The sequence below is a fragment of the Triticum aestivum genome, chromosome 5D (genome assembly GCF_018294505.1).
Source record: "Triticum aestivum cultivar Chinese Spring chromosome 5D, IWGSC CS RefSeq v2.1, whole genome shotgun sequence".
In the NCBI taxonomy this organism is placed as follows: Eukaryota; Viridiplantae; Streptophyta; class Magnoliopsida; order Poales; family Poaceae; genus Triticum; species Triticum aestivum.
This window is the reverse complement of record NC_057808.1, coordinates 566,230,938-566,282,223: the sequence shown is the minus strand read 5'-3', so window position 1 is coordinate 566,282,223 and position 51,286 is coordinate 566,230,938. Positions and strand designations below refer to the sequence as shown.

The 51,286-nt window shown below is 42.0% G+C and overlaps 1 pseudogene; it reads right to left on the bottom strand.

Annotated features, from left to right (window-relative positions):
* Positions 1–3,809: 3,809 nt before the first annotated feature.
* On the bottom strand, positions 3,810–22,433 carry LOC123123965 (methyl-CpG-binding domain-containing protein 9-like; annotated as a pseudogene).
* Positions 22,434–51,286: the final 28,853 nt, after the last annotated feature.

Below are 51,286 nucleotides of genomic sequence, written 5' to 3'. Positions count from 1 at the left end.
CCATGTCATCATATACCAGCCAATCACAATTTCACAAGTATCTCTCTCCCTTCCCCACAGCTCAGCCACATCAACAATTCTTTTAGTTTTTATTTTAACAAATCATGCGGTTTAATTTCTTTGTAACACACATCTGTTCCTCTTCCTATTCCGTAACTGACGAGAGAAATAAGAGAGCAACGCATGGTCTTATCTCCCATGACCCATCCGATAAACCAAAAGCTGGATCGCTTCTTCACTGGGCCTTTCGTGCCGCCGTACTAGCCACGACCTCTTCGTGCCCACACAGGGTCGCCTATCTCCCCCGGCCGCCAACAACGCACATCGGAATCGATGCTCCTCTGCCATTGCTGCAACCTCGCCGCGACCCCAGGCCACCGAACGCCTCCGACCGCCATGCAGAGGCATGATGTGCTGCACACACTACGTAATCAAGATGGCATATATATATATTACTTCTAATCTATCTATTCAGCATCCAGAAGCATCTCCTTCCATTATTGTTGTTGTTGTTTTGAATGGCCCTGTGCCACCTGTTACTTCATCTAGCCCACGGAGGTAAGAACTGATCTGTCATCTAGCGTTTGAGCTGTCAAACCGTCACTAAATTCTCCCATATACCTGCCCCTTTGATTTCTTTTCAATCTTCTGATCACTAGATATTCTACCCCATAGATTTTAATTCTTCAGCTGAGATTACAAATATGACTGTATGATGAGATAATCTATTCTAGATTTCTATACTATAATGTGAATATTCAGAAATAACATGGTTGGTTCGTTCATCCTTGCAGTTTCGGTATACAGTGGAATATTTTACCAAAATCAGTATGACCACACTACACCGATGGCCGACAACTTTGATCCTGAATCAGTATCTCGCATTGGAATGATTGACGAAAATTTTCTCTATCCTTGAATCTGACTAATCTTTATGAGTGCAAATTTCAGTCACTTTCAGGTTTGCTGCTTTGACTTCTCATGCATGAATTCAATTTCCATATAACATTGTCCATGTATAACCCATTTGGCTATATTTTCATTAGGCTCACCGTTGGGAGATGGCATGATATAAGTGAGTGGCTTAAATATGAATGTCATAATAGTGAATTATATATAGCGCACTTCGGACAAGTTAAGATCGTATATGTTCACAATTCATATAGCAATGATTCAACATATAATTTCTTTAAAACTACAGTAAGGTATCAGTTGCATCCAAATGAAAAGGGAATTGAATACTTGCATGATTGTTCAAGTTCTATAAACAGAATATGAAACTTCAAATTCGTATGAACAGAAAAGGTTTGGTAGCTGCAAAAGAAGTCGAACAGAAAAGTGAACTCAATGATTACATAACATTGAAATAGATGCCTAGAGTTACTTTATTATCTCTATGTTACAATCTGAAATAACTTGGTTTATTCGTGTATGCTAGCAGTATGCAGTGAAGGCATTCTTTTCTATCATTCCCAAATTAATATGACCTTGCACAACAACGATGGCCGACAGCATTCACGGCTGACGGATGGAGATTTGTATCTACTCTTCAATCCATCTAATGTTTATCATTGCAACACTTCAACCACTTTCAAGGAGCACTTAACTTAACCACCAGTGTTAACCAAAGCACCTGCGTTGTGACATACTACAGACAATTTTGTCTCATTCCAAAATAGCATGTACACATAACTTGCATATTTTGCTTGCACCTCTTTTACCTATGTAATTCTTCATATATTTTGTATCTCTAACACATGTTTTTGATATACTAATAATTTACTGCAGGTTGGGCATTTATCTCTGAACTTATTTTCCTTTTCTTCAGAATATTGCTGATAAGCTTTCTCATCTTTCCATGGACAATGCTACCTCCCAATACAAAGTCTTGAGGGAACAGTGGTGTGAACAAAACTAAGTGGAATTTTACCATACAAAACTAAACGCAAGTTGCTGTATGTAACTGGGATTAAACGCAAGTTTATGCAACTGCTTGTTTCATGAATTTGGAATGCAACTTGTGATTCTATATGACAGGGTTTAACCGAGTGACAATAAAACTCGAGTAACCTTACACACATAACCTACTGGACAGAACAAAATTTGGGAAGAAGTCTGATATCTAACTGATGAAAACTGACATTTGTGTGACCCAGCCGTTTGTTCTGCTCCACTGCTGCCATTCCCCTCGTCTCATCCCTGGCTGTTAGATCAAGTAACCTGTACCCACATCTACTACAAACCTATTGGGCAGAATAAATCGAGGGAAGAAGTATATAAACTCGTGGGTTAATCAAGATGCATAGATGATTTACCTATTCGTAATCAGCTCTAAATCTCGGCGCCCGAGGACGGAGAACCGAGCCACCGTAAGTTGGCCCAAGGGGCAAGCAAGTCTGAGGAGTCGAGATGAACTTTCGGGCGAGAGCTCATCATCACACCATTGCCTGGATGGGAGCACCGCAAGCCCGCGCCGCCCTAATAAGCTCTTGCATTGAGCAGTTGTGTGCTCTGTTAGTTCAGGTAGATTTTGGGCTGGTACTGTACATAGTATGAGAAAGTACTTTCTGCACAAGATTATAAAGCAACATGGTGAGCCGAACTCAATTGATCTGGATCCCCATCGGACCTTGGTTTCAACTGAGTTTCCATGAGATACTTTCTTGTGCTGGTCAATCTCATAAGTTTTTTTTGAGGAATATCACGCTTTATTGATCAAGGATAATCATGAGTGGCTCCCGGTTACAATCCGGGGTTACATGAAAAATGGAGTCATTAAAGGACTTAGATGATTTACATGACGATTTACTAGAATATGTGCCGCAACAATCGACAAAAGATTTATATGACTAAAGTGAATGGACGACAAGAACGACACCAACTCCTTGATATCAGCAGTGATGAGCCCCGCCGGTGGTCGATCAACCGTAGAAGCATTGTTTATCTGGATAACGGATAAACAGTCTGACTAACGGCCCTTGAAAAGCCTTCCTGGCGGGTGAGAGCCACCGCACGTAGCACCAGTGCTTCAACTACTTCTGGGGCGGTAACCTCGTCAACGTGTTAGCAGCAAGCTAGCAAGCAATCTCCGATGTCGTTCAATATATCCTATCGGCTCAGTTTTTGGGGAAAAAAGTTCTTTTGCTCACGTCCTCCACCATGCTGCCGCCACTCTTGGCCATTGTGGTTTCTTCCCCAATGGCTCCCCAATCACAATCCAGCAAGCAGCAGCCGCCTCTCCTCTCCAATTGCAGCCCACCAGAGTACAATTTTTGAATCAACATCACTCCATGGCTGCTCCAATATACTCCACACAGTCGGTGAACCTCTCCTCTGCTTGCCTTTTTCTCTCCCTCGGCAGCGGTCACCCAACAGAGGCCCTCCTCCGACGATCTCCATCATCTGTTGTCCAACTCCTCACTTTATCCAGCATCCCCTATGCTCTCTTTTGTGCCTTCACTAACATCGCCTGTCGTTCCTCCTCTACGACGCCGCACCTGTCGACAACAAAATTCTCACCCCGTCACTGGTTCGTCTCAGAGGTCATCCTCTCTGGTTGTTGCTGCCGTTGCCAGTAGGGTCTCCTCCACACCGGAGCACACGGCCACCTGCCACCGTAGGGCACTGCTGCGAATCTGGAAACGCCTGCTCCATTGTTTGCTAGTAATAGTTTTGCAGATGTGTTGGCTAAAGCTGGATGTAGTTATAATGCAGCAGGTGTGTGGCTCCATTTAAATTTGTGGTGTTTGTAGCGTCATTGTACAATTTGTGGTGTTTCTTAATGTGATCCCGTAGCGTAGTAGCACGGGTATCTTACTAGTAGTATGGTAAATTTGACTTATTAAAATGGACGGTCAAGGTTGCACCCTTGCAGGAACACCAGAATCAAAGCTAGCTCTAAAGCCTCAAGGGACCACATAATAACCAAAGACTCTGTCTATACCATCTCTGTCTATCACCACAGCATCACATTGTTGCACATAACAAAGCAGAGCATCTAAGTTTGGAGTATACAATAGATCGAGCGGCGCAAATTACGACGCTGATTGTTCTGGCTCTTTCCCCTTTCCCCCCTTGTTCACAACCTTTGTACTGTCAGCCGGCGGCACGGTGTTAGGCTCCTTGGTGTACACGATAGAGTGGTCGAGAGTGTAGATCCTGAGAGCGAGCGAGGATGCAGTTGAGGTCTTGATAGCTACTGTGAAGGAGGACCAGTACCACCAATCATTCTTCAAGAACTCGGATTTTATCACTCTCTCCAACATGCTGGTCGCCAGTACCATCTGGAAGAGGCACAGAATAGTATAGATATGATTAATCAGTATTTATTTTGTATGGAGATGATGATGTTAGAGAGCCTTTAATATAATGGACAGGCACAAAAATAATAAACACTAGGCTATATATATATATATATTTTCTTTTTTTGTGTGGCACAAATTAAGGTGAACAAATAGATGATGAAGTCACCTCGGATATTGATTCTGCATGCTTCACAAAAGAACGCCATTAACGCCTTCTCATTTGTTTAGACTTTGAGGTTCTGAAAGCTTCCTCAGGCAACGCTGCTTCTATATCAAGCAAATTGATCTTCTGTTGCTTTAGGATATGGGAGTTTCTTCCTGTAACAGGTCTCAATGATGACTCCGGAACCAAGCCACCGTTAACAGCCAGCAATCTTGTTGGCATGTCTGTTGCAGAAGATGCCGCTTCCTCACAGGAAGTAGTATCAGTATCAGGGGCTGGCTCCTTAGTTTTTGACACATTTTCATCACAGGAAGTACTAGCTGCAGGACAATCTTGAGCAGAATTGGACCCCTCCTTCCCTAACTTTTGTACAGACATTGCCTGGCATTCCTCTAAGGAGCTGGAAACACAATCATCATTTGGGATGTCATCTTGCTTTTTGTTTTTATTCAGAATGACTGGAGGATCAATAAAAACTGCACGTGAAGGGACAAAAGACGGAACTCCGTTTGATCCAATGAGTCCAATATCCTTCACTATCTCCTTGTTTGAATCATTGGTGACAAATTTTCTGCAAATCTGTTCAAAGTCATATGGGCATGACTTGAGTTTTGTGGACTCAGTGGTGGAGCTAGGCTCAACCGAAGAATCCTTGCCCTTGTTTACATCTCCATTGCACTTTCCAGCATGATCTTCATACTCCATTGACGTGAAGTAAGTCTCATGACATGCTGTGCAGTGGTGTTGAGCAGGCCATATAGGCTCTAAGCAGTCGCAGCGGCATGTTTTCCCCAAAATTGCTGCAGCCTTGGTACTGGGAAGTTCCATAAGCTGCTGCTCGCTGCTGTTCGGCGACCCCTTGGATGATACTGGAGGATCACTGAGAACGAAATTACCCAGGTGATGAAGATGCCGCTGCCGCTGCCAGTACTGCTGGATACCACGTTTCAGCTCTTTCTCCCTTGGATCATATTCCCTTAGCCAGTCAACAATGCTACGGATTTCTTCATCCGATTCATAAACAACGACAGATGCAGAATTCCACCCTTTACAATCAGAAGTAGAGACCCATCAGCGACCAGTGAAGGACGTTTACCAGATCGTCCTAAAACCCAGTACAGTCGACCCAAGGAATCCTTTCCCAGAAAATCTCTTCTCAAGGATGCCATATTAAGCTCTGACTCTAGTGTGCCAATTGACTCCTGCACTTTTGAAATCTGGTCCGATAAAGTATCCATTTCACCATATGAATTCCTCATTTCCTCCTTATCTTTCAAATCCTTCAATTGAAAATTCAAAGCATAAAACTTCTTCTGGAGATCATTGAACTTATCTGGACATTTTTCTATATGTTCTCTTATCAGGACTGTGTTGAGCATTTCATCACAAAGAAATTTCAGCATATATATTCTCTGCATTTTGAAGATAAATGTTAGACAATGTAGATTGTCACTTTGTCCACTATGAAAATCAGCACACATAGAAATTATTAGGTATTCAGTAAGATAATTGAGAAAAGATGATTTGGCCAAGGTAAAATCATATAAAGGAGTACAGCGAAATGTGCAATACACAAAGAACTAAAACTTCCAAACACTAAACAATAGAGATATCTACTTGAAACATAGAAGAGAAAACCATACCTCTTGTGTGCTAAGCTCCCAGTACTCTTTTTCTGCCACTGCTGCAGCTAACTTAATAAGCATGTCATGATAGGGTCCTTTCCGTTGTGGTTTCAAATCCTGAATACCCTGGTCAAGATGTGATTTCTTTTGAGCTGACATGCACGATGGTTTGCCGTGAAATGCATGAGACTCTGCTCCTTTTCGCTGTCGTTTAAAATCCTGAGCACCCTGGTCAAGATGTGATCTCTCTGGCTTTAACTTGCACGATGGGCAGAACCAGTTTCCTCGTGGTATACGAGTTAGTGGTGGACTCAGGCAATAAGTATGGTACTCCGCGTCGCAGCCATCACACAAGAGAACAATGTGATCGTCTCTATCAATCCCACACACTTTGCAAATACCATACTCCCATGGAGCTTTAGGTAATTTGGTTGTTGCTGTCAGAATATCCTGTAGCTCCCCATGGATTTCTGAACCAGTATTCTCCCTAGACAGGTAGCAATCAAATTTCTGAACAAGGTCGAGCACCTGCACAGAAAGCCAAAAGGTTTACTAAAATCATTGGTAATATAACTTAGTAAACAGAAAATTTAACAGTAAGCTAATATATACTCAAATCAGCATAGTAAACTACAATACAGAAAGGGATAACACACCTCTGTCTTATGCAATTCAACACTCTTAGAGAATTCCAGAACCATTTTCACTATATCTATTCGATCTGCACATGCAGTGTGCAGATTACGGATTACCTGCAGGTAGACACATAGCAGATCAGCAAATTTTATAGTTTGTGCACAAACTAATACTGTCAGCTTGATTTTCTAGTTTCGGCACACTGTCTATTATAACTCCTTTGCTGATCAACAGTTAGCACAAGCTAACGCAACAGGAGTATTTGCAGGCACATGAAGCCATCCATGGAAAATCTGAGAAAATATCCCACATGCGTGACCATGGCATAATACAAAAAGGGTGTTAAAGAAAAACGTACCTCTTGCACATCCTCAAAAAAGTTCTCCCAAGATCCACAATAAGCTCCCATAGCCAACCTTATGTCAATTGTGCGGAAGTCCAAAGGGCGTGGCACCACACCAGAAAATCCAAGGATGCCTTCATCCTCATATATATACTCATTAGAGTTCACTATAATACTTCCAAGCAGATTCCCCAAAAGCTTATATTGATCTGAGGAAATGGCACGGCGCAGAGCAATACGACACTTCTTCAAGATGATCTCTGAGATGGAAATAGTTTTCCTTTCATTTCTTGGGTTTACACGGCATGCCTCTGACAACACAGATAAAACAGCTTTCTGCAACAAGAAAAAAAATAATCTTTTAGTGTATTTTCCACATAGTCCCCTAGTCACAAGGGTCCTCAAATTAAGCTTGGCCGTGCTATGGCAAAGAATAAGTCAAATACAACAGAATAAGTCAAATACAACATAAGCTTGGCCGTGCACTGACTCCTCTTCTCGCAGCTATATAGTGTATAGTAAAACTTTGGTTAAAATGCGATGCTGACAGCAAGTTCATATTAACCAAAGTTTTCTGCTCAGGCTATATAATCAAAAACATGTAAATACTGTCATCCTTTTAAAGGGATACAATACTTCATCTCGTAAAATAGTAAAACAAAAGAAGTGTTAGGGGAACTAGAAAATGGAATTTATGCATTCGTATTTCCGGCTAAGGGCAAAATACATGAGGAGTTCTAACCTAGAGCGCAACCCACACAACAAATGGTACTAAAACATAAACTAATACAAACTCATACTTTTATTTTTGCAACTCATTACTCTTTACGACAAAAACACCATAAGTATTGCAGCTCGATCTATCAATAAAAAGGTTTTTATAAGGGCCTGAGAGCAGGTCAAAGCCAGAAAAAAGGAAATTAAACGCGGTCTGGAACAGCAATAATACAATGACTTCAGCCTGCAGGAGCATTACTAACCTTGGTTCGTCCAGATGCATTAGCCTTGTAGACCTCTTTACTTATCGAATGTTCCAAAATTTTCCTTGCCCATTCTGGTGGTTTTCGGTCCAAAGCTTGATAAACACAATTTCTAATTCTCGTTCCCACATTTGTCGGTAATTTTCTCACAGGCTCTAGTGCTTCTGCCCAATCTGGAAATGTTCTGTTATCAGCAATAGGCACCTCAGCAGAATACTTGTAATCCATCATATAAACCTTGTTTCCTTCAGTTGATAGAGAGCTGCATATCAAATTCTCCGCCTCCAGAAGCAGCTGAAAATACAATACAATAAGTACAGTGCAGCAAAAATACACATAAAATTTACAATCGTCTAAAATAAGAGCACAGGAAATTTATAATATCTCTTAGTGGGGGAACAAAAAACTATAGATAAATCATACAACAAACGTAACACAGCATCCTTATAAATTATATTTGATATTTTCAAAATATCACACAGCTGGACAAGGAATCAATGTAGTCAAGATATCTTGTCTCCACAGATAAGATTTAACAACAAAATTCCTGCAAACTGGTGGAAAAGCTCTGAATAAAATCATAGAAAGAAACAAACTGGTGGAAAATCTTGTCTCACAGTCTCTTAACTGATTATATTCTCCTTGCTAGGATTGTACATACCTCTTTTTATTATTACTGTAAAATACATATATATATACAGAGTAATGGTATTCCCTGTTGTTTTACCCTAAAAAACAGAAAGCAAGACTGATGGTGACAGGTAACCCAAAAAAACAAGGTTTTTTCCTAAGCAGGATAAAACATGGATATGTCTTATGTCCCTCATAGAAACAACATAGAAACATACTATTATGAAGAGTTAATGTGTATAATATAATTGTACAGGGTTGCAATCAAAGCAATAATAATATTAATAAATAGAAATAAGAAGTAGAAGAAGAATCTAAAAACAGATAGCAAATACTACAGCTCATGTCTGATTGAAGAAGGAAAGGAAGAACGATCCAAATGAATCACAAGGTTCAGCTAATTGTAGAAGTAAAATGCTTACACGGGCATCCTTCTCCATGCCGGCAACCCCAGGTACTGCTCCGCACAGGATGCCACCATCACCGTGTGGGCAGCGGAATAACTTCACCCTTTCTTGACTGGAAATATCAGACACATCCATGCACCCATTTATGGAAGAAATAGCTAACATATACCTTCTAGCCAACTCTGGCCAAGTCAACTTGTTAGCAGTTAGCATATCAAAGTTAAATTCCTTTGTTGAAATAAGGCTCTCAGTGTCCTTCTTTCTTCCGCGCCTGGGTTTTGATTCTTTGGGGTCAATGTTCAGCTTTGATAATACCTCACCAAAAAGAACCTTAATGAGTGCAAGATGAACGCCGGGCAATATTGTACCAGTGCACCTCCCAAGTGTCTGGGCTGCCAATTTATCTAGACGAGCTTCCTTCATAGAGGAAGTTTCAACAGGAATAAATACAGACACAATCTCTTCATTATTAGAGAGACCAGACTCACTATTTGAATGTGATGTAGAAGCATTTGCAGGGGAATTCATTGGTGAAGAGTAATCCCTACAATCCTGAATGCCCTTTGACAGTGTTTCTTTCTGACTTGCACAAATTGGCCATGGGTCAGCAAGTTCATCTTCTAATTGTTCATATGAAGGCACTTCTTTGAGATCAATGATTTCAGCAAAGCGCCCCAAGAACTCCCATATCTGCAAGAAAATTTCAATGAGAAGATGGATGCAAGAATAAAAAGGAAATGCACAACTTTGTAAAGATGTGTTTCTCAAATAGCAGAAACAGTGACAAATATGTGAAGAGCTACCTGGAAAACATCTGCTGCCGATTCTGGTTGAAGCTTATGGCTAATAGGACGTCCCGGAGGTAGCTTGCGGATGCTAGAACCGCTGGGCTGAGCAGGATCGTGTAGCCCAGTCACCCCACCATGTCTACCATATGGCGTATCTACATTACTTTGACCATCTTTATGCACAGATGAAAGTAAACCACTTGCAACTGTTACAGAAGAACGAAATTCTGCCCTATTGCACAAGAACTGGTAGTTTGTGCAAGATCTGGATCTAGGAAGAGACTCCACAATTTCTTGAACAAATTCCAAATCAAGCCCAATTCTATCATGGCATAACCAATTCTTCAGTAATGTATAAGTAGATTCCACATCATTCTTCTTTTCTGTAACTCGTGGTATACTGGGGCCATTGGATGAGCAAAATCTAGTTAAGGGAGCGTAAGGACCATCAAAGTTCTGACATCCACTCCCCTTGTTTAATAAATGATTTTCGCTGCTGTGTGTGCATGAGAATACCAGATGCCCATGTTCCTTATACATTTTTTCACATGCTTCCACCATAGCAGAAGAAATCATCCCCCATACTGAAGAGGGCGATGTTCCCTCAAATGTAAACTCACCAATTTGGTCATTAATATTGGCTTCTTTACCTGGTGGAACATTCTCAGAATTTGATGGTAGTATTTGTGACATCATATTTGAGCTCTGTACATCATTGCAGCACGAAGAAGTCCTTTGATCCTCCATATCACTGGTAAAAATTGATAAGAAATCTTGACTGGTCTCAGAGGGAGTATCCACCATCATATAAATATCACCATCCATATCATTAGCAGTATCTCCAATAAAACTGCTACTTTCCTTTGTTGCAACGGCCTTTCTTGCACCATTCTGAGAGAGAATAGTCGAGGCTTCTGGAAGGGGGAACACTGAACATGGTAACCTTCTGACCTTAAACAGAGGCGCAAAACTCCCTCCATCACACACCTCACACTCAAATAGTGAACCAGTGACTCTATCATGCCAGTAAGATGTAAAACCCACCGGCCATATCTGGTGGCAATTGTGGTAGCTTGCATGTTTATCGATTTCTCCCAAGTTAGTTATGAAGAAATCTTGATATTGAACAGGTAGGCCAACCTAGAGTAACAACACAACAAAGCAGTGTTATCAAAATCACCACCAAAGTGAATGTAAGATAAGAGAACATCTAAAAAACAAAGGCTGTACCAGTAGGAAACAATAACATCTAAAATGGACACGGGATGAAGAAACAGAATCTGAAACAGGTAATGAGATACTCACACTGTGATGATGTTGTTGACGGTTGCAATTTTCTGCAAGAAATTTTGGAGGCTTTGGTGGATTTCTTTCTTCTGCAGGACTCGGGGTTTTTTCTTTCATAAAAAATGATGGCTCCTTAAATGTGCTGGAACTTCCAAACTCGTGCTTCTCAGAAAACCTGGGAAATGCTGATGTTTGTGGTAAATCTCTTCTCCTGCCGCGTGTATGATTTGACCTCTGGTCTATGTTTCCATCAGCAATGAAACTTTGATCCACAGGAGGAAATTGTTGTCTCATGCTAAAACAATGTGGAAGACTAAATGCTGGCATAAAGTGATTCCCATCTGCAACATGATAGACAGAAGTAGATTATTATAAGATGCACCACAAATGATGGTCAATAGTTACATTAGAGACCAGTCAACTATAGCATCAAAACGGTAGCATGACCCATAGTTTTTTGGAACTGGAATTAAATTCCCCTTTATGGATAAACACATACCACGCCTTAGTGGCCACACATGCACTGAACATGGGGCAAGCAGAAGTTTATCTTGATGGTGTTAGCACTGCAAATTGTTATCTAAAAAGTTACAGTGCATAAAAGATTAAAAGGTGTGGAATCCTTACCAAAAGGAGTTGTATTATTCAACTGCAGCCCCTCAAAATGTGGAGTAGCCAATTCAGTCAAATGAGCTCCATCAGCAACACTTACTCTGCGAGGAGGACCAAAACAAAATATTAACTCTCTTGTGATGATAAAGTCTGTACAACAAAGGTTATTAGAAAACTTCCTATAACATTTCTGATATTATTATTTCAGACCACCCCAAAACAGTCCAATTTATAAAGTTTATCGCTAAATAGCTGCCACAAGTTACTTGTAGCTTCACTTTTCTTTGCAAAAAGCAGAATTTCAACAAACCAGAAGGTTTTTACTTCGAACAGATCTTTCAAGAGTAGTCAAAACAATAACCACTTGACAATTAAACAGCGAGCATCATGTACAATAATGAAAGCACTGCTCTGTAACACAAAGAACCAGCTATAGAAAATGCAAGCACACTTTCAGCGCTTATTCTCTTCAGCATAGCACATAAAAGTAGTCTAAAACAATGAAAGGACAATAATGATCTATTCAACTGCTATGGTTATAAGCTTCTTAACACACTGATATGCAAAGACAACTCGATTAGGAAAATTGAACTCCATAATAATCACTAAAGGTACAGAATAACAATCATCAACATAACTAAACATTGTACAGAATGACGGTGGACTGAAAATAGAAATAGTTAGCTTCAAATCATGTTTGATTTTGAAGTTATACTGCAGTTACGTAGTCCGCTGCAGCAGTTTCACAACTGTCATGTGGATTTAAGAAGATCAAAAGATCTTCTAAAGGAAACATTGAACACTGGGGCAACTTTGTCCGTGAACTCAAGAGAAAGGTTCACCAAATAATATGTGACTAGAATTTTACCATCAAAATAGACCAAACAAGGTGGGGAAATTGTACAGAATCTATGCATGTACCAGTACTAATAGCCAGGAATAAATAAAGCAAACTTTGATGTTTGTTAGCGACTTCAGTGTAGGCATGGTCTGATGCAGGTATAACACTTAACAAAATTCCAAAAGTTCAAAATTCTAGAACTCAGAGCCCTCCGCACCCCCTCCCCCTCCCCATACACCTCCTCCAAGGAGAAAGACATGTCTGTATATATAAAATAAAATAAAGTAGAACAATTTGGTATAGGGACACCTGGTTGAGCGATTTTTGTAAGTACATAAGCCATTCTCTTTATGTGGATCTAAATGTGATATCAAAATAAGTAGACAAGAAATTGCACAACAGGGCATGTGTGAGGGTTGATGATCAAAAGCATAGAACGTTACTTTCCGAACGACTTCTTTCTCTATAAATTTAGTGTGAAATATATCTTTTCAAAATATAAGAACCAAGCAATCTGACACGTGACCATGATCCAGTCTTGAAAGGAGACCATCCTTTCAATATTTATGGAATAACACAACCAGAATAGTAAAGGACTAAAACCATAACATCAGTGCACTCTAACCTACACTTCAGGTCAGGTCAGAATCACTAAGCAGTGCATGTTTTCACAAATGCTTGCATAATCTTATATGATGTATATGATATTGAAATGCTTTAATAATGGAAAGGCATCATTTGCTAACAGTTGGGTAAAATGCGTATGAACTGATCAGGAAAATTTGCAGCCATGTGAGAGTTGTCATGTTAAAAGAAGAATAGGATAGATTATTAGTGGGTTTTCAATACATAACTTGGTTAATGGATGCCCCTTCTACCTTAACAGAAATATGTTTCATAATTTATGCCTGCCTATTTTTTTTACTTTTATTCAACATCTTTATTCCTCACTAAGTATGTGCACATGGTTGTAATATTCCAAGATTATAAAATACACAGGGGCAGACCCCAGGATTAACAAGCCTGGCAGGAAACTCAACAGTTTTCAGTGAGAAAGGAAATCATGGTAATATCAGATCCAAAAGAAATTTCCATACTAGTATTTGAAATCTGAATTCATAATGCAAAACATCCTTCAGGAGCTAAAGTTTTGTTATCAAAGTGCATGCTCCAATTTGACAATAAAAACAGTCACGAAAATTTCATAGTACCACCAAGCTGCATGTTCTTCAGAAATCCTGAAATTGTGACCCCGGCGGAGTCACGTTACATTTGGTGCCCATGCTAGCACTCAAATTTGCCCCCCCCCCCCCCACACACACACCAGAATTGAGGAAAGCATGACTGCAATAGGCTGAGGAACATCAGAGAGCATGGCGTGGTCCATGCAATTGATGTTCGCCAATTCATATTAGGAACTACTTTGGAGAGATACTGCATTATACACTTCTCCACAAGAATTAAACAGCAGAAAAAAGCAAAGCCGGTCATGTAGAGAGCCCAATTTTACTGGATGCCCAACTCCATCCCCACAGAACTCTCTGGGCACAGGACTGGAAACAGGAAGGATACTATCCAAGCGATCCAAAGTCAGATCCAGTAGTGAGCCATTCAAGAAGGCATTTCAATATCCAGCAGAATCCAGTGTAGTATGATTTTTTCACCCCAGAACAAATTCGGATCCAGAAAAGGCAGTTTCTATAGTGAGAATTCATAAAGTTGACCCTCTATTGAATGGTCAGCCAAAAATGACCATAGTCCAATGAAAAAAAATAGCGCGCTACAAGATTTAGCACCGCCCTTCTCCAGATTATAGCGTGCTATATTTGAAAACGGCATTTTGCATAAAAAATGATAAATATATCCCAAAAATTTCAAATATGAGGCACAATATATTTGACTGGAAGCACAAAGTCAGCCAGTGCTAGCGATCCAATTTTAAACTGAAGTTTGACCCCCCCCCTCTCTTCCCTACTTCCTCTACATCCCCTACAGATCGGAAGCGACCACGACACCCGCTTGATTCGTCGAGTTGGCAGCCAAGCCCAGCCTAGGATTCATTGGCCCCGACGTCCCTGCACCGCGTGCTCCCCATCTCCTCCACGGCCACACCCCCTCGTCTCCAACCCCAAGAAATGGCTGCAGCAGCGGATAGGAGCAGAAAGAGGAGGAGGAGCATGCCCATGAGCAACCAACAACATGCAGGAGGAGCTCAGCGAGGTGGAAAAGTGGAAGCAGTAGAGGAAAGTGTTACCTGGTGGCTGACTGGCGTGGCTGACATAACCCCTTCCCGTGTTGGCTGGAGTCGAGTTGGAGATAGCTGCCGCCGTAGCCCCTCATGAGAAGACGCTGCCGCCGTCGCTCAAAGCTCGGGTGGGAACTGGGAAGGGGGAATGCGAACTAGGGTATTATTGCCTCGTTGGTTAGGTCTGACACTAAGAATGAGAGGGGTATGGGCTGTCACCAGCCAAGGGGTGTTTTTGGGCGCTGGGTTGTTGTTTTCTATGTTTCAGATTTTTGTATGACGCTACAACGCTATAACACTACAACTTTTAGCGCAGAAATAGCGCGCTATTATGCGATTAGCACCGTAGATGCCAAATTTTGCATTGTTCCTTGCCACAATACCATAATGCCGGCTATGACTCTCTTTAGATGAGAATCATCTTCTCCGTTGAGCATCAACGTTTGGCGAGGGCTTTCGAGGTGGAGAAAGAGAGGGAGGACTTGGGCTACCACGCCACCAACCGAGGGTAACAACAGTGCCACTAATAATGATGGAAGGGCCTCCCACTGTTCCAACATCCTACTTTGCCACCATTGAATGTAGTCAACCTTCACTTCTAGCCATCAAACAAATTGTACATGGATCAATATTGTGGCGTCGTCGATAACCTAACTTGGAAAGATATTAGTCTACAAAACATAGAAAAGATAATTAGGCAGCTAACCAAGGATCCCTCAATCCTAGGGGTTGGTTGCAGTTGATGACATGAGATGGAAGGTGGAAAAAAGTGCAGGATCATGAGAATTCACCGAGAAACCAGTAGTAGTGACTAGTGAGGCGAAACGCTCACACCAAGCACAAGGGGCTTGCTTAAAGCCATAAAGAGAGCGACGAAGATGACATACCATGCCGTCAAGAACAGAATACACTGGTGGTGGTTGTATACAGACCTCACACAACTCACTGTTCATTAGCATTCTTGACATCAAGTTGAGAGACAAACTAGTGGCGAACAGAAGCCATGACAAGGGTGCGAACTGTGGTCATGTGGGACACATGAGCAAATGTCTCGCCATAGTCATGACCAAGCTCATGACGATAGCCACGGGCAATAAGACGAGCCTTGATCTCGCCGCCGCCGCTAGGAGCACTTCCTTCCGCCACCATCCTCTGACGGGTCCCCTCCATCGACGACCTTGGTCGTTGGTTGTGAGGGGGTCAACGGATTCACACATGTGGAACATTTTAGCCATTAGTAGCTTAGGTTTTGGGATATTCATCATCTTGGCTTCAGCGAAGGCGATGGCTGTGTTGAAAAAAGATTCTTCAGATCCTACCCCGACGAGGGAAGGTTCTATGGTTGGGGATGGATTTGGAAACTAGTCTATTCAAGCAAGGATGGTGCGGCGTCGGCAGCATCCTTGTGGTGGACATGCGCCCTCGAGCTCTGCCATTGCGACGACGTCTGCTCCAGCGTCGGCGCAAAGCTTGAAAGGTAGTCCAGGAGCAGATGCAGATTGTGGTTTGCATCGGCGGCATCGGGAGATGGTGAATCATGTGCTGGGTCCGTTGTTCGTGGATGAAAGATACCTCCTATGACGTCTTAGTCATGTGGGGGTGCCAGATTTTGAGTTCGATGGCATGTCCAGTGTGTTATCCCAGTTTGATTCGTTCAACCTTGGAGGTCCGCAAAGCTGCATATCAGCGACGGAGCTGTGTCAAGCTTGGGTGTGGAGGTGATCTGTCATGTTTTTCTTTGGTGGCTGCTGTGGTGGTGCCAGAGGCCGATGATGGGCGTTGGTGTCAAGCTCTGAGGATTATTCGGTCTTGTCTGTATTTTTACTGCTTGGTTGATGTTCCTTTGTGCAAAGGCTATCGTTTTGCTGTCTTTTCAGTTTTGTCAAGTCGGTATGTGCGTGGCTTGTACTATGATCTTTATGATATAAATGAGACATGTAAGATTGAGAGGAACTCGAGTAGAGAATCCAGAAAGTAAGATCATGAGGGAGACGAGTTGCGGCTTTCGGAGTAAAACTCCCTAAACCTAACTTATGGCGCCATGTGAGGAAATATGTAACTTGTATTTCCATGAGGCTATAGCTTGTGGCCCCATAATGCAACAGAACTAAGCGATGATATTGTGGTTACCCACATGTGAGGGGAATGTGATTTGTATAATCACCGAACTGAACCATTTCAAAATCCAATGTATAGATAGGATATGGTAAGAGATTTTTTACATGTATAAACTATCCGCTTTGACTCCGAACCCGAGACACTAGATATATTATTCATAATATCCCATGGTATTAGGATTATTGAGTTTTTAGCGAGATTATCCAACCCTCTTAAATAGGATAATCCGACTTCTATAGAACTTTAGTAAAAAAACTTGTCATACAGATGGTACTTATTTATGACATGGTGTGGTTGACTCCTAGTGTTTTACTTGTGGAAGTTTACCGCCTTCTAGAGTTTATTATGTGCTTCTAGTTGTTATATACCACATTGTAGTTCTATATGCCCTTTACTCTTGTAATTTTGTCTGGCATTTAAATACTCTTCTCATGTGTGTATTACCCGTTTACTTGTGTCTATTCTCGGAATGAGGCATTACGCTACCTTGCCAAGTCTAGCTCCGACATCATCTGTATTTCTATCTGCATCCTAGTGTTATCCTCTCTGCTTCTGAATCCAATAAAATAATGTGGAATAGGGTACTGCAAGTCTACCCTCGTGTGATAAGTATCCGATCAAATCCACTGCACTTGCAGGCTACATGGCATGGATCATGCTCCACGTCGCGCGATAACGAGTAACACCCTAAGGTGTGAAGAAGTTAATTATGAAATCATATCATACTTCCTATTCTTTGGCGAAGGCACCAATAGTAAAAAACTAGGATCGAATGACATAATGTGGGCAAGGGTGTCCAGTTGTCTGGCAGGGTGGCATCACGACATCAGACAATCTCGTCCATTGCTCCTTTACCATGGCCAATGTTTCCACCACAACCTCCTATATGGTCATGACATCTTCTAGAAGATTTGGTGTTCTCGAAGGTGTCCTAGATGAGTATGGTCTTGTTGGCCGTCAACTTGCCCCAAGGAGACTTGATGGCAAAATCTATGGTGAGCACAAGGAAATTATGTATTTCGTTCACGGCATGGTAAATGATATACAGAGGAAGTTGCGTGGTTGTGCCTTGAATAGGACGAGGCACAAGTCAAGAGAAGAGAATGTATCCTTGGGAGATAATTTTACTTCATCGTTTATTGTTTTCCTCTCAAGCATAGGTCTTCTGCATACGTAGGAAAGGCCTCTTAGCAAGTTCACCATGAAGATATTGGTAAATAGGAAAATTTTCAATCCAGAGAATATGGCAAAAATGTGATCATGAGCAAACCGAGTATACCCTCAAGCCCGTGGATTCCCATAGATCTTGCAATATGGGAGTCCTTTGGGATCTAGGTCGCCGACTCACTATATGAGGTTACTTAATGACATGGGTCACATGATGTCTCTTCCTTAGTTCATATCCCCTACATGGCTTAAGGTAACTCCCTTTTTGTGGTGAAATCATCACATATGGGTTTACACATATGCCATTTGATACATAGGGGATACCATGGCATTCCTCTCCGAGAATCACCATCGTTCTGTTGTGTAGAAGGTCTCACTCAGTCGTCTATGAAGATGCACTGAATTCTGTGATGGCTAAACTCACAAAATACATGTGACACTGGCGATCAAATATTAGCAGTGTTAAACCTTGAGAGTTTGTTACTCTAAGCCTTGAGAAAGTACCTAATAGCTCTTTAATGTTCAGACACAACATTGATTCCAATTTCACATCAGAACTATGTTTACAGTTGGTCGAACGGCGGAAAAAAGATCGGTTAACATCTCAAATCAAATCGTTATAAGGAGTTAGACCAAATGACCATCTACAAGTAAGGTGTCAGAAAGACTTCCCGTGTTAATGGAAAATAATGAAAATTGTTAAAACTAGCAATAGCAGCCGCAAGTACAAACATGGTGTCGACAATTTTTGAGTCACTGCAATGGTCGCGGACTGCATATATAGAAGGTCATAGATTAATGCCAAAAGGGCAATGTTACATTGGCGAGAACAAGTCATAGTCGAGAGAAGAGATTGGAATTAGGCCATGCTCGATCCAATTAGGATGGGCCATAGGGAAGAAAGAAATGGAAAGGATTCAATGCAGTTGGTCAAATAAGGAAGGGTTGTGACAAATCAAGGAAATTACTGTCTAAAGGAGACAAGAAAACTGAAAAGATTTGTGTGGCTCTGGATGAAGTTGAAGAGAAATAAAAGAACTTGATGGAGTAACAAATAACCATGGACATGCCAAACTAAAAGACCCTTTAGAGATCTAGCCAAAGAATGGGTAACGAGGTCGAGGGGTCAAGGACGGCAATATTAAATTTGATGAGTAAGAGGCACCGAAATAGATTGCCATGGCGATTGAGGTTAGGCACAGATGCTAGCAGAAAGACGCAATACATGTTTGTTTGATGTCCCATACATTGTAGTGCACAAGAGGTTAGGGATACTATTCACAATGTTGTTCCTCACAACAAATTCTAATCATAACTACAACACAGACACAATTCAATCTTGTAAAAGATTTCTGGGTAATGTAAATACAAAAGAACTAGTTCTATGGGTAGGTGGTTCCAGAGGTACACGAATGTATTCATACATCGACCATGTCAGCACTCTGCCCACCATCTTTTTGTCTCTCTTACCATACATCAGCAAGCCTATGCCATCATTCACATTTGGTAGTGTCAACACTAACTACTGCTATTGGTGGCACTAGATTCTTCCTACTAAGCTTGACCCACGGGCCTGACAAACATGTCGAAACCATTCTTCCTCATGGGTGGCACCACTGGTGGAGAGCCACGACGAAGCCCAATTGTGGTGCCGGTGTTGGAACAACCGTCGACCATGGGTTTCCTTATCAAGCGAAATCTTTACACGATGATGAAGACACACATTGTAATGGTGGAGGAAGGTTTGTCAACAAGAGTGGTGGTACAAGCATTCGACCACAAGTCACTATACTTGATCTCTCTCCATGATGGGCCTTTCATAGAAGTTGTATGCATAATATTGTGCTCACATGTCCCTTGTACATGAGATGGACGTGATGAAATCCTAGCCGTTGGATGAATCATCCACCATTTCAATCTCCGCAATCGATTTAGCCTTAGGAAGTAATGATCAATATCTCGCTAGGAGTCTAGGTGCCTTCTTTGTTAGGCTTGTGTTTGGTCGTGGTGGCCCCATGGTGGTCTTCCAACTCCATCCTCGCCCTAGTGTGACCATCGTGATCTACCTCATAGAGCTAGTGATTCTCAATGCTCGTTAATTTGGGCTTTGCGCCTTCTCTACGAGTTGTATGTCCTGGCAACAGTTTGGCAGCCTGCCTTGCAAGGGGTTTTCGGTCATATTAGGTTCTCACCACTTGAGCTAGGCAACTCATGTGGTTGTGCAAAACCTATAAGGTTGGCTTGGCTTGTGCGGGTTTGATCTTTTGTGGTTTCGTCACCGAAGACATGGAGAAACATCAGACATTAGATCAAAAGGACATTGATGTAATTTTTGGTTTTATCATGGATCTTCTTTGTTTGTGGCATTCCAGTTGTTCCGGTCCATTGTACTATTGTTAATCAATCAATAAAGCTAGCCCATTGTTCTGATGGAATCCCCATCTACCATTCCCTCTAGATTAATTTCCATCCGCAGCTCGGCAGCCAGACACCTTCGTCGCCGATGCTTCATTTCCTTCTACTCTACTACTAGTGATCCATTCTCCAATTAATCACACCAATCCAAATCATCTTCTCTTGTGAACCCAGTAGATTCATTAATTTACTGGAACATACTAGGAGATACCTAACCGCAAACTTAATGGACCGAAAGAGAACCCACAAAAGAGTTCATGATACACATTAAAGAGAACTAGTTCAAATTTCCACACTAGAATTTTGGATAAAGAAAATGCGAGACAGCAATATCACGCAACAATGCAAGAGAAATCAATAAGATACCTTCACATTGAAAGAAAACAAGAACAGCTACAAATTTCTCTCCTACAGATTGCAAGTCATGGTGATTTTAAAATTCCCTAAGGCTGAACTGCATGTACCTGTCAAGACCCAAACATGCAGGTGTCCTACTTCAATAAACTAGTAACACAAATCAAATTAGCGCCACAACTAGAACAAAATAAAATTATCATTGCGCGTGCCCTAACTGCGTGAAAGGGTGACAACATTAAATTAGCTGCAATACCTCATATACCATGTTCTTTGTAGTAAATCAGGGGGAAACATGTAACAACCACAAATGACTACAGTGTAATATCTAAGTTTAGTAGCCACTGCTACCATGCCGCACTAATGCTTTAGAAAGCCATTGCTACCAGTTGCTAATTATAGCATTTATTTTAAACCAAGTCATTTAGGTCTCAGTGTTATCAACAGTCAAGCAAAGCAGAAAAATCCAAAGAATATACCAGATTCGTATGCTATGTTGATAGCAAGTGCATCTGTGTAATCATAACAAGTAGCAAACCAAACATCACGTCACGTTCTCGATAGGACTCACCATTAGTACTACTGGCGTTTCATGAAGAACAATCTACCTACTTCTTAGAGCTAGTATATATAAACTTCACTGATCAAAATAAGATCTAAAATCATAAGGAGATTATCAAGAGGGAGCAGAGATAACTGCCTGGTGATGTCTCAACTCAAAAGTTCTGATTTTCTATTGGATTAAATTTATCTCGACAACTATTAAACTCATCAATCGGTATGGTGCTATCATCTGGGTGAACTATGTAGCTATAGTAAATAATGTCATAAATCATCTCTCATCTCCCAAAACTAAAAGACACATCTAACTTTTTCTCTGGGTCTGTCTAGTTATTGCATATCTAAGTGATTCAATCAAACATAAAAAGAAGAAGAAAAAAAGAAAATACCCACATGAATCTCCATGAAAATCATTGACATAGGATTTAGATGTGCAATACTTAGGGCACATCTAGATGTGCTTTAGCAAAACCAGCGATAAAAGGAAGACACATCTAATTTGTAAATTAATCAATTGTTCTGCGTCGTAAGTCGGCCTGTTAATTAGACTATAGGTAATGCACAAATCTACCAGAAAAATAACTGCGCGGTATACCTTCAGACTCGATTGCTAGTGGAATAAATCAAGTGATCGCCGGGCTCGGGTACTCGATGGCGCATCAATGGGTACCGCGCAGGAGGATCTACACGGGCTGAGACGGCGGGACTCGCTGCCATGGTGTACGTTCTGTGGCGTCTGGCGATCGACTAGCGCGGCGGCAGGCGCAGAATCGATCTGAAGTTCTGAACTGGCGATGGTAGGCTTTTTTTTTCGAGAAACCGGCGAGGGTAGGCTAGGTCAACTCACGGTGCTGGCCTAAAAATAAGACATGGGCCTGTTTTGGGCTTGGGTATACAGGCTACAGCGCAAACTGGAGAGGTTGGTTAACTTTGTTGGGCTACAACTACTCCATTAGCATCCCCTCAAAAAAACAATTCCCAAAAAAAAAAAAACTACTCCAATAGCATAGTATATAATTCTCCAGTATATTGTTCTAAAATAAAACTTCCCCGGTATATATACCAGCCAGTGCAATAAACTAATAACACAAATCTTTTTTCTTCGAAATACCACAAATCAAATTAGTGCCACAACTAGAACAAAATAAAATTATCATTGTGCATGCCCTCAGTGAAAGAGTGGCAGCAGCAAATTAGCTGCAGGACCAAATTAGGGAGAAACATACATGCATGCTGCACTCTTACTACTAAATGCTTTAGAAAGCCACTGCTACAAGTTGCTAATTATATCATTTACTTTAAACCAAGTGATTCAGTGCACAGTGTTATTAACAGTCAAGGAAAGCAGAAAAATCCAAAGACCAGATTTATATGCTGTGTTGACAGCAAGTGCATCTGTGTAATAATAAAAAGTAGCAAACCAAACATCAACGATCGATATAACCATCATGTCACGATTCTCGACTAGATTCACCATTATCTCCGCAAAGTACTCTCTCCGTCCAAAATTACTTGACGTACTAGATCTAGATACATCCATTTCCCGTCAAGCAACTCGGGACGGCATGAACAACAATAATCTACGCACTTCTTAGAGCTATATATAAAATTCGCTGAACAAATAGAGATGTAAAACCATAAGGAAATGATCAAGAGGGAGCTGACATAACTGCCTGGTGATGTCTTGGGCGTTGACGGTTCCTATCGCACATCCCGGGCACATCCAGCGCTCGTTCACGGCCACCGGAGGCCGCCGCACGACTTGGACGCAGGCTTGGTGGAACCCACGTTCGCAGGCGTCGCAGATAATGGTCGATCCTGGCAGCTCGGGGAGGCCGCAGGACGCGCACCGGTTCCCGCCCCACCTCGCTACTCCTGGGTGCTGCGCTGGCGCTGGAGGCGGCACCCCCGCCGACGGACCTGCCGTCGTGGCCGCCATGGCCGACCTCCACCATTCCCCACGCTGGTAGGCCAGCGCTATCTCGCTGGCTTGGTGCGCGAGCAGCAGCTGAGCCTGCACGTTGGCTGGAGGCGGGAGCTGGTGTGGCCGCGGCGGAGGAGGAGCAAAAGTAGGCGACTGGATAATCGGCGGCAGCGGCAGCGGCGAAGGAGCAAAAGTGGGCGACCGGAGAACCGGCGGCGGCGGCACCTCCAGCGATGAGCCAGCGGTCGCGGCCGCACTGGCCGTGGCAGCAGCTAACCTCCAGGATTCCGCACGGTGGTACGCCAGCGCTAGCTCGCGGGCCTGGTGCGGGAGCAGCAGCTGGGCCTGCACGTTGGCGGGAGGCGGGAACTGGGGCGGCGGCGGCGGCGGCGGCGGAGGAGGAGGAGGAGCAACGGGGGCAGCGAACTCATGCGGTGGCGACGGCGGTGGCGGCTCGTTGAGGTCGAAGTCGAGATGTGGCGGGCGATCCATGGCGAACAGGGGATCAGGGTCGCGGTCAAGCTCAGGCTACGGTTCGATTCCGGGCATAGCAATGGGGAGGGAGGGAGGAGGAGCTTAGAGAGAGATGGAGGAAGGTAAAGCAGAAGCGCACGAGCGAAGCGGGGCGGGGTCAAGGCAGGGATTCCGGGGAGAAGAAACTGACGAGGGGCCGGGGACGCGTAGGTGGAGATGGGCTGTCAGTGAGCAATGCCGTGCCTAGGGAGATGGGTTGCAGTGGCGCGGAGCGCGTGACGCCAGCTCTTTCGCCCGTGGAGCGGTGCTGTACTATTAGTTGATATTGGCTGTGTCCACCGTCGGTTGTACGCAGAGACAAAACACGTTTAAGTGTACTGGTAAGGTATGCAAAAGCAGTTTTTAATTGCATGCTTTGCTGGAAATATGAGATATACACCAGAATCGTTCATTAATATCTTTATTTATTAGCATCTATCTTACTATTATATATAGAAAAGTCTTGTAATAGTTTTGTGCTTTGCTAGAATACGAAAAATATATTGAAATCATTCATTAATGTGTTCTTATTATACGAAATATATAGAAACCATTTATTAACATATATCATATATCTTGGGAGATCTTGTATTACTTGTGTGTTCTGCTGGAATACGAGAAATATACTATTAAAATCGATCATAAATACATATTTTGAAATGGACGGACGAGTGGCTGCAGACGCGTAGGTGGAGATTGGCTGCCTGTGAGTAATGCCGTGCCTAGGGCGATGGGATGCGGTGGCCCGCAACACACGGCGTGAGCTCTTTTCGCCCGCGGAGCGGTGCTCTACCGTCGATTGATGTTGGCTGCGTCTACCGTCAGTTGTACACAGAGACAAAACACATTCAGTGTACTGGCTGATAACATATGCAAAAGCAACTTTCAATTGCGTGCTTTGCTGTAATACGAGATGTACACCGAAATCATTCATTAATGTCTTCATTTATTAGCATTTATCTTACTACTATATATATAGAAAAATATTGTATTAATCCCGTGCTTTGCTGGAATACGAGATATATATTGAAATCGTCATTAATGTCGTCCTATTATAGAAAATGTATAGAAACTATTTATTAACATATATCTTGGAAAATATTGTATTAATTGTGTGCTCTGCTAGAATACGAGAAATATATTGAAATCGGTCATTAGTGTGTGTGTGTGTGTGTGTTTATATTGTTTTATTTACTACATATATTCCTTCAATTGATGAACATATTTTAATGTGATCACATCTGTAGTTCTAATGATTTTCTCAGATAATGATTGTTATAGTTGTGACATTTTATTTGCGACTTGAATTAGAGTATATCAGAGCTATAAATAAAAAATATATAAAACAATGACGGATATTGTCTACCTTAGTAGTGGCTTGCAGATTTTCTAAAAAGTAATTTTATGAAGATAAGGATTGATGTCAACTTACTTTGGTATTGTATATGTTGGCATTTGTTGGGTTTGTCTGTTGGTTTACACACCGCCAAAAGAGGTTCAATGCACATGTGTGGGTTTCACTTATAAACGAGAACCAAATATTAAGGTATTTATTTAAGGGATTTTTACATTTCTGCCCTTAGCCGGTGCACACCAGACAGTTTTGCCCCTACTTTCAAAGGTGCTCAGTTTTGCCCTAAATAACATGACATGTACGGTCAGAGTCTTTGAAACATCTTTGATAAATGGAAATTAAACAAAGGGGCATTTGTATAACCAAGCATAATTGCTTAGTGGCAAACTGAACATAGTTTAAAACTAAGGGCAAAACTATCCAACAAGGCATGAATGTGAAAATCTCTTTATTTACATGTCTTGTGTATGACGTAAAATTGCACCAATAAAACTCTAAAGGTGGAGACATTTTTGACTTGTTAAGTCTTGTGAGTACTTTGGATGAGTACTCACGGTTGCTTTGCTACCCTTTTTTCTCCTCTACCCAATTGGTGCGATCAGATGACGGGCCCCAGGAGCCGGCTGATCCCGCCGCCGCCGACTACTACCCCGCCCTAGCTTACTAATACGTGGAGACCGTCGACGACCAGGAGTAGATTGGAGGCTCCCAGGTTGGAGGCCTGCGCCTTTTTGATCTAGTTATCTTTCATATGCTAGGCTTCTTAAGGTAGACTTGTTTACTTATGTGTGTACTCAGATTTAGATGCTTCCGCTGACTCTTGTGTATTCCAGCTTATGTAGTCGAGCCCTCGAGGCCCTTGACTTGTAATATAAAGTTTGTATTATTTTATTTGTGTCTATAGTTGTGTTGTGATATCTTCCCGTGAGTCTCGATCTTGATCGTGCGCATTTGCGTGTATGATTAGTGCATGATCGAGTCGGGGGCATCACAAGTTGGTATCAGAGCCGACTGCCAGTATGAAACCCCTTTCCAACTCCTTGGCGAAGTTGAGTCTAGTCTTTGAAAAATTATTTTACTAACATTGTTGTATGGCTTACGGGCCCACATCGCAAACGGGTGGGATTAGGATCTTTTATTCCTCGCCTTTACTAGGATTCCGATCTCTCTTCTATTCGGGTTTAAATATTTTACTAACTCTAACTCTAGGTTCTCATAAGTACTTCCTCCTGGAGAGCCTTTCATTCCAGATGATGGTTTGATTCACCAGAAGATCCCAAAGATACTCTTCGATGTTTTTCCCGAAACCTTTGTGCTCATCGCCTTTGCAATTCTCTACCACCGATAGGTCCATATGGATAACTACATACACTTGCCATTCATACAATCATTTCCAGTTGCTCTTGTTATTACAAGATGCCCTGAAATACTCTCCAATGTTCAGAGGATCCTTTATGCCTACTGCCTGGTAGTTCCTTGTCTCGCGAATACACCTACGAATAATTCCTCGCACTTACCAGGGATTCGTTCATACCTAATTATTCATATGTTTTCCAAAATTCTTCCAAATGCTATTTGATCATCCAAAATCCTCAATAGCCTATTGCTCTCAATCTTCCTTACCTGCTTGCATTATGGTTAATTCCATATGTCTAGCAATATTCATTAACACCCTTTGCCATCATCATTTTGAGCCTTTGATTCGATATATTTGTGAATGCTCGCAATCATCAATCGAAACTAGAATTCGTTCCTTCGGCTCAGACATCTTTCCGAACATGAGCTGGTTCTCGACAAATCAAACCTTGATTGATTGTCCATCTAAGTCTATTCAACTTACTCATATTTGATCAGAACATTTGATTTTGATACACTGATCTAGAAATCATAATTCCTTGTATTTAAGCGTCGAACTATTTGGATGTTATAATCCGATGTCCTCGCATTCTTTCTTCCTATGATTGCGTATTGATACTCACACCAGCTCCGTTGTGGATCACCAGATCCATTGTTGGATTATTATACGATAGTGTCCTTCATATTCAATCACCTTGTGAGTTCTTTCCCTGATATATAATGCCTTGGTAAATTGTATTCTCTGATTTGGCCAACCATGCTCTGCTTTCGAGCTAATATCTATTGCTCCTATAAGCGTGTTGTATGGATTCGTAAAATGTCCCGATGGGTTGTATATATGGATTTGCTATCTATGTGAGCCCAAAAGTTTTCACGGGTCTTACTCTCCTGATATATCACCAGGTAACTCTTCAGACTCAAAGTATTTTTGATAGGGCAATAAATTAAAGGTTATGCATTGAAGAAGTGGGAGTCGACCTTGAACTTTGTGTTCATGCCCATGGACATGATGTAGATCTTATCATGGAAGCTTCTCGTAACAATAATCATTCCTTTGGTATAATTTGATCTTGTATCTGTGATTTTGTCCTTTGCAATCGTGGTTCCGAGCATGTTGTTCTACTTTGATTTCATTCTCAGACAAGTAAAGTGCTTGTCTTCCACAGATCAATACACTAGTCTAACCTCTATTCTGATCTACCTTCAAGTTTTACTCTCTGGTATCTCGAGAATATCATGGAACTACATAACTTCTTATGAGTTCTTCATCAACTATTATTTCTCACCGATTCCAATTTTCCCCGGGTTCTGAGTTGTTAGACACTCAAGGACACCGATAATTGAATCGAGTCCGCACTACGACTCAACAACTCTTAGTAATCTTCATTGCTTACGAGTCTGTACTTGATCGTATCATTCCTAGCTGATTCGCTACATCATCGTCGTCATGCTAAAAGCTTGACCATGTTACCTATCTCCTTCATCCCCGGAACACAATTCCAATAGTACACTAAGCTTACATCGAGCTTTGAACATCATGATGGCTGTCTTGATAGGCAATTTCTATTCTGAGCTGGCAATCTTGTGCTTCCGGTAACCTTTCGCTTCACCATTCCTTTTGTTTGATGTCGTCGATGATCGATTACGTCTTCATGAAACCTCTCGACAAATGTGACATGATCATCATCAACATTCTGAGCACTTCCAGGATATCAATCGAATTCATGATGAGAAATACCATCCTTTCCCCTCGATGATTTGTGTTATCATCGACAAAATTAATGCCTTCCCTCCAACACAAACTTGTTCATGTTTTGTGTTGTACCTCGAGTTCATTGCTATCCTACTTATGTTATGTTCTACCTTGGAGTATTACCATCTTTGATGTCAAGAATGTCGTGAGAATTTCACCACCTCTTATGAAATTCTTGATACAAGTGATACTTATCACCATCACCATTCTTTTCTTGGTCCCCGTGTTGTTTCTAACCGGAGTGCCGACAAGTGGACTTTGATGTGTAAATTCAAAATTTCTAGCAACCCTATTGCTTTGAAGTTAATGACCAATAATTTCATTTTGGTGTGTTGGTTGCTAAATCGCCATTCTAACATTGATCGTGCAACCCAGTCGGTATTCCGTGGTTCACCTTTCGATCAATGAGTTGAGATTGTGCCAATCTCTCCATCCTTTGATATACTGGATGATGGTTCCCAACCAGAACTCGGTTGCACTTTGATTTAAGGATTCCTTGTGGTCATAATTGAAGGAAATATGCCCTAGAGGCAATAATAAAGTTGTTATTTTATATTTCCTTATTCATGATAAATGTTTATTATTCATGCTAGAATTGTATTGATCAGAAATCTAAATACATGTGTGAATACGTAGACAAACAATGTGTCCCTAGTGAGCCTCTACTTGACTAGCTCATTGATCAAAGATGGTTAAGGTTTCCTAACTATGGACAAGAGTTGCCAGTTGATAACAGGATCACATCATTAGGAGAATGATGTGATGGACAAGACCCATCCGTTAGCTTAGCATAATGATCGTTCGGTTTTATTGCTATTGCTTTCTTCATGTCAAATACATATTCCTTCGACTATGCGATTATGCAACTCTCGGATACCCGAGGAATGCCTTATGTGCAATCAAACGTCACAACATAACTGGGTGATCACAAAGAAGCTCTACAGGTATCTCCGGAGGTGTTTGTTGTGTTGGCATAGATCAACATTAGGATTTGTCACTCCGAGTATCGGAGAGGTATCTCTAGGCCCTCTCAGTAATACACATCATAAGCTTGCAAGCAAATGACTAAGGAGTTAGTCCAGAGGTGATGTATTACAGAACGAGTAAAGAGACTTGCCGGTAACGAGATTGAACTAGGTTTAGAAATACTGACGATCGAATCTCGGGCATGTAACATCCCAATGACAAAGGGAATAACGTATGTTGTCATAACGTTTTGACCGATAAAGATCTTCGTAGAATATGTAGGAGCCAATATGAGCATCCAGGTTCCGCTATTGGTTATTGACAGGAGAGGTGTCCCGGTCATGTCTACATATTTCTCGAACCCGTAGGGTCCACACGCTTAAGTTCGATGACGATTTAATATTATATGAGTTATGTGATTTGGTGAACGAATGTTGTTCGGAGTCCCGGATGAGATCACGGACATGACGAGGAGTCTTGAAATGGTCGAGAGGTAAAAATTGATATATAGGACGATAGTATTCGGACATCGGAAGTGTTCCGGAGTGTATCAGGTAGTTATCGGAATACCGGAGGGGTCACCGGAATCCCTCGGGAGAATATTGGGCCATATGGGGCATGAGAGGGGAGCACACCAGCCCACTAGGGGTGGCGCCCCACCCATGGAAGGAGTCCGAGTGGGAGAAGGGAAGAGGGGGTTCACCCCCCTTTCCTTCTCTCCTTCCTCTTCCCTTTTCCCCCTCCGGCAATTATGGAAGGGGGGGGGGGGGAGGCCGAATTGGGGAAGACCCCAAGTAGGATTCGGCCTACTTGGGGCGCCCCTTCGCTGCCCCTCCTCCCCTCCCACCTATATATATGTGGGGAGGGGCGCTCCTAGAAAACACAACATCAATTGTTAGTCGTGTGAGGCGCCCACTCCATAATTTACACCTTCGGCAATAGTTTTGCAGTGCTTAGGCGAAGCCCTGCGAGAATCATTTCACCATCACCATCACCACGCCGTCGTGCTGACGGAACTCATCTACTACCTCGACTCCTTGCTGGATCAAGAAGGCGAGGGACGTCACCGAGCTGAACGTGTGCAGAACTCGGAGGTACCGTACGTTCGGTGCTTGATCGGCCGGAGCTAGAAGAAGTTCGACTACATCAACCGCATTGTCACACGCTTCCGCTTTCAACCTATGAGGGCACTTTATCCCGAATCCTAGAAAGTTGTTATTTATATCCCGAATCCTTTCAGTCTACGAGGGTTCGCCCCCCTTTCCTTCTCTCCTTCCTCTTCCCTTTTCCCCCTCCGGCAATTATGAAATATGACCTAGAGGCAATAATAAAGTTGTTATTTATATTTCCTTATATCATGATAAATGTTTATTATTCATGCTAGAATTGTATTAACCGGAAACTTAGTACATGTGTGAATACATAGACAAACAAAGTGTCCCTAGTATGCCTCTACTAGACTAGCTGGTTAATCAAAGATGATTAAGTTTCCTGACCATAGACATGTGTTGTCATTTGATGAACGGGATCACATCATTAGAGAATGATGTGATGGACAAGACCCATCCGTTAGCTTAGCATTAATGATCGTTTAGTTTTATTGCTATTGCTTTCTTCATGACTTATACATGTTCCTCTGACTATGAGATTATGCAACTCCCGAATACCGGAGGAACACGTTGGGTGCTATCAAACGTCACAACGTAACTGGGTGATTATAAAGATGCTCTACAGGTGTCTCCGATGGTGTTTGTTGAGTTGGCATAGATCGAAATTAGGATTTGGTCACTCCGTGTATCGGAGAGGTATCTCTGGGCCCTCTCAGTAATGCACATCACTATAAGCTTTGCAAGCAATGTGACTAATAAGTTAGTTGCGGGATGATGTATTACGGAACGAGTAAAGAGACTTGCCGGTAATGAGATCGAACTAGGTATGGTGATACCGATGATCGAATCTCGGGCAAGTAACATACCGATGAGAAAGGGAAAACGGATGTTGTTATGCGGTTTGACCGATAAAGATCTTCGTAGAATATGCAGGAGCCAATATGAGGATCCAGGTTCCGCTATTTGTTATTGACCGGAGATGTGTCTTGGTCATGTCTACATAGTTGACGAACCCGTAGGGTCCGCACGCTTAACGTTCGATGACGATTTGTATTATGAGTTATGTGATTTGATGACCGAAGTTTGTTTGGAGTCCCGGATGAGATCACAGACATGACGAGGAGTCTTGAAATGGTCGAGATGTAAAGATTCATATATTGGAAGGTTACATTCGGACACCGGAATGGTTCGGGTCGTTTCGGAGTACCGGTGGTTACCACAACCCCCCGGGAGGTTAATGGGCCACCATGGGCCTTAGTGGAGAAGAGAGAGGGCCGGCCAGGAGGTGGCGCGCGCCCCCTTGCCAATCCGAATTGGACAAGGGGTGGGGGCGGCGCCCCCCTCCTTCCTTCTCTCCTCTTCCTCCTTCCCTCCTTCTCCTAGTGGGAATAGGAAGGGGGGAGGCGAATCCTACTTGGACCAGGAGTCCAAGTAGGACTCCCCCCTATGGCGCGCCTGAAGGAAATATGCCCTAGAGGCAATAATAAAGTTGTTATTTATATTTCCTTATATCATGATAAATGTTTTTGTTCATGCTAGAATTGTATTAACCGGAAACATGATACATGTGTGAATACATAGACAAAACAAAGTGTCCCTAGTATGCCTCTAGTAGACTAGCTCGTTAATCAAAGATGGTTAAGTTTCCTGACCATAGACATGTGTTGTCATTTGATGAACGGGATCACATCATTATAGAATGATGTGATGGACAAGACCCATCCGTTAGCTTAGCATAATGATCGTATAGTTTTATTGCTAATGCTTTCATCATGACTTATACATGTTCCTCTGACTATGAGATTATGCAACTCCCGAATACCGGAGGAACACCTTGTGTGCTATCAAACGTCACAACGTAACTGGGTGATTATAAAGATGCTCTACAGGTGTCTCTGATGGTGTTTGTTGAGTTGGCATAGATCGAGATTAGGATTTGTCACTCTGTGTATCGGAGAGGTATCTCTGGGCCCACTCGGTAATGATCGTCACTATAAGCCTTGCAAGCAATGTGACTAATGAGTTAGTTACGGGATGATGCATTACAGAACGAGTAAAGAGACTTGCCGGTAACGTGATTGAACTAGGTATGATGATACCGACGATCGAATCTCGGGCAAGTAACATACCGATGACAAAGGGAACAACGTCTGTTATTATGCGGTTTGACCGATGAAGATCTTCGTAGAATATGTAGGAGCCAATATGAGCATCCAGGTTCCGCTTTTGGTTATTGACCGGAGATGTGTCTCGGTCATGTCTACATAGTTCTCGATGACGATTTGTATTAAATGAGTTATGTGATTGGGTGACCGAATGTTGTTCGGAGTCCCGGATGAGATCACGGACATGACGAGGAGTCTCGAAATGGTTGAGAGGTAAAGATTCATATATAGGACGATAGTATTCGGACACCGAAAGTGTTCTGGGGGTACCGGGTACGTATCGGGTCACCGGAAGGGGTTCCGGGCACCCCCCCGGCAAAGATATGGGCCTTATTGGGCCAAGGGCGGGACAGACTAGCCCCTAGTGGGCTGGTGTGCCCCATATATGCTAAATAGGAGGAGAAGGAAGGAGGGGAAGTGAGAAAGGAAAGAGGAGGATTCGGCCTCCCCTTCCCTTCTCTCCCCCCTCTCTTTCCTTCCCCCTCCAACACTTTTGGAAGGGGGGGAGGCGGAATTGGACAAGGCCCCCAAGTAGGATTCCTCCTACTTGGGCGCCCTTGCTGCTACCCTCCCCCTCCCACCTATATATACATGGGGAGGGGGCGCCTAGAACACACAACAGACATTGTTAGCCGTGTGCAGCGTCCCCCTCCACAGTTTACGCCTCTGGTCATATTCACGTAGTGCTTAGGCGAAGCCCTGCGCGGATTACTTCACCATCACCATCAACACGCCGTCGTGCTGATGGAACTCTAACTCGACACTTTGCTGGATCAAGAGTTCGAGGGACGTCATCGAGCTGAACGTGTGCAGAACTCGGAGGTGCCGTACGTTCGGTGCTTGGATCGGTCGGTGAAGACGTTCAACTACATCAACCGCGTTACTAAACGCTTCTGCTTTCGGTCTATGAGGGTACGTGGACACACTATCCCCACTCGTTGCTATGCTTCTCCTAGATAGATCTTGCGTGATCGTAGGCAATTTTTTTGAAATACTACGTTCCCCAACAGTGGCATCCGAGCCAGATCTATGCGTAGATGTTATATGCACGAGTAGAACACAAAGAGTTGTGGGCGATAATAGTCATACTGCTTACCAGCATGTCATACTTTGATTCGGCAATATTGGTGGAAGAAGCGGCCCAGACCGACATTACATGACCGTGTTCATGAGACTGGTTCTACCGCCGTGCTTCGCACACAGGTGGCTAGTGGGTGTCTGTTTCTCCAACTTTAGTTGAATCGAGTGTGACTACGCCCGGTCCTTGTTTAGGGTTAAAACAACACACTTGACGAAAAATCGTTGTGGTTTTGATGCGTAGGTAAGAACAGTTCTTGCTAGAAGCCCGTAGCAGCCACGTAAAACTTGCAACAACAAAGTAGAGGACGTCTAACTTGTTTTTGCAGGGCTTGCTGTGATGTGATATGGTCAAGACGTGATGATATATAAATTGTTGTATGAGATCATGTTTTGTAACAGTTATCGGTAACTGGCAGGAGCCATATGGTTGTCGCTTTATTGTATGAAATGCAATCGCCATGCAATTGCTTTACTTTATCACTAAGCGGTAGCGATAGTCGTAGTAGCAATAGTTGGTGAGACGACAACGATGCTTCGATGGAGATCAAGGTGTCAAGCCGGTGACGATGGTGATCATGACGGTGCTTTGGAGATGGAGATCAAAGGCACAAGATGATGATGGCCATATCATATCACTTATATTGATTGCATGTGATGTTTATCCTTTATGCATCTTATTTTGCCTAGTATGGCGGTAGCATTATAAGATGATCTCTCACTTAATTTCAAGGTACAAGTGTTCTCCCTGAGTATGCACTGTTGCTACAGTTCGTCGAGCCGAGACACCACGTGATGATCGGGTGTGATAAGCTCTGCGTTCACATACAACGGTTGCAAGCTAGTTTTGCACACGCAGGATACTTGGGTTAAACATGACGAGCCTAGCATATGCAGCTATGGCCTCGGAACACTGAGACTGAAAGGTCAAGCGTGAATCATATAGTAGATATGATCAACATAGTGATGTTCACCATTGAAAACTACTCCATGTCACGTGATGATCGGACATGGTTTAGTTGATATGGATCACGTGATCACTTAGATGATTAGAAGGATGTCTATCTAAGTGAGAGTTCTTAAGTAATATGATTAATTGAACTTAATTTATCATGAACTTAGTCCTGATAGTTTTTGCATATCTATGTTGTAGATCAATAGCTTGCGATGTAGCTCCCCTTTTATTTTCTGATATGTTCCTAGAGAAAAACTATGTTGAAAGATGATAGTAGCAATGATGCGGACTAGGTCCGTGATTTGAGGATTATCCTCATTGCTGCACAGAAGAATTATGTCCTTGATGCACCGCTAGGTGACAGACCTATTGCAGGAGCAGATAACAGAGGTTATGAACGTTTGGCAAGCTCGGTATGATAACTACTTGATAGTTTAGTGTGCCATGCTTTACGGCTTAGAACCGGGACTTCAAAAACGTTTTGAACGCCACGGAGCATATAAGATGTTCTAAGAGCTGAAATTGGTATTTCAGACTCATGCACGAGTCGAGAGGTATGAGACCTCTGACAAGTACTTTGCCTACAAGATGGAGGAGAATCGCTCAACCAGTGAGCATGTGCTCAGATTGTCTGAGTACTAGAATCGCTTGAATCAAGTGGGAGTTAATCTTCCAGATAAAATAGTGATTGACAGAGTTCTCTAGTCACTATCACCATGTTACTTTAACTTTGTGATGAACTATAATATGCAAGCGATGACAGAAATGATTCCCGAGCTCTTCGTGATGCTGAAATCGACGACGGTAGAAATCAAGAAAAGCATCAAATGTTGATGGTTGACAAGACCACTAGTTTCAAGTAAAAGGGCAAGGGAAAGAAAGGGAACTTCAAGAAGAATGGCAAGCAAGTTGCCACTCCCATGAAGAAGCCCAAAGCTAGACCCAAGCCTGAAATTGAGTGCTTCTACTTCAAAGGAAATGGTCACTGGAAGTGGAACTGCCCTAGATACTTGGCGGATAAGAAGGATGGCAAAGTGAACAAAGGTATATTTGATATACATGTTATTGATGTGTACTTTACTAGTGTTTATAGCAACCCCTCGGTATTTGATACTGGTTCAGTTGCTAAGAGTAGTAACTCGAAACGAGAGTTGCAAAATAAACAGAGACTTGTTAAGGACGAGGTGACGATGTGTATTGGAAATGATTCCAAGGTTGATAAGATCACAATCGCACACTCCTTTTTTACCTTCGGGATTAGTGTTGAAGCTAAAATAAATGTTATTTGGTGCTTGCGTTGAGCATGAATATGATTGGATCATATTTATTGCAATACAGTTATTCATTTAAGTCAAAGAATAATTGTTGTTTTATTTACATGAATAATGCCATCTATGGTCATACACTCAATGTAAATGGTTTATTGAATCCTGATCGTAGTGATACACATATTCATTATATTGAAGCCAAAAGATGAAAAGTTAATAATGATAGTGCAACTTATTTGTGGCACTGCCGTTTAGGTCATATTGGTGTAAAGCGCATGAAGAAACTCCATGCCGGATGGCTTTTGGAATCACTTGATGCTTGCGAACCATGCCTCATGGGCAAGATGACTAAGACTCTGTTCTCCGAAACAATGGAGCGAGCAACTGACTTGTTGGAAATAATACATACTGATGTATGCGGTCCGATGAGTGTTGAGGCTCGCGGCGGGTATCGTTATTTTCTGACCTTGACAGATGATTTGAGCAGATATGGGTATATCTACTTGATGAAACATAACTCTGAAACATTTGAAAAGTTCAAAGAATTTTAGAGTGAAGTGGAAAATCATCGTAACAAGAAAATAGAGTTTCTACGATCTCATCGTGAAGGTGAATATCTGAGTTACGAGTTTGGTCTTCATTTGAAACAATGTGGAATAATTTTGCAACTCATGCCACCTGGAACACCACAACGTAATGGTGTGTCCGAACATCGTAATCGTACTTTATTGGATATGGTGCCATTTACGATGTCTCTTACCAATTTACCACTATCATTTTGGGGTTATTCATTAGAGACAGCTGCATTCACGTTAAATAGGGCATCATCTAAATTCGTTGAGACGACACCATATGAACTGTGGTTTAGCAAGAAACCTAAGCTGTTGTTTCTTAAAATTTGGGGCTGTGATGCTTATGTGAAAAAGTTTCAACCTGATAAGCTCGAACCCAAATCGGAGAAATGCGTCTTCATAGGATACCCAAAGGAAACTGTTGGGTACACCTTCTATCACAGATCCGAAGGCAAGTTCGTTGCTAAGAATGGATCCTTTCTAGAGAAGAAGTTTCTCTCGCAAGAAGTGAGTGGGAGGAATGTAGAACTTGATGAGGTAATTGTACCTTCTCCCGAATTTGAAAGTAGTTCATCACAGAAATCAGTTCCAGTGATTCCTACACCAATTAAGTGAGGAAGCTAATGATGATGATCATGAAACTTCAGATCAAGTTACTACCAAACCTCGTAGGTCAACCAGAGTATGGTCCGCACCAGAATGGTATCGTAATCCTTTCTGGAAGTCATGTTACTAGACCACGACGAACCTACGAACTATGAGGAAGCGATGATGAGCCCAGATTCCACGAAATGGCTTGAGGCCATGAAAGCTGAGATGGGATCCATGTACGAGAACAAAGTATGGACTTTGATTGCCTTGCCCGATGATCGGCAAGCCATTGAGAATAAATGGATCTTCAAGAGGAAGACGGACGCTGATAGTAGTGTTACTATCTATGCTACCTCTTGAGCATGCGTTGGTTTTCCTTTGAAGAGGAAAGGGTGATGCAACAAAGTAGCGTAAGTATTTCCCTCAGTTTTTGAGAACCAAGGTATCAATCCAGTAGGAGGTTACACGCAAGTCGCCTTATACCTGCACAAACAAATAAGAACCTTGCAACCAACGCGATAAAGGGGTTGTCAATCCCTTCACGGCCACTTGTAAAAGTGAGATCTGATAGAGATAATAAGATAAATATTTTTGGTATTTTTATGATATAGATTGGAAAGTAAAGATTGCAAAATAAACGGCGACAGAAATAGCTAATTAAAGGGAAATTAATATGATGGAAGATAGACCCGGGGGCCATAGGTTTCACTAGTGGCTTCTCTCAAGATAGCATAATCTACGATGGGTGAACAAATTACTGTCGAGCAATTGATAGAAAAGCGCATAGTTATGAGAATATCTAGGCATGATCATGTATATAGGCATCATGTCCGCGACAAGTAGACCGAAACGATTCTGCATCTACTACTATTACTCCACACATCGACCGCTATCCAGCATGCATCTAGAGTATTAAGTTCATAAGAACAGAGTAACGCATTAGGCAAGATGACATGATGTAGAGGTATAAACTCAAGCAATATGATATAAACCCCATCTTTTTATCCTCGATGGCAACAATACAATACGTGCCTTGCTGCCCCTGCTATCACTGGGAAAGGACACCGCAAGATTGAACCCAAAGCTAAGCACTTCTCCCATTGCAAGAAAGATCAATCTAGTAGGCCAAACCAAACTGATAATTCGAAGAGACTTAGAAAGATATCAAATCATACATATAAGAAGTCAGAGAAGAACCAAATATTGTTCATAGATAATCTTGATCATAAACCAACAATTCATCGGATCTCGACAAACACACCGCAAAAAGAATTACATCGAATAGATCTCCAAGAGAATCGAGGAGAACTTTGTATTGAGATCTAAAGAGAGAGAGAGAGAGAGAGGAAACCCTCTAGCTAATAACTATGGACCCGAAGGTCTGTGGTAAACTACTCACACATCATCGGAGAGGCTATGGTGTTGATGTAGAAGCCCTCCGTGATCGATTCCCCCTCCGGCGGAGCGCCGAAAAAGGCCCCAAGATGGGATCTCACGGGTACAGAAGGTTGCGGCGGTGGAAATAGGGTTTCGTGGTGCTCTCGGATATTTTCAGGGTATATGAGTATATATAGGCGAAATAATTAGGTCGGTGGAGCTGCGAGGGGCCCATGAGGGTGGGGGCGCGCCCTCCTGCCTCGTGGCTTCCTCGCTGCTTCCTTGACGTCCACTCCAAGTCTCCTGGATTGCGTTTGTTCCAAAAATAACTCTCCCGAAGGTTTCATTCCGTTTGGATTCCGTTTGATATTCCTTTTTTGCGAAACACTAAAATAGGCAAAAAAACAACAATTTGCACTGGGCCTTTGGTTAGTAGGTTAGTCCCAAAAATAAGATAAAAGTGCATAATAAAGCCCATTAAACATCCAAAACAGATAATATAATAGCATGGAACAATAAAAAATTGTAGATACGTTGGAGACGTATCAAGCATCCCCAAGCTTAATTCCTACTCGTCCTCGAGTAGGTAAATGATAAAAACAGAATTTTTGATGTGGAATGCTACCTAGCATAATTTCTCAATGTAATTTTCTTTATTGTGGCATGAATGTTCAGATCCGAAAGATTCAAGATAAAAGTTTAATAATAACATGGCCAAAGAAAGTTATCCCTACAAAATGATATAGTCTGGCTATGCTCTATCTTCATCACACAAAATATTTAAATCATGCACAACCCCGATGACAAGCCAAGCAATTGTTTCATACTTTTGATGTTCTCAAACTTTTTCAATCTTCACGCAATACATAAGCGTGAGCCATGGACATAGTACTATATGTGGAATAGAAGGGTGGTTGTGGAGAAGGCAAAAAGGAGAAGATAGTCTCACATCAACTAGGCATATCAACGGGCTGTGGAGATGCCCATCAATAGATTTCAATGCGAGTGAGTAGGGATTGCCATGCAACAGATGCACTAGAGTTATAAGTGTATGAAAGCTCAACAAAAGAAACTAAGTGGGTGTGCATCCAACTCCCTTGCTCACGAAGACCTAGGGCATTTTGAGCAAGCCCATCATTGGAATATACAAGCCAAGTTCTATAATGTAAAATTCCCACTAGTATATGAAAGTGACAACATAGGAGACTCTCTATCATGAAGATCATGGTGCTACTTTGAAGCACAAGTGTGGTAAAAGGATAGTAGCATTGTCCATTCTCTCTTTTTCTCTCAACTTTTTTTTATTTGGGCCTTTTTCTCTTTTTTTGGCCTCTTTTTTTTTTCTTTTTTTCTTTTCGTCCGGAGTCTCATCCCGACTTGTGGGGGAATCACAGTCTCCATCATCCTTTCCTCACTTGGGAGAATGATCTTATAATGATGATCATCACACTTTTATTTACTTACAACTCAAAAATTACAACTCAATACTTAGAACAAAATATGACTCTATGTGAATGCCTCCGGCGGTGTACCGGGATATGCAATGAATCAAGAGTGACATGTATGAAAGAATTATAAAGGTGGCTTTGCCACAAATAAGATGTCAACTACATGATCATGCAAAGCAATATGACAATGATGAAAAGTGTCATAACAAACGGAACGGTGGTAAGTTGCATGGCAATATATCTCGGAATGGCTATGGACATGCCATAATAGGTAGGTATGTTTGCTGTTTTGAGGAAGGTATATGGTGGGTGTATGATACCGGCGAAAGGTGCGCGATATTAGTGAGGCTAGCAATGGTGGAAGGGTGAGAGTGCGTATAATCCATGGACTCAACATTAGTCATAAAGAACTCACATACTTATTGCAAAAATCTATTAGTTATCGAAACAAAGTACTACGCGCATGCTCCTTGGGGGATAGATTGGTAGGAGAAGACCATCGCTCATCCCCGACCGCCACTCATAAGGAAGACAATCAATAAATAAATCATGCTCCGACTTCATCACATAACGGTTCACCATACGTGCATCCTACGGGAATCACAAACTTTAGAACAAGTATTTCTCAAATTCAAAACTACTCAACTAGCATGACTCTAATATCACCATCTTCATATCTCAAAACAATTATCAAGTATCAAACTTCTCATAGTATTCGATGCACTTTATATGATAGTTTTTATTATACCTATCTTGGATGTTCATCATATTAGGACTATTTTTATAGCCAAAGTAAATTACCATGTTGTTTTATAAGACTCTCAAAATAATATAAGTGAAGCATGAGAGATCAATAATTTCTATAAAATAAAACCACCACCGTCCTCTAAAAGATATAAGCGAAGCACTAGAGCAAAATTATCTAGCTCAAAAGATATAAGTGAAGCACAAAGAGTATTCTAATAAATTCCGATTCATGTGTGTCTCTACCAAACGGTGTGTACAGAAAGGATGATTTTGGTAAACTAAAAAGCAAAGACTCAAATCATACAAGACGCTCCAAGCAAAACACATATCATGTGGTGAATAAAAATATAGCCTCAAGTAAAGTTACCGATGGACAAAGACGAAAGAGGGGATGCCTTCCGGGGCATCCCCAAGCTTAGGCTTTTGGTTGTCCTTGAATTTTACCTTTGGGTGCCTTGGGCATCCCCAAGCTTAGGCTCTTGCCACTCCTTATTCCATACTCCATCAAATCTTTATCCAAAACTTGAAAACTTCACAACACAAAACTCAACAGAAAATCTCATAAGCTCCGTTAGTATAAGAAAACAAATCACCACTTTAAGGTACTGTAATGAACTCATTATTTATTTATATTGGTGTTAAACCTACTGTATTCCAACTTCTCTATGGTCCATACCCCCCGATACTAGCCATAGATTCATCAAAATAAGCAAACAACACACGAAAAACAGAATATGTCAAAAAACAGAACAGTCTATAGTAATCTGTATAAAACGTATACTTATGTAACTCCAACAATTATGAAATAAATTGTTGGACGTGAGGAATTTGTCTAATAATCATCTGCAAAAATAATGAACCTAAAATCACTCTCCAGTAAAAAATGGCAGGTAATCTCGTGAGCGCTAAAGATTCTGTTTTTTACCGCAAGATCATAAAGACTCCACCCAAGTCTTCCCAAAGGTTCTACTTGGCACAAACACTAATTAAAACATAAAAAAACATCTAAACAGAAGCTAGATGAATTATTTATTACTAAAAATAAAAAAAAGCAAGAAACAAAAATAAAATTGGGTTGCCTCCCAACAAGCGCTATCGTTTAACGCCCCTAGCTGGACATTGATAATTTTAATGATGCTCACATCAAAGACAAGAATTAAAGCACAAAGAGAGCATCATAGAACACGTGATAAAACACATGTCAGTCTAACATGCTTCCTATGCATAGGCATTTTATAAGCAAACAAATTATCATAGCAAGCAAAAATTAGCATATGCAAGGAAGAAGAAAGAAACAATAGCAATCTCAACATGACGACAGGTAATTTAGTAAGATAAAAATTTCTACAACCATATTTTCCTCTCTCATAAAAATTACATGTAGGATCATAGGCAAATTCAACAAAATAGCTATCACATAACATATTCTCAACACGATCCACATGCATGCGAAGTTGACACTCTTCCAAAATAGTGGGATTATGATTAACTAAAGCTAGTCATGACCTCTCCAAACCCACTTTTATCAAAAATACCATAAGATTTAACATTCTCCAAATATGTGGGATCTAACGTTGACACTCTTCCAAACCCACTTTCAATATTATTGCAAACACTATTATCAATCTCATATTTATCATGGGGCTTAAATAAATTTTCAAGATCAAAAGAAGAATCACCCCAATCATGATCATTGGAACAAATAGTAGTCATAGCAAAACTAGCATCCCAAAGCTTAGGGTTTTGCATATTATTAGCACAATTGACATCAAGAGAATTTATCATAAGATTATTGCAATCATGCTTTTCATCGAAGGAACTATCAAGTATGGGTGCAATAGCAACGATCTCATGTTTAACATAAGGAACGATAGCAAATTCGTCTTCATAAATATTGGCATCATGGCCACAAGAATAGCAAGCATCATGTTCATCAAGGGATATTTCAATCAAATCATCGGAATCACAATTATCTATAGATTCATGCATATCATTATTTTTTTCCAAAGCAACGGTCATAAGTTCTTTGACATAGACATTATGGGCGTAGTTTTCATAGCAATAATTAAGTATGTTAAATTTTTCAGATTTGTAGAGAGTAATATCATACTTTTCAATCAAAGAAGCAACTTCATAAGCACCCTTCAAAACAACAAATTCTTCAATTCGTTCAATATCATAGTAACTATAAACACCCTTTGCATAAGAAGATAAGATTTCATTATCATTAAACTCACATAGGTAGGGAAGGTGTTTTTTTAGGGTTCTTAGAGCAACAAGTAAAGTCATAAATTTCACAAAGATTCCAAGCATAGCATAGCAAACTATTTATTTGATACCATAAGAGCTTCCCCTTTTCAGACAAACGATGACGCACAAAATGAGCATGCTCATTTAAAGATTTTCCCTCAACTAAACTAGTTGGGGTTTCAGCATGAGCACATATAGATCGAAGATGATCCAAGTAGAACACTTTAAGTGGATCTATATCAATAGATTTTTAGCAAGCAAAGATACAAGCAAATAGAAGGCACATGGAAACACAAGCAAAAAGACATACGGGGAAAAGGCGAAAAAAGGCAAAGGTGAAGTGGGGGAGAGGAAAACGAGAGGCAAATGGAAAATAATGTAGTGCGAGGGATAAGAGTTTGTGATGGGTACTTGGTATGTCTTGACTTGTGCGTAGATATCCCCGGCAATGGCACCCGAAATGGCTAGTTGCTGGGAGATCAAATGTTGACTTGACTTGGCGTAAGCCTCCCCGGCAACGGCGCTAGAAATGCTTCTTGCCACCTCTTGAGCATGCGTTGGTTTTCCCTTGAAGAGGAAAGGGTGATGCAGCAAAGTAGCGTAAGTATTTCCCTCCGTTTTTGAGAACCAAGGTATCAATCCAGTAGGAGGTTACACGAAAGTCGCCTTGTACCTGCACAAACAAATAAGAACCTTGCCACCAACGCGATAAAGGGGTTGTCAATCCCTTCACGGCCAGTTGCAAAGGTGAGATCTGATAGAGATAATAAGATAAATATTTTTGGTATTTTTATGATATAGATTGGAAAGTAAAGATTGCAAAATAAACGGCGACAGAAATAGCTAATTAAAGGGAGATTAATATGATGGAAGATAGACCCCGGGGCCATAGGTTTCACTAGTGGCTTCTCTCAAGATAGCATAATCTACGGTGGGTGAACAAATTACTGTCGAGCAATTGATAGAAAAGCGCATAGTTATGAGAATATCTAGGCATGATAATGTATATAGGCATCACGTCCGCGACTAGTAGACCGAAACGATTCTGCATCTACTACTATTACGCCACACATCGACCGCTATCCAGCATGCATCGAGAGTATTAAGTTCATAAGAACAGAGTAAGGCATTAGGCAAGATGACATGATGTAGAGGGATAAACTCAAGCAATATGATATAAACCCCATCTTTTTATCCTCGATGGCAACAATACAATACGTGCCTTGCTGCCCCTGCTGTCACTGGGAAAGGACACCGCAAGATTGAACCCAAAGCTAAGCACTTCTCCCATTGCAAGAAAGATCAATCTAGTAGGCCAAACCAAACTGATAATTCGAAGAGACTTGCAAAGATATCAAATCAGACATATAAGAATTCCGAGAAGAACCTAATATTGTTCATAGATAATCTTGATCATAAACCCACAATTCATCGGATCTCGACAAACACACCGCAAAAAGAATTACATCGAATAGATCTCCAAGAGAATCGAGGAGAACTTTGTATTGAGATCCAAAGAGAGAGAGGAAGCCCTCTAGCTAATAACTATGGACCCGAAGGTCTATGGTAAACTAGTCACAGATCATCGGAGAGGCTATGGTGTTGATTTTGAAGCCCTCCGTGATCGATTCCCCCTCTGGCGGAGCACCGGAAAAGGCCCCAAGATGGGATCTCATGGGTACAGAAGGTTGTGGCGGTGGAAATAGAGTTTCGTGGTGCTCTTGGACGTTTTCAGGGTATATGAGTATATATAGGCGAAAGAAGTAGGTCGGTGGAGTTGCAAGGGGCCCACGAGGGTCGGGGGCGCACCCTCCTGCCTCGTGGTTTCCTCGCTGCTTCCTTGACGTCCACTCCAAGTCTCCTGGATTGCGTTTGTTCCAAAAATAACTCTCCCGATGGTTTCATTCCGTTTGGATTCCGCTTGATATTCCTTTTCTGTGAAACACTAAAATAGGCAAAAAAAACAGCAATTTGCACTGGGCCTTTGGTTAGTAGGTTAGTCCCAAAAATAATATAAAAGTGCATAATAAAGCCCATTAAACATCCAAAACAGATAATATAATAGCATGGAACAATCAAAAATTATAGATACGTTGGAGACGTATCAATCTACAAAGCTCGAATTGTCGCAAAAAGTTTTCGACAAGTTCAAGGTGTTGACTATGATAAGATTTTCTCACTCGTAGCGATGCTTAAGTCTGTCCGAATCATGTTAGCAATTGCCACATTTTATGAAATCTGGCAAATGGATGTCAAACTGCATTCCTTAATGGATTTCTTAAAGAAGAGTTGTATATGATACAACCAGAAGGTTTTGTCAATCCTAAAGGCGCTAACAAAATATGCAAGCTCACGCGATCCATCTATGGACTGGTGCAAGCATCTCGGAGTTGGAATATACGCTTTGATAAGTTGATCAAAGCATATAGTTTTATACAGACTTGCGGTGAAGCCTGTATTTACGAGAAAGTGAGTGGGAGCACTACAACCTTTCTGATAAGTATATGTGAATGACATCACTACAAAAAAATACACTTCCGTGATGATACGTGCTTGTCACAGTAGGTCATGTTTTGTGTCATGCATGTACATCCATGACAAATTTATGACAAAATCAAGATAGTCATACCTGTGCTGTCGTAGAAGTGTTCCATGACATTACCAAAATTATCATCACGGAAGTGTCCACTTCCATGACGATAAATCGCGCGTCACAGAAGTGCTTTCGTCAAGGTTGACCGACACGTGGTATCCACCGTAACGGAACGCTGTTAAGCTATCGGGTCCGGTTTTGGATCCGATAACCCATTAACAGCCCCGACCAATGGGGGTTTTCCACGTGTAAAATCATCATTGGCTGGAGGGAACACGTGTCGGCTCGCCGTTGGGACAGATGTCATCCACTCATTGGACCCAAAGTGCCTATGATACGTCGACACGTGGCACGACCCAACAGAGGCCCATTCCTGTGAAAAGGCCGGCCTGTTTGACTTGGTCAAAAGGTGGCGGGCCGACCCATGGCAAGCCTGTTAAGGCGTGTTCGCATATAGCCCATTTACAGCCCGCTAACCCAGGGCCCGTTTACGGCCTATCCGAATTAGGCCCAATAGCGTCATCTGGGCCGTCCAATATAATTCCAGCCTGTTTTAACTTCCGGCCCATGTATGGCCCATGACGTCTTTTGGCCCATATGAGGCCCTTAGTAACCCTCGGCCCATTAACGACCCATGGTAAAACTGGCCCATAATGAACAGTGTATCACTTTATACCCATTAACGGCCCATTACATCGTTGGGCCGTTTCCAGCCCATGTTATCTTTAGGCCTTCTCAGGGCCCATTTATTCTTGGGCTCATTTCCAGCATTCGTTTACTTACGGCCCGTTACAGGCCTTTTCTGCTTGTGGGCCAAATTTAGCCCGTGGATACAGTCGGCCCGTTTGTGGTCCATTAATCTGTTGGGCCATTTTCTTAGCATCATCAAATACGGCCGATTAAGTCCCGTTATGGTTAGCCCATAAAACATACGATTTCCACTCTAGCCCGTTTACGGCCCCTTATACGACCCGTACAAGGCCCATAGATGAGACGGCCCGTAGAAGGCCCATTGACCCGACGGCCCACAGAAGGCCCATTGATCCGACGGCCCATATAAGGCCCATGGATCCGCTGGCCCATGGAAGGCCCATGGATCCGACAGCCGATAGAAGGCCCACGGATCCGACAGCCCATAGAAGGCCCATGAATCCGACGGCCACAGAAGGCCAGGGATCGTCCGTCCTGTAGATGGCCCATGGAACGTACGGCCTATGGAGGGCCATGGTCACTACAACGTTTGGGCGAGTTGGCCCCTGTTTGAACGATATAGCATATTCAAAGAATTATCCTACTCTATACTATCACCTCTAAAAAACATACACTATACAATAAAGAGACTAAGGTATAGAAACGTAGAATAATCCTACACTATACAATAAAGAAATTACAGCCGATTATACCCACTGGGCATTATGGTTCGGCACCAGTGATAATAAAGCATACATAAACATCAAATTACATACACTGGGCAAATACAACTCATACATCATGGACGCGCATCAACATAACTTACCATTTGAACTATAATCTCTTCAGAAAATAGGATTGGCGGATTTAGATAGCACAAATTTCAGTCTGCAAAATCTCCAATTCCTTCGTTGTTACCTCAGTGTCTTGTTTCATTTTTTGACTCCTGCATCTAATACCTGCATGTCCAGTCTCAACTTGTTGATTGTACGTTCAGAATCATGTACACGTTGTCTTGCCACCTCTAGTTGATGCTCGAGAACATCAGCACATTCCAATTCCAATCCATAATCATTCGGTAACGGCCATGACGCACTGCTCACAGATCTTTGTGTTGATGTCACTTCATCCTGAAATGTTTCTGTAAGTACACATGACTAGGGCAAAAATATAGTTACATCAGTGAAGCGAGCAAGACAGACTATTTTGTACATGGCAAAACAGGACTAACAATAATGTTACACGTCATGAAGCATAAGCAGGTGATATTTTAAAAATTATAAAGAAGGTTGTCTGTGCAGCCTGCATATAGAAATCTCTCTTAGCTCACCAGAGGAGCATGATGTTGGGGCCCAATCCAAAACACAGACAAGTTACAAATTTAGACAGCACGTTGCGTAGAAGTAAGCAATCAGTTGGCCATTCTGTAGCTCAATTAAAGTCTTAGGGAGCATAATGAACAACAGAGGATTTCATACAAACATACTACAACAAGCAAAACTATGCAATCATTAGCCTAGTATAAACTAGATTGTGAGCCTCATTCAATAATAGTTGGTTAATAGACTTCAAAGCTTCAGGCACACTTCGGCAGAGTAATTAAATGGTAAGGCCTTTAATTATGTCAACTAATAGTTATACAAGTACCCAACATAAGACATCATTCTTTGGGCATCTCATTAACTGAGGACAAATAAAGCAATTGAAAGGAGCAAATTAACTATGCCTGAAACAAACAAGGAATTGAACTGTTGAGTTGGATACAGTGACTTACCTTTACAGGTTGAAGAGGCTCAGTGCAGCTCCTACTTCTCTTGCAAGGCTCCTTCCTAACATCTTGTACTTGTAAATCCTCAATCTTATCTTCATTGCACCCCCTCTGCAAGGTGACACAAACTAGTTACTCGTCTCCTTGGAAGATAAATATGCATACTTTCCAGTCTGTGAACCCAAAAGGATGAGATTATAACAAAACAACACCACATAATGAAACATGCCGCATATCTTGCACTTGCACACAATGGAATGAGCATTTACTATGTCTGCGCTATGTAAAAACTAGGCATACCTTCGAACTGGATCTCCAGGTACTCTTGGAGAGCCTACTTTAGTGTACAGCCAAACCTTTATGTCACCTATGAGTTAGAAAAGGCCCCACTACAGCATCCCTTAGTGTTTAAATCGTTGACAAGCTCTGTTAGAGTGTTAGGTCAAGAACAGCAAGTAATCAAAGCAAGCAGTCCTAGTATGGCTGGCTGATGCAAACAAGCAATTGAACAGATGTGTGAGCAAATCTTACATATCAAGAAAAGAAGCAAAGAAGGAGGCTTAAAGACCATCACTTGACTGACCAGATTTAAGGGGCATTTAAACATCATGTGCAACGTATGAACTAACATAAACATTGCATATTCCAGATTCTACAATGGAATGCACATGTATTAGGTTATGCCATGTATGATGATGCCTAAATGTACACTATAGCAGGCAGGAGTGATTCATCATTGCACGCACAATTGAATTGCAGGTTAAGGGCCAGTTCTATTCCACCTTTTCAAGGCTTATTGTCAAAATAAGTCATAAAAGATGTAAGGAAGTCATTTTTGAGTTATGGGCTTGGGCTTAACTAATTTCGCTTTGGAGGGGGGGGTGTGTTTCGGATAGAACCTCACTAAAAATTGTACACTCAAAATGCAACTGGTGACGCCCGCGTCACACCTCACCCTCAAGTAAAAACAAACACGCAAGCGCTCATTGCCCTGCCCGCTTGCATCTCCTCTCCCCTTTCCCTCTACCTCGATCCCCTGCTTGCAGCACTAGGGTTCCTCCAGCAAGCCGTCGCCACTGGTCCCATCTGGCCTGGTCCTCGACGATGCTCTGTCCAGCTAGGCTACATGGCCGGCGGGTAGGGGCAAATCTCCCTGGCTGCTCCTCCCTCTGGTGCTGCCCCTCATTCTCATGGTCTCCAACAGCTGCTCCACTGTGGTTCGTCCAACGCACTACTCCGGCAGGCGCTGCACAACTACGGGTGATGCCACACTGCGGCAGAAGGCACCTTATTCCCCCTCCCCACATCCCAGGCTGTGGCCTTGAGGTGCTGTTGAAGGATGAGCTCATCCAACAAGGTGAGGATCTCCTCTGATTTTTTGCCAAATTTTCATTCCGATCCACTATACGATGAATTGCTATGAGCTGCTTCTGCTGCTGCTATATGATGCATTGCTATGAGCTGCTCCTGCTGCTGCTATATGATGAATTGCTATGAGCTGCTGCTCCTGCTATATGATGAATTGCTATGAGCTGCTGCTGCTATATGATGAGTTGCTATAAGCTGCTCCTGCTGCTGCTGTATGATGAATTGCTATGAGCTGCTCCTGCTGATGCTATATGATGAATTGCTATGAGCTGCTCCTACTGCTGCTATATGATGAATTGCTATGAGCTGCTCCTGCTGCTGCAATATGATGAATTGCTATGAGCTGCTCCTGCTGCTGCTATATGATGAATTGCTATGAGCAGCTACTGGTATATGATGAATTGCACACTGCTGCTGCTGTATGATGAGTTGCTATGAGCTGCTGCTGCTACTATATGATGCTTTCAGGTAGTGCTGCTATATGATAATAACCAGCCACTTGGACCATCGAATTTCAATAAATAATTGTTCTTCATTTAAATGTGGGTCATGCGTTTTTCATTTAAATTAGGCAATGGGATCTCTATGGAAAACATTGACCAAAGTAGATTGTGCCAAGTAGATGGTATCTTTGTATTTGCATTTTGAGCAAATAGTGATGGTCTGTTTTCCTATCATATTAATTACTGCACTGGGTTCAATTTGTGATGTTTGCAAGTCAAATTAATTTTCATATGGGCAGCAAAATAAAAAATATAATGCAATTTAGATTTTTCACTTATCATACCAAAGATAAGCTGAAAATGCAATGAAAAGAACTGGTTGGCTTATTACATGGAGCTTATATTCATAGGTGCTTATTTTCTCAGGATAACTCGTAATAACTGTCCCTAAGAAACTTGGCCAATAGAACTGACATAGAAATAACATGTCACGATGTTTGCAATGGAGTAGCGACGTACCATAGCACACTGTATAGGCTCACCGCTGGCTCTCCTTTTTTTGCGATGTTCCATGAAATTGCCACATACATCTTGTACTTTTTCATTGTGTAACCCAATCTGCAAGTTGGCACGGCTAATTTCAGACATCTCTACATGATAATACATTGCATATCCCTTGCACATATTTAAACCACCAATTAATGATTCTGTGCGTAGCATAAACTAGCCATGACTCTGTGTGCTGGACAGGCACTCTAAGGGAGCCTAATGTAGTGTACTGGAATTCCTACATGCCACCTACGATTTGTGTAATGTACTGCCTCTGTTCCTAAATATATGTCTATGTAGAGATTCCAGTATGGACCACATACAGATGTATATAGATGCATTTTCGAGTGTAGATTCACTCATTTTGCTCCGTATGTAGCCTATAGTGGAGTCTCTAGAAAGACTTATATTTAGGAACGGAGGTACGAGGTAGTGTCATGTATGACATCTACATATCTAATTTAGCAGCCAGTAGTAGAAATCATTGTCTGCACAAAGGGATTACTGGTCGAAAATCCTAGGAAAGCATGCTGGCAGGCACAAAACAATACAAGAGAGAGAGACACGCTTACAAGATCATAGCAATGCCTCGGTCCAGGATCTTGGTTGGCCAAGCTGTTAGATCCACAAGAAACATCGTCCTTGTAGTTTTTGCCAGCTGCATAACAGGTAACAGCGACTTGTTAGTGTATCTGAAGTACATCAGGCAGGTGATGCTGGACGGGTTTAAAGGTGACAAGTACCTAGGCCGTGGCGGGTGCTTGACATCTTGCCAGACGGTGGGAATCAGGTTAGAAGCGTCAAGGGTGATGACACTGCGCTGGCTGTCGGGGTCCGGTAAGGAGATCTAGAACCGTCGAGTAGGGTGTTTGTGGAGCGGCTCCGGTAGGGTGGACTACGGTGTGGGTGAAGCGGATCTGTGGCCGTGAACGAGGGCGTAGGTGAAGCTGCTCCGGTGGTTGGGTTAAGGATGG